Source organism: Papaver somniferum, chromosome 8, assembly GCF_003573695.1.
Source record: "Papaver somniferum cultivar HN1 chromosome 8, ASM357369v1, whole genome shotgun sequence".
In the NCBI taxonomy this organism is placed as follows: Eukaryota; Viridiplantae; Streptophyta; class Magnoliopsida; order Ranunculales; family Papaveraceae; genus Papaver; species Papaver somniferum.
Genome location: NC_039365.1, coordinates 171741457 through 171813545, shown reverse-complemented (window position 1 = coordinate 171813545; position 72089 = coordinate 171741457). Strand labels below are relative to the sequence as shown.

General features: G+C 35.2%; 2 protein-coding genes and 1 pseudogene across 12 annotated transcripts; 1 reads left to right on the top strand and 2 right to left on the bottom strand.

Moving 5' to 3' along the window:
- Positions 1 to 36627: 36627 nt before the first annotated feature.
- Positions 36628 to 40068, top strand: LOC113303979. Of its 11 annotated transcripts, none has more exons than XM_026553070.1 (6): positions 36628 to 36909; positions 37399 to 37499; positions 38628 to 38703; positions 38799 to 38871; positions 38979 to 39101; positions 39693 to 40068. In XM_026553070.1, exons 1-5 carry the CDS (start codon positions 36882 to 36884, stop codon positions 39076 to 39078), a joined length of 378 nt encoding a protein of 125 aa, XP_026408855.1. In that variant the 5' UTR covers positions 36628 to 36881; the 3' UTR covers positions 39079 to 39101; positions 39693 to 40068. The 11 variants fall into 11 exon arrangements, 1 of the variants encoding a protein (XP_026408855.1); XR_003337951.1 differs by having other exon boundaries at positions 36639 to 36909; positions 38979 to 39190; XR_003337954.1 differs by having other exon boundaries at positions 36643 to 36909; positions 37399 to 37900; positions 38979 to 39190.
- Positions 40069 to 40682: 614 nt separating this feature from the next.
- LOC113306463 (agamous-like MADS-box protein AGL97) lies at positions 40683 to 41286 on the bottom strand. Its single transcript, XM_026555395.1, has 2 exons — positions 40923 to 41286; positions 40683 to 40816 (listed from the first exon to the last, which is right to left on the bottom strand). Exons 1-2 carry the CDS (start codon positions 41284 to 41286, stop codon positions 40683 to 40685), a joined length of 498 nt encoding a protein of 165 aa, XP_026411180.1.
- An 8468-nt stretch (positions 41287 to 49754) lies between these two features.
- On the bottom strand, positions 49755 to 63498 carry LOC113306462 (annotated as a pseudogene).
- Positions 63499 to 72089: the final 8591 nt, after the last annotated feature.

Sequence of the window (72089 nt, the reverse complement as noted above, 5' to 3'; positions counted from 1 at the left end):
AATGACAAGGTTGACCAACCCGGAGGACTCTAATGGGAATAATTACGGAAGGGCCACATTTATAGACGAAAATCAAGTGAATATTGTGCCAGTTGCATCAGTAATTGCATCACCCACAGGACCATGCCATGGGCAGATCCAGAACTGGAATCAGGGAACATATGGACATCCTCAGAGGAATTTTGCAGAGGCAAAACACCCATTACGGAAAAAGCGTGGGTCTAATAACCACACCCAATATTTCTCTTAGAAATCTGTATGTACAAACTCCAATATACTTTCCAGAGAATAAACCAGACAGTCAGACTCAATCTTAAGAAAAATATATCAAAGAGTTATATCTTTATTTCTCAATTCAATCCGCAATCAAACAAATAGGAATTTGCGAGCCCGATTGAATATAAGAAATAACTTGAACGGTATCAAAAACCAATATCCAAGTGTCAATCAATTTAATCAACAACCCAAGGTTGGATTCACAATTGATTGAACTTACGCACAACCTGTGATATTTGAATTATATAAACAAATATAATGCGGAAAAGAAACAACACAGACACCAGAAGTTTTGTTAATGAGGAAACCCAAATGCAGAAAAACCCCGGGACCTAGTCCAGATTTGAACACCATTATGTATTAAGCCGCTACAGACACTAGCCTACTCCAAGTTAACTTCGGACTGGAATGTAGTTGAGCCCTAACCAATCTCACACTGATCAAGGTACAGTCGCGTCCCTTACGCCTCTAGAACAACGTCGGATTCTGCGCACTTGATTCCCTTAGCTGATCTCACCCACAACTAAGAGTTGCTACGACCCAAAGTCGAAGACTTGATAAACCAATCTGTCTCACACAGAAAAGTCTATTGAATAGATAAATCTGTCTCCCACAGATATACCTATGAGTTTTGTTCCGTCTTTTGATAAATCAAGGTGAACAGGAACCAATTGATATACCGAACTTATACTCCCGAAGAATAGCCCAGAAATATCAATCACCTCACAATAATCTTAATCGTATGGTAGCGAAACAAGATATCGTGGAATCACAAACGATGAGACGAAGATGTTTGTGACCACTTTTTATCTTTCCTATCGGAGATTAAATCTCGAGCAAATCTTAAAGAAGATAGTACTCAATCACGATAGAAAACAACAAGATCTGAACACGCAACTACAGAGAAAATAGTTGGTTCTGGCTTCACAGTCCCAATGAAGTCTTCAAGTCGTTAACCTATAGGGTTTCGTGAAAAACCTAAGGTTAAAGGAGAATCGACTCTAGTCGCAACTAGTATCACACATGAGGTGTGGGTATTAGGTTTCTTAGTTTCTAGATTTCTCCTTTATATAGTCTTCAAATCAGGGTTTGCAATCAATGTTACCTTGGTAACAAAGCATTTAATATTCAACGTTAGATGAAAACCTGATTAGACTCAAGCTAATATCTTTCAACCGTTAGATCGAACTTAGCTTGTTACACACAAATGAAAAGTGACTTCATTTAAATATGAGTATCCATACCTAAACATGTACACCTTTGTTGGCTCAACAATAGTTAACCGAAGTTAGCCATATGAACACTTTCATATCAACCTCATTCATCTTAACCATAACTACTTCAAATGACTCAAATGAAACTAGTTCTAGAGTTGTTCAATTGTTTATATTCTCATAGAATTATACAAGACACAATTGAAGAAAAATCGATTTTGATTCACTCGAATTAAGACATGAACATTATAGCCACAGTTTCCAAAATATTGCATTCCTTATTATATAAATGTATTAGTTCATGAACAAACCGATTTTAGAACTTAACTTACTCAGGTATGCATACGGGTACGCATACCTAAGTACCCAGACTAAGTTTGGGTTCCCCAGTATGCGAACGGGTACGCATACCTTCCAAACTCAGAAGAAATTCCCGGACCTGAACCTCACGCCAGTACGTGTAGAGGTATGTATACAAGGTTCCCGGACTTTCACTAAACCAACCAGTACGCATACGTGTATGCATACTATGGTTCCCGGACTTGGACTACATATATGAAAGTACGCATACTATGCTAATATCCAATTGTTCTAAACTCTCATTTCAACCATTGAAACATTCTTGGAAGACGAAAATAACTGTCTCACACAAACTATTAGCATCAAAGAAATTTTCAAGTGATTGAATGATCAATACGAAACATTCTGAGTCTACATCAAATGACGGTCTCACACAAATCATGTAAGATGTTACAAGACGATTTTCACATGATCATCTTTTGACTTTCGTCAAGAATATAAGATGAACTTGGTTAAAGCGAAAGCTTACCAACAGATATTTCGAGAAATATGTAAGCGAGTTAAACTCAGCTCGAAATATTAAATGTGCATAATTGAAGTCTATATAGCTATACGACTTTTGTCTCAAATAGGAGATAGAGTAGATAGACTTTTGAGTGATATATGAGTTCAAGTCTCCACATACCTTTTGTTGATGAAGTTCCACAAGATCCCCTTAGTAGTTCTTCGTCTTCAATCGATGAACTCCGTGAAGTCTAATGCTCAACTACACTTTCTATCCTAATTCGAGACTTAGCTATAAGTAGATTAGAAATCAAGACTTATAGTTTTGGAAACTAAACTTGACAAACAAGCTTGAGATGCTTGCGATTCGACCGATCAGTGCTCTAACAATCTCCCCCTTTGTCAATTTTAGCGACAAAACTATTAATACATATGGACTATACAAAATAAATAAACTTTGTAGATCTCAATCCAAATGCTTGATTTCCTTGGTTCTTCAACATTACTCGAAATCTTCGTCACTTCCAAGTACTCCAGTGATTCTGAACGTGTTTAACTCAGCATCATAGTTGTTGAAGATCCATAGATATAACAATGAGAAAACAGTTGCTCTCAATCATTGCTATACAGTTCATAGTATTATTACAAAATATCAAAGTCCAATTGTATCACAACTTTGACAACAATACTATGTTGATATGCATCACTCCCCCTTAGTCAATACTTCATCTCACATGAAAACAACTCCCCCTTGCATAATGATTCGTAAACCATATGTATTTGTAGTGTGAACTACACATTAATTCCTCCCCTTTTTGTCAATATAAATTGGCAAAGGTACGAAAACTAGTGGGATCCTAATGAAATTTCCATAGAGATACTTCATGACCAAGAGAGAACATATCAACTTTGTTTCGATGATTTCACATAGCCGAAACTAGTGTATTCATCAAGGAGTTTATAAAGATACAAGAAAACTCCTACAATATTTCACAGCCGCACTCCCCACAAAGATTTGGTTGTGAATATCAATATTTTGCGGAGCACGTGTCACGGATTTAAGTGGTCGCACACAAGATAACTGTATAGCTTTCGCTATACACAGGAGTCTGAGGAACAACGGATCCATTCTCATTCTCTGTTTTATCCCATCTCGAGGAAGCATACCTCGATGGCTAAGATGGTAAAGTAAAACCTAGTCTAGAGAGAGGCAGCTGGGGAAGGTACAGAGGTAGCTAACATATCCAATCAGCATTTAATGCGCCAATCCATTATCTACACGCTTGACCAAGGCACGTAGAAAGAGACGAGCTGGCAGAGTCTGACTGGCGAAGGCTTGCGGTGAACGAATGTACAATCTGTACTAAGGCTGGGTAGTTCCCGAAGGAACGTGGGTCAGCTGAAGTGGCAGAATCTGACTGAAGGAAGCACGCGGTGAACGAAGGTACCATTTGTACGGAAGGTATATCAGGGGACGATGGACCCAAAGACAACAAAGATATACTTGGAGCAGAAGGGTCTATAAATACCGAGCTTTACCAAAAAACAAGGGCATTGAATATCTAGGAGAAGAAGATCTAGTCTTAAGCTTATTCATCTTTAATGTTTAGAACTTAAGTAGTTACTTGAACTTGGGTTCTCTCTATTACTTTGGGAAGCATTTAAGATATTTGTAACCACCACAACTTAATACAAACAATCACTCATTACCCCGTGGATGTAGACAAAAGTCTAACCACGTAATCTCTTGTGTCTCATGATAACTTAGCAACACTTACCTTACATTTGTGTTCTTTGTTATTATTACAATCTTGGGTATCTTTAATTACTTAGCATTATTAGTTCGACTGAGATATCAATACTACTTAGTATCCGATTCTCTGAGATATATACATTACGTAGACTATGGGAAAATTAGTAGTCACATTAGTAATTAAGCACAAGTTCAATTAAGAACTCTCCCCCATAAAATGTCATTCCCGAAAGAACAAAAAGAGCGACCTTACTTTCACAAGAAAATAAGGATTTCTTTGGACATGAACGAATCACGTGAAACATGAATTTGTATCCAAAATACTCAATTAAATTAACCACAAGAGAACCCATAATTAGTTTAATCGAAAATGCTCACATAAGAGAACTTATGGAGCCGCACGGTATTTACATAAGGATGTGGATCATGGAAAGACCAATAGTGCGGAATATTCAAAGATTCATTCTATTTTTCATCAATATTTGCATAGAGGCATATGATAGACTTAATATTTATAGAAAAAAGTTCATCCTATCTTCCATCAATATTTGCATCATGACATAATATATTGAACTTTTGTTGTCAAAAGTTCATTATATCTTTTATCAATAAAGACATATGATAGACTTAACTTTTGAGCAAATATGGGACAATCATAGTTCACGGATGCAAACACACATATCCCATAACAAGTTGCAATATATAAAACCATAAAGATTAATACTGCAAAATTATCTTCAAAATAAACTTTAGAATTTAAATAAATAAATCCAAAAACATTGCAAGATGAAAATCGTTGGAAATAGTTATGTGTACTCACAATAATTGCTACTCCAAACCCTAGTTATCCTTCTTAAAGCACAAGAATAAATTCTCATAAGAAGTTTCCTAGACAAAATAACTCCTAGGAAGAACACAACTGAGAGTCACCATACATGACCAACAACCAGAGATCGAACATAAACAAGTTCATCAGTTGCTTTCTTCAGTTAGTTTTTTAGAAATTCAAGATTCTTTGTTGCAATTCCAAGTTGTTCACGTACGACCTCAAAATCTCGAAGAAGATTTCCTGCCAGTTGAGATGACATATGAAATGGAAGTGTGTTTCCATGATCAACAACATGATAGCAAGTTATGAAAACAGGGTTCACGTGAAACTCAATAACCTTGCCCTGTTTAACTTTGTTTTCCTTTTTGCATCCATCTTGTTAGAGCACTGCTCGGTCGAACTCGCAAGCGTTGCTATCTCAAGCTTGTTTGTCAAGTTTAGTTGCCAAAACTATAAGTCTTGATTTCTAGTCTACTTATAGCTAAGTCTTGGACTAGGATAGAAAGTGTAGTTGAGCTCTAGAGTCCACGACGTTCATCATGCAAATACGAAGAACTAGTCAAGGAACTGGTGGAACTTCATCGACTAAAAGGTATGTGGATACTTGAATCTATCGCTCAAAAGTCTATCTACTCTATCTCTTATTTTGAGACAAAAGTTGTATTGCTGTATAGACTTCGATTATACACATTTGCTATTTCGAGCCGAGTTTATCTCGCTTATCTATTTCTCGAAATATGTGTTAGTAAGCTTTCGCTTTGGCCAATTTCATATTTACAAGTGACGAAAGTCACGTTGATTGTTTCAGTTTCTTGAAAATCGCTTTGATGAAAAATAGTGTGTGAATAACCGTTATATAACATCCTCTAAGAATGTTTCAATGATTGAAATAAAGAGTTTAGAACATGTAAACATCTTTGGATATAAGCATATAGTGTGTACGCACATAAGTTTATAAGTACAAAACCGGGAACCAAATGTATGCATACTTGTGTGTGTACTAAATGGTTGATGGAGACTGGGTAAGTATGCGTACCCGTACGCATACTGGCGGAAGTTCACGACCGTGAATTTCTGCTGAGTTTGGAAATCAAAACCAACTCAATCCGGTTACCTAAGTATGCGTACCCATATGCATACTAGCGGAAATTTCATGTCCGTGAATTTCTGCTGAATTTGAAAACCAAAACAAACTCAAATCCGATTACTTAAGTACGCATACTCGTACGCATAGTTAAGTGTGTTACTTTCTAAAATTTGTTTTTTCATGAACTAAATTTTTTATATAATATGAAATATAATTTGCAAACCGTGGCTATAATGTTCATGAATCGATTCGAGTGAATCAAAACCAATTTTGCTTCGATTGTGTCTTGTATACTTCTATAAGATCTAAACAATTGAACAACTCTAGAACTAGTTCATTTGAGTCATTTGGACTAGTTATGGTGAATATGGATAAGGTTAATATGAAAGTGCTCATATGGCTAACCATTTGGTTGCCTACTGTTGAACCAACTAGGTGTACACGTTTGGGTACGGTTACACAAACCTAAATGAACGTGCATTTCATTTGTGTATAACAAGCTAAGATTCGATCTAACGGTTTAAATATATTATCTTGAATCTAATCAGGTTTTTATCTAACGACGAATATTGAATGCTTTGTTACCAAGGTAGCATTGATTGCAAACCCTGATTTGAAGACTATATAAAGGAGAACTCTAGCAACTGGAAAACCTAATCCCCACACCTCCTGTGTGATACTAATTGTATAAGCTAGAGTCGATTATCCTTTAACCTTAGGTTTCTATCGAGACCCTGTAGGTTAACGACTTGAAGACTTCATTGGGATTGTGAAGCCAGACCCAACTATTTTCTCTGTAGTTGCGTGATCTGATCTTGTTGTTTCTATTGTATTGAGTACAATTGTAAAGTTGGCTCGAGATTAATTTCTCCGATAGGTAAGCTAGAAAAGTAGTCACAAACATCTTCGTCTCATCATTTGTGATTCCACAATATCTTGTTTCGCCAGTCGATTAAGATTATTGTGAGGTGATTGATATTTCTAGGCTATTCTTCAGGAATATAAGTCCGGTATATTAATTGGTTCCTGTTCACCTTGATTTATCAAAATACGGAACAAAACTCGTAGGTATTTCTGTGGGAGACATATTTATCTATTCATGTAGACTTTTCAGGCGGGTATGGATTGGGTTAGTGGGTTGAGTCGGTTTTGTGCAGCCCTAGGTTTAAGATATCAAAAAAATCTCCTTTCAGGTCATATGAAAAGAAAGTTAAAAAGCACTATTAGCCCTGATTATTATCATTACTATGATCATACCATTGGTACAGTTCACAAATATCAACCGAAAATGGTGCATGAGAATCTCTCTGCACATCTTGCCACTCGGTAAGTTTTTGGAATAACTCCATTTGTATATATCTTGAGATGGGGCAAGAAACGGTTTGATTTGTTTATACCTGGGTTAATTTTTCTTTTCTACTGTATTGTCATGTTGGACATTTGTGTGCCTTCACAGGTTACATAACCTTTGTGTTTGAAACACCTAAGAAATACTACATTCCTTTTGTGGGTCGCGGTTCATGAACGGGTCAAATCCCATTCTTGGGTATATAAATGAAGCAGTACACGTACTTTCCTCTTCGTCCCACCTTGTCCGCGTTCGTGAACGTTTTTAGGGTTTCTATGGTTTCTCCATTAATCATCTTTGAAGGTCAAAACGTGTAAATGGTTTTTCAAGAAACATATCAAGTAAGTCATCTCTTCCACTAGTCTCTTGTTTTTTTAGGATCTCATGAAGAATTTCAAGGTTTCAAAAGACGATTCAAAAAACTTGGTTCTTCATCTTCTTCTAGCATGATCTTACTAATAGATCAAAATTCCATTATAATTAGATTTGTCAATGATTCTTGTGAGAAGGTTTTTGAAATAATTTCTTCTAATGGGTTTATTCTAGAAAAGAAGTTGGATTTCACTAGTGGGCATAAAGAGGATTTGATTTGTTTTGAAAGATTCAATCTTGGTAACATCTTTAATGGTCATGGTGAAGGTTTTGATACTCTCACAAAAACTTTCTATGCTAACATCCATGATATTAATCTTGATGACATGGAATTCAAAACCATGATTGTTAGAGCATTGCTCGGTCGAACTTGCATGTGTTGCTATCTCAAACATGTTTTTCAATGTTAATGATCAAAACTATAAGGCTTGATTTCTAATCTACAATAACTAAGGTCTCGGACTAGGATAAAAAGTCTAGTTGAGCTCAAGAACTCCATGACAATCATCATACAAGACGAAGGACTACTCAAGGAACTGGTGGATCTTCATCGACTAAAAGGTATGTGGAGACTTGAACTTATCTATCACTCAAAAGTCTATTTATCTCCTATCTTGAGACAAAAGTCGTTTTGCTATATAGACTTAGATTATACACATTTGGTATTTCGAGCCGAGTTTACCTCGCCTATCTATTTCTCGAAATATGTGTTGGTAAAGCTTTCACTTTAGCCAAGTTCATCTTTGCCTAGTGATGAAAGTCATGTTATGTTTCAATCACTTTGAAAATTGCTCTGACGAAAAATAGTTTGTGAATAATAACTATATAACGTCTTCTGAGAATGTTTCAATGATTGAAATGAAAGTTTAGACTATACAACCATTTGGAGGATATAAGCATTGTTGTGTAAATATATATATGTATAATTACTTATTTCTTGAACCGAAGTTTGCGAACTTTGTTGATCAAGTGAACCGGAGTAGTGCGTGAAGTCCGCGAACTCAGTCCGCGAACTGGCGAAGTTCTCAAACCCGAGAATTTTTCCTGGAGTTTGTAAATTCCATCCGGGAACTTAAGTCCGCGAACTTGAGTAGGTTATGTCTAAAAACGATGTTTAGTGAACTTATATTTATAAACTAAGGAATGCAATTGCAAACCGTGGCTATAGAGTTCATAAACCGATTCAAGTGAATCAAATTTTTTGCTTCAATTGTGTCTTGTGTAGTTCATGAGATTTCATTGCAATTGAACAACTCTCTAACTAGTTCATTTGAGTCATTTGAACTAGTTATGGTGAAGAAGAATATGGTTGATATGAAAGTGATCATATGCCTAACCATTTGGTTAACTATTGTTGAACCAACTGATGTACAAGTTTGGGTACGGTTACACAAAGCCCAGGTACGTACATTTCATTTGTGTATAACAATCTATGTTTTCGATCTAACGGTTGATAAATATTAGCTTGAATCTAATCATGTTTTCATCTAGCGGTGAATATTGAATGCTTTGTTACCAAGCTAACATTGATTGCAAACTCTGATTTGAAAGACAATATAAGGGAGAACTCTAGCAACTGGGAAAACTAATCCCCACACATTCTGTGTGATACTAGTTGTGCTAAGCTAGAGTCGATTCTCCTTTAACCTTTGGTTTCTTCTTCTAAACCAGGTTAACGACTTAAAGACTTCATTGGGATTGTGAAGCCAGACCGATACTACTTTTCTTGTAGTTGTGTGATCTGATCTTGTTGTTTCTATCGTACGAGTACAATGATAAGCTTTTTCAAAGTTGTTGTAGTAAATAAGATTCGAACTCTAAGACTTGTGAAGATTAAATTTAAAGATTTAATGAAAATAGTAAACAAAAGCGAGAGTTACTGGGACTAGGATTTCACCGAATTCATATCATCAAGTTCAATTATTTATTCTTCAACAATTCTAACTCAATAAATAAAAACATGGACTCTTATTTTTTCCAAGATAGATTCTCAAAATATTAGTTGTAAATCCTAAGTATGGGACATCAAAACATCTAAGCAAGCATGACCCATCAAATGAAATGACAACTAATTAATCAAAATCATAATTCTATTTTAATTAGTGAAAAAATCATATAGAGAATAAAATAATTTTACCCATGTATGAAATTAGACTTCCTCCGTCGTCCTAGTGTTGGGGTTTAGCTACTCATGATGTAGACACTCTCAAAATATTTTTTATATAGCTCAAATGGTGTTTACAATGAAGAAAAGGAGAAAAATAACATAAACCAGGAATTTGCAACGTTTAACAGGCGTTACAAACTCACCATTACAATTTGCAAATCATCTGTTACAGAAACTATATTAGGAAACTGTCCTAGAAAAACTGTCACTAAGTCTTGAACTGTGACAGTTGTAAAATGACAGACCTGTAGCGTCGTCTGTGTTCTTCGTCTTCTACCTCTCCGCAGCAGCAGAGAAGTTACTGCAACTTCTCCTCTTCAGCTCTGTAGCCTCTCCCAACTCTTGATGGTCCATTCTATGACTTCTCAACACCTTATATAGCCTCACAGGAAGAAAAAATCTCGCTCATTACTCCAATAATCCTTCATTACTCGGCGTTAAAGAAAATATTCTCAGGAATATTTTCTTACCTCTTTAATCTCCACCACGCATTGATTTGATTCAAACACACACCATACACGATATAGAAGAGTTTGATAAGCGTTGTAGACTCGTGCAGGTATGAAATCTCCACGCATATTCCACAGGAAAACCCGAATTTTCTTTTACTCCCCTGTTTAACTTCGAGTTCATGTTGCGGCCCAATTTCTGCAATTCTGATGGACTTACCATTCCTGTTTCCTCGCAACAGGATTATACCAATCCAATGCAAGCCAATAATCTCTCTAAATAACTCCACAAACCTTCACAGACAAAATGCTGGAGAAACTTGAGCTTTCTCTCACTTCCTTTTTTACTTCCCAATGATTATCCAGCCCAAGTTCTTCGAGTTTGATGGAATTATCGGTCCTGATTAACAGAAACATGCCCAATACAATAGATCGTAGCACTTGAATCTTCCTAAAAATCCTCCAAATCCAAAACAGGGGTAATCGGGTTTAAAAGATGCACTTCCCTGTTTTTCTTCCACACGACTTTACAGCCAAATCCAGTTGATTCTGAAGCTCATACCATGCCTCCTAATCTGATTCAAGTCATCCAAAACAGTTTCATCCATTGAATCTCCTTAACACACGCCAAAATCACTAACCGTAATTCTGTTCATCCACTGCAAAAGTTTCCCGCCAATTTCCATAATTTGAATGATGAAGATGGATGCCCCCTATCCTGAACTGGGTTGCGAATAGCCGTAGGTTCCAAATAGTAAAGAAGATGCCCCTTAGAAAATGGGGTCCCCTTAGTAATTGAGGTGCCCCTTAACCAACATTGAGAGTCCGAATAACATGTGTCCTCCAGGTGCCTTTATCAACTTTCGAGCCGAAATTTCCAAAAATGTTTATTTCCTAGAAAATACTTAAAACAAGATAACTAGTGATAAAATGAGTCATAGCTAATGTAGTTATGGGTGAACATGCGTCGCACTTTCGTGCTCATCATACAATTGTAATAATTGGCTTGAGATTTCTATCTCCGGTAGGCAAGATAAAAAGAAATCACAAACAACTTCGTCTCATCGTTTGTGATTCCACAATATCTTTTTTCGTTGCGTCGATTAAGACTATTGTGAGGTGATTGATAATACTAGGTTGTTCTTCGGGAATATAAGTCTGGATTATCAATTGGTTCCTGTTCACCTTGATTTATCAAAAGACGGAACAGAACTCGTAGGTATATTCGTGGGAGACGGATTTATCTATTATCGTAGACTTTTCTGTGTGATACAGATTTGTTTATTAAAGTCTTCGGTTTTGGGTCGTAGCAACTCTTAGTTGTGGGTGAGATCATCTAAGAGAATCAAGTGCGTAGCATCCTGCTGGGATCAGAGATGTAGGAGCATAATTGTACCTTGGATCAGTGTGATATTGGTTGGGGTTCAACTACATTCCAGACCGAAGTTAGTTTGGAGTAGGCTAGTGTTTGTAGCGGCTTAATACAGCGTGTGTTCAATATGGACTAGGTCCCGGGGGTTTTCTGCATTTGTGGTTTCCTCGTTAACAAAATTTATGGTGTCTGTGTTATTTCTTTTCCGCATTAAATTTGTTTATATAATTGAAATAATACAGGTTATGCGTTGTTCAATCAATTAGAATATCCAACCTTTTGGTTGTTGATTTAAATTGATTGACACTTGCATATTGGTCTTTGGTACCATCCAAGTTTATTTCTCTTGTATTTAAATTGAGACTCGCAGTTTGCTTGAGTAAGATTTAAATCGAGAGATAGAGATAAAAACTCTTTGATATACTTTTATCTAGATTGAGTCTGACTGTCTAGTTGATTCTCTAGAAAGTATATTGGAATTTGTCCATACAGATTTCTAAGCGAAATATTGGGTGTGGTTGTTAGACCCCTGCTTTTTCAATTGGTATTAGAGCAGGCAAACACGTTTAAGACCTTACAAGTCTGTGTTTGTAGCGATCTGACTCTATGTATGGACATAGGTGCTATCTCAATAAATGTACCACCAGTCTCCGATGACTCTAATTACTTATGGTTGAAAAATTGTTATGTGAGCTTTTCTTCAAGCAAGTGATTTTCAATCATGGGTATATGTAGTTAATGGATATAATGCTCCCTTTGTGGTAGTTAGAGATGTAAACGTTCCCAAGGACATTGGTGAATACACCCCTGCCGAGATAAATGCTGCAAAGAAAAATTCCGACAGTTTGAATGCCATTATACATGCCATTACCCCAAATCTTCAGCACCATGTGTCTAATTGCACAAAGTGTAAAGAAGCTTGGGATATCTTAGAAACCATTTTCGAAGGAAATTCCAGTGAAAATGAAGCTAGGCTTCAAAACCTTAATTCCGATTGGGAAAACCTTCGTATGGAAGATGAAGAAACATTTGATGAGTTTAATCACAAAGTGTCTGAAATTGTTAATGCATCTTTTGCATTGGGTAAGACTATTCCTGAAAAGGACATTGTGATGAAAATTCTCAGATCGCTGCCATTAAAATACGATTATAAGAAGCATGCCATCGTTGAGGGAAATAACCTTGATAATCTCTACAGAAATACACTGGTTGAGAAGCTTAAGATCTTTGATCACGAATATACATCCAAATCTAAGGATGTTGCGTTCAAAGCACTAAAGGACACTAAATTACTTGATTAAAGTAAAAAAGTGTATATCTCTGAAGATGATCACTCTGGGACAGATTCATCAGACGAAGATCTTGGAAAATTAGTCTCGATAATCACAAGACAGTTTAGGGATCTTCTTCTGAAGAGAAGTAAATGGTTCTCCAGAGATAAGCCTAAGGTATCAGTCAAACCTCATAATCGTGTTCCTCCTAAAAATAGGGATATTGATGAAACTGATGAGGAGGATGTGCCTCAGTGCTTTAAGTGTAAAGGATTTGGTCATTTTGCAAACAAGTGTCCAAATCTTAGAAAATACATTGGGAACAAAGGTCTTGCTGCAACTCTTGATTGAATGTCTGACAACTATGAGTCTAACGAAGACGAGAAATCAAGTGTTGCACTTCTTGGTGAAAATATTGATTTTGATATTTGTAGCAATACATACATCAATCTTGATATATTCTTTCAGAAGATAATCCAACTATTCTGGAAGATAAAGTTGACCCATCCTTTGGAAACTCTGTTTGTAATGTTTCAGGTTCCACCATGTGCCTAGCTGCTTGCACATCTCAAAAGCCTGATTTTTATCCTAAATTGACGTGTTCTTATTGTTCGTTAAAGGGTCATGAACTATCAAGGTGTTACAAGTACAAATACCAACGAAGGCACGTCAACAAACTTCAACGAAGAGAAAATCATTTAGCAAGGAAGCTTAAAATTGCTCAGAAGACCGCTGAGGTATGTAGGATTTTATCTTCGTCTAAGAAGTTAGTTTTCAAGGATAAACCAAGACCATTAGAGAAGAAAGTATGGTCAAGTCTTTTTGATAGACAGAGGTCCGTGGATTCCTCTCAAGAGGGAAATGGTGGAAAAATTGTTGTTCACCACAACGCAACTTGATTGTGTTGTCTTTGAAATCTTGTCTCATGTACATGATCAATAGAGACAATGATTTTGTACCTCTCAGGCTTTAGGAAAAGTTTTTTCTTCTTTTCTGTTCTTTGTTCTTTTAGGAACTCCCGTCTATCAATAAAAGAGGGTTATTATCGACAATTCTACTCTTCATAGGGTTGTGAGTTGGTCGTGTACAAACCTGTTTAAAGGTTTCGAAACACTACATTCCTTTTCCCTTCTATGTAACCTCTTTTTGTCTCAAGACTACTTGTGGAGAAAATTGTGATTTCCTCTCACCAACCCACATGTTTATGGATACTCCAAGCATGATGTCTTCTGATGGAAAAGATGTTAATATGATTGTTAAGCCATCAATCACGAAGTAAAACTAAAAATCTCCATTATCTCCAACATTGAAAAGGAAAAAAAGGAATGTGAGGAAGCCAAGAGCTGTTTCGTCAAATTATCAGAAGTTTTCTGATGTTCTTGATGTGTTGAAGGAGATGCGAAAGAAGATTCAACAAATAAAGGCTTTTGTATATAACACTCATGAGATTCAGAAGGCCCTGGTTCGACAACATCATCCAAGAAGGTTTATTGATATAAACTCCTATCTTAATGAACCTTATGTTCCAATGGCGGTTGACGACAAGGAGTTCGGGGACGATAAAGAATTCTTTAAAGGTCTTATTTCCTAGTAAATCTTTTATTTTTTCTTGTTTTGCTTAGAAGAATAACTAGAGTTTGGAATAGCCATTATTGTGATTACATATAGCTATGCCCAACGTTTTCATCTTCATGTTTTTAGATTTATTAGTTTAAATTCTAAATTGTTTGGAAGATGATTTTTGCAGTATTAATCTTTATGGTTTTATATATTGCAATATTGTTATGGGATATGTATGTTTACACCCGTGAGCTTGATTGTCCCATACTTTGTCAAAAGTAAAGTCGTTCGTGAGTTGATATGTATGTATTGATGAAATAATGAATTGACTTTTGACAAATACAAAAGTTAAGCCTATTATGTCAATTTTTGATGGAAGATAGGTTAAAATCTTTTGTGTTCAAGGATTATGTCTATTGGATGTCATTGTGCAAATGGTGATGGAAAATAGAATGAGTCCTTGATTATTCTGCAGTATTGATCTTCCCTGATCCATATTTTTGTGTACATACTGTGTTGTCCCATAAGGTGTCTTATGTTGAGCTCTGTCGACTGAGTCATTGTTTTGGCATAGTTGTTGTTCCATGAGATACTTTGTGTCGAGCATGACCAATTAAATTGATTACTTTTGTGATTAGTTTAGTTGTGTATTTCGATTAGATTAATTATGGGTTCTCTTGTGATTAATCTAATTGAGTGTTTTTAAGTCTTCATAAGTTTACTTGTGTTGAGCATTTTCGATTAAGTTAATCATGGGTTCTCTTATGGTTGATTTAATTGAATATTTTGAATTGAAATTCATACTTGTATGTGATTTGTTATATCCAAAGAAATCCTTCTTTTCTCTTTGAAATTAAGGTCGCTCTTGTTGTTCTTTCGGGAATGACATATTATGGGGGAGAGTTCTTTTGAACTTGTGCTTAATTGCCATATCTTTGTGGGGAGTGCGGATGTGGAATATTATAGGGGTTATCTTGTACCTTTAAACTCCTTGATGAATCCATTTAGCTTCACCTTTATGATTGCATCTAAATAAGATGATATATGCTTTCTTTTGGTCATGAAATGTCTCGTTTGGAAATTTCATTAGGATCCCGTTCTTGTACCTTTGCCAATTTTATTGACAAAAAGGGGGAGAATTAATATGTAGTTCACACTACAAATACATATGGTTTTCAGATCATTGTGTAAGAGGGAGTGGCTTCCATATGAGATGGAGTATTAACTAAGGGGGAGTGACATATAACCATAGTATTGTTGTTGAAGTTTTGATACAATTGAACTTTGACTCTGTGTAATGATACTATGACACTGTATAACAATGATCGAGAACTCTTGTTTTCTCGTTGTTATAGCTACGGATTTTCAACAACGATGAGCTAAACTTACAACCTTTGGGATCATTGGAGTACTTAGAAGTGACGAAGATTTCGAGTAATGTTGAAGATTAGGTATGTGGAATAGGAGCTACAAAAGTTTATTTATATATTTTTTTGTATTTCATATGTATTGATAGTTCTGTCACTAATATTGACAAAGGAGGAGATTGTTAGAGCATTGATCGGTCGAACTCGCATGCGTTGCTATCTCAAGCATGTTTGTCAATGTTAGTGATCAAAACTATAAGTCTTGATTTCTAGTCTACTATAGCTAAGGTCTCGGACTAAGATAAAAACTGTAGTTGAGCTCAAGAACTCCATGGCAATCATCATACAAGACGAAGGACTACTCAAGGAACTGGTGGATCTTCATCGACTAAAAGGTATGTGGAGACTTGAACTTATCTATCACTCAAAAGTCTATTTATCTCCTATCTTGAGACAAAAGTCGTTTTGCTATATAGACTTAGATTATACACATTTGGTATTTCGAGCCGAGTTAACCTCGCCTATCTATTTCTCGAAATATGTGTTGGTAAAGTTTTCGCTTTAGGCAAGTTCATCTTTACCAATGACGAAAGTCATGTTATGTTTCAATCACTTTGAAAATTGCTCTGACGAAAATTAGTTTGTGAATAACAACTATATAACGTCCTCTGAGAATGTTTCAATGATTGAAATGAGAGTTTAGACTATATAACCATTTGGAGGATATAAGCATTGTTGTGGAAACACATATATGTATAAGTCCTTATTGATTGAACCGAAGTTTGCAAACTTTGTTGATCAAGTGAACCGGAGTAGTGCATGAGATAAGTCCGCGAACTCAGTCCGCGAACTGGCGAAGTTCTCAAACCCGAGAACTTTTGCTGGAGTTTGTAAACTCCATCCGGGAACTTAAGTCGGCGAACCCAGTCCGCAAACTTGAGTAGGTTATGCCTAAAAACGATGTTTAGTGAACTTATCTTTATAAACTAAGGAATGCAATTGTAAACCGTGGCTATAGAGTTCATAAAGAGATTAAAGTGAATCAAATCGTTTTTGCTTCAATTGTGTCTTTTGTAGTACATGAGATTTCCTTGCAATTGAACAACTCTCTAACTAGTTCATTTGAGTCATTTGAACTAGTTATGGTGAAGAAGAATATGGTTGATATGAAAATGATCATATGGCTAACCATTTGGTTAACTATTGTTGAACTAACTAATGTACAAGTTTGGGTACGGTTACACAAAGCCCATGAACATGCATTTCATTTGTGTATAACAAGCTATGTTTTCAATCTAACGGTTGATAAATATTATCTTGAATCTAATCAGGTCTTCATCTAACGGTGAATATTGAATGCTTTGTTATCAAGCTAACATTGATTGCAAACCCTGATTTGAAAGACTATATAAGGGAGAATTCTAACAATTGGGAAAAATAATCCCCACACATTCTGTGTGATACTAGTTTTTCTAAGCTAGAGTCGACTCTCATTTAACCTTTTGTTTCTTCTTCTAAACCAGGTTAATGACTTAAAGACTTCATTGGGATTGTAAAGCCAGACCGATACTACTTTTCTTGTAGTTGTGTGATCTGATCTTGCTGTTTCTATCGTACGAGTATAATTGTAATAATTGGCTTGAGATTTATATCTCCGATAGGAAAGATAAAAAGTAATCACAAACATCTTCGTCTCATCGTTTGTGATTCCACAATATCTTTTTTCGCTGCGTCGATTAAGACTATTGTGAGGTGATTGATAATACTAGGCTGTTCTTCGGGAATATAAGTCCGGATTATCAATTGGTTCCTTTTCACCTTGATTTATCAAAAGACGGAACAAAACTCGTAGGTATATTCGTGGGAGACGGATTTATCTATTATTGTATAATTTTCTGTGTGATACAGATTTGTGTATTAAAGTCTTCGACTTTGGGTTGTAGCAACTCTTAGTTGTGGGTGAGATCAGCTAAGGGAATCAAGTGCGTAGCATCCTGCTGGGATCAGAGACGTAGGACCGTAATTGAACCTTGGATCAGTGTGAGATTGGTTTGGGTTCCACTACAGTCCATATCGAAGTTAGTTTGGAGTAGGCTAGTGTATGTAGCGGCTTAATACAGTGTGTGTTCAATATGGACTAGGTCCCCGGGTTATTCTGCATTTGCGGTTTCCTCGTTAACAAAATTTCTGGTGTTTGTGTTATTTGTTTTCCGCATTATATTTGTCTATATGATTGAAATAATACAGGTTGTGCGTTGTTCAATCAATTAGAATATCCGACCTTTTGGTTGTTGATTTAAATTAATTGACACTTGGATATTGGTCTTTGGTACCATCCAAGTTTATCTCTCTTGTATTTAAATTGAGACTCGCAGTTTGCTTGAGTAAGATTTAAATCGAGAGATAGAGATAAAAACTCTTTGATATACTTTTATCTAGATTGAGTCTGACTATCTAGTTGATTCTCTAGAAAGTATATTGAAGTTTGTCCATACAGATTTATAAGCGAAATATTGGGTGTGTTTGTTAGACTCCCGCTTTTTCAATGATAAATAGAAAAAGGATTCTTGTTAATAGATAGTTAATTTCAAGGATTACTAGAATTCCTTTGGGTAATTTTCGCCTTCCTAGACCAAGTGATGAAAGACCATCATATGAAACCATCTTTCATGGTCTTTGTGGTAAGAGTGTTGATTGGAATATTGGGAAATTTCATACCAATAGTCTTAGTCTTTCCTTGATGTCCTTTGGAAAACTTGGTATATCTAATCATTGTCCCTCCACGATTGAGAATTCTCGTTGGAGCTGTGAGTTTGCGTAGTTGATCTATTTCCTTGAGTTGGAAACTCCAAGTCTCGACATTTGTGGGTTTATCATTTATCAAATGCTATCAATGACATCCCCCAACAAGAAGTTAGGTTATCCATGCTTGATTGAGAAAATTTGTCGCACCTTCTCTATTGCTCCAATCGGCAACTCCATTGGAACTCCCAAGCTAGTTGGTCCATGTACTTTCAAACGTATGAAGGAGAATGCTTGCAAGAGAAAAAGATGTGACAACCTTGATGGCTCATGTGATACTTCCTCCATGAATCTTCTTCAACAAATTCTTAAAGGTGTTGATAATATTAGTGCCAAGGTAAGGTGTGTCCAAGAACAATTACTTGTGATTGCTACTAAGTTCCCTGAAATTAAGGATGACATGGATAAGATTCAAGCTACTCTTATGGTTTCCTATTATCAAGATGATGATCAATCTTTCATGTTTTATCGGTTTTGTTTGGGATTTAGATTCTGTTTTGATTTTGTCTAGGAAATGTTCTTATGAGAATTTTATTCTTGTGTTTTTAAGAAGAATAACTAGAGTTTGGAATAGCCATTATTGTGATTACACATAGCTATGTCCAACGATTTTCATCTTGCAATGTTTTTAGATTTATTTATTTAAATTCTAAAGTTTGTTTGGAAGATGATTTTTGCAGTATTAATCTTTATGGTTTTATATATTGCAATTTGTTATGGGATATGTGTGTTTGCGTCCGTGAACTATGATTGTCACATACTTAGTCAAAAGTTAAGTCTGTCGTATGTCGAGATGCAAGTATTGATAAAATATTGAATGAACTTTTGACAAACGAAAGTTAAGATTTTTATGTCATTATGCAAATATTGATGGAAGAAAGGATGATCTTTTGTTTACAAAGATTAAGTCTATTGTATGTCATTGTGCAGATAGTGATGAAAGATAGAATGAATATTTGTTTATTCCGCAATATTGATCTCCCATGATCCATATTTTATGTAAATACTGTGCGACTCCATAAGTTCTCTTATGTTGAGCATTTCCGATTAAATTAATCATGGTTTCTCTTGTGGTTAATTTAATTGAGTATTTTGGATACAAATTCATGTTTCATGTGATTTGTTATGTCCAAAGAAATCCTTCTTTTCTTGTGAAAGTAAGGTCGCTCTTGATGTTCTCTCGGGAATGACATTTTATGGGGAGAGTTCTTAATTGAACTTGTGCTTAATTGCCAAATCTTTGCGGGGAGTGCGCCTGTGAAATATTATAGGGGTTATCTTGTATCTTTATAAACTCCTTGATGAATGCATTTATTTTCGGCTATATAATTGCATCTAAAAAGTTGATATGTGCTTTCTTTTGGTCATGAAGTGTCTTTATGGAAATTCCATTAGGATCCCACTAGTTTTCGTACCTTTGCCAATTTTATTGACAAAAAGGGGGAGAATTAATGTGTAGTTCACACTACAAATACATATGGTTTTCAGATCATTACTTAAGGGGGAGTGGTTTTCATGTGAGATGAAGTATTGACTAAGGGGGAGTGGTACATATCACTATAGTATTGTTGTCAAAGTTGTGATACAATTGGACTTTGATGTTTTGTAATAATACTATGAACTGTATAGCAATGATTGAGAGCAACTGTTTTCTCATTGTTATGACTACGGATCTTTAACAACGATGATGTTGTATTGAATATCTTTAGAATCATTGGAGTAGTTGAAAGTCACGAAGATTTCGAGCAATGTTGAAGAACCAGGGAGATCATGCATGTGGAAGAGAAGACCCAAAGTTTATTTATTTTGTATTTCATATGTATTGATAGTTTTGTCACTAAAATTGACAAAGGGGGAGATTGTTAGAGCACTGCTCGGTCGAAATCGCAAGCGTTGCTATCTCAAGCTTGTTTGTCAAGTTTAGTTGCCAAAACTATAAGTCTTGATTTCTAGTCTACTTATAGCTAGGTCTCGGACTAGGATATAAAGTTTAGTTGAGCTCTAGACTCCATGGTGTTCATCATGCAAAGGCGAAGAACTACTCAAGGAACTGGTGGAACCTCATCGACTAAAAGGTATGTGGAGACTTGAACTTATCTATCACTAAAAAGTCTATCTCCTATCTTGAGGCAAAAGTCGTATTTCTATATAGACTTCGATTATACACATTTTCCAAGTTCATCTTTACAAGTGATGAAAGTCATGTTGATTGTTTTAATCTCTTGAAAATCGCTTTGATGAAAAATAGTGTGTGAATAACCACTATATAACATCCTCTAAGAATGTTTCAATGATTGAAATAAAGAGTTTAGAACATGTAACCATCTTTGGATATAAGCATATAGTATGTTTTCACATTAGTGTATAAGTACAAAACCGAGAACCAAATGTATGCATACATATAGTTCTTCCTCTTTGCGATGAGCGTCGTGGAGTCTGGAGCTCAACTACACTTTATATCCTAGTCCGAGACTTAGCTATAAGTAGACTAGAAATCAAGACTTATAGTTTTGGCAACTAAACTTGCAAACAAGCTTGAGATAGCAATGCTTGCGAGTTCGACCGAGAAGTGCTATAACAATCTCCCCCTTTGTCAAATTTAGCGAAAAACTATCAATATATATGGAATACAAAATAAATAAACTTTGCAGCTTCTCTTCCACATGCATGATATCCTTGGTTCTTCAACATTACTTGAAATCTTCATCACTTCCAAGTACTCCAATGATTCCAAAGATATTCAACTCAGCATCATCGTTGTTGAAGGTCCGTAGCCATAACAATGAGAAAACAAAAGCTCTCAATCATTTTTACACAGTGCCATAGTATTATTACACAACATCAAAGTTCAATTGTATCACAACTTTGACAACAATACTGTGGTGATATGTATCACTCCCCCTTAGTCAATACTTCATCTCACATGAAACCCCCCCCCCCCCCCCCCCTCTTACATAATGATCCGAAAACCATATGTAATTGTAGTGTGAATTACACATTAATTCTCCCCATTTGTCAATAAAATTGCCAAAGGTGCGAAAACTAGTGGGATCCTAATGAAATTTCCATGGAGACACTTCATGACCAAAATAAAACATATATCAACTTTTTAGATGCAATCATATTGTTAGAGCATTGCTCGGTCGAACTCGCATGGTTGCTATCTCAAGCATGTTTTTCAATGTTAGTGATCAAAATTATTTCTAGTCTATTATAGCTAAGTCTCGGACTAGGATAGAAAGTGTAGTTGAGCTCAAGGACTTCATGGAGATTCATCATACAAGAAGAAGAACTACTCAAGGATCCGGTGGAACTTCTCGACAAAAAGGTATGTGAAGACTTGAACTTATCTATCACTCAAAAGTATATCTACTCTATCTCCTACTCTTTGAGGAAGCCGTATGCTACATATATAGACTTTGATTATACATATTTGGTTCAACTTCAACACACCTTAGATTTAATTCTTAAAGGTGTAATTGACATTCGTATGACTAAACCTATTGGTTTTCGTACCTACCCTGTGTATGTTACCAAGAAAGTCAGTTTAATGAGTTCCTCGAACACTCAAGAACAAAACAGACATCTTAATAAACATCGTCTAAAGGAAGATCATGCCGTGGTCTCTGGAAATAACGCTGCTCCTGTTGAGAAAGGAAGTTCAGAAGAAAGAAGAAAAAATGATGAAATGAGATATAATCTGAAAAAGATAATTGAAGGGTATAAAGAATTCATCAACAGGTTGTCTTCCTCCTAAAACCAAAATGCTTCTGGTAAGAACTCAAACTATGTCTCATATTTTGATGACAGTAAGTTTTATGATAATTTCTCACATAAAAAGGAGTCCCTCTCTAGATTCAGGAGGAAAAAGAGACTTGATCATAAAAACAAATCTATTGATGAGCGTGTAGATCATACTTGTGCTAATTAATCACAAGGTTTAAAGAGATTACTCATAAAAATCCTCTTGAGTAAGATGTGTTAATAATTAGGTATAGTTTTGGTTTTTACGTCTGATAAGTTGAGATATTTTCTTATCGTCTATAGCTAAACTTTTGATTGCAGACCTGTTTGACTTAAAGTATTGGTTTTGCTCTAAAATGTTGTTTCTCGTTGTTAGAAAGTTTTTTTTTTCATGGTCCTTGCTATAACCACTCTGACTTGCTTTCCTAATTGAGTTTACTGAGTTTTAATCTCGGTTGTAGTAAAAGTTCTGTTTGTGGGCCTTTCTTTTCTAGGTAATGTTGCACTCGAACGGGTATCCATGTTCTGGCACGAGTCAACTGTTTAAACCCTAAAATCCCTTCCTCAGGAAACCCTAATATACTTACCTATTGAGTTGCAAAATTCATATACGCATACTCTAGGTTGGTTTCTGGGATGTCAAGAATATCTTCTTCTTCATCTTGCTATGGTGGTTTTGCAAGAGGATTCCTCGACAAAGGTGTTTTTGTTGATTCCAAGAAGAAGAGAAACCTTGTAGATGAAGATCATCTGAATGCTTCATGTTATTTTGCCTATGTTCATGAGGATGCTGAAAAGGATGATATGATTTCTGCTGAAGTTGTTCATGACTTTCTTAAGTACTTTGGGGAAGCAAAACATGAGCTCATTGCTACTCTGAAAGATCTTGATGCATTGAAAACTGAGTTGGAAAAGGTTACTGCTGACCTTGGTCTCATAAAGTCTTACATCAATGATCTTTGCAAAGAGAATCACCTCTCCTATGTTGCAATGAATGTTGTTGACCACAAGCTCAAAGACTCTTTGTCTCGGGAGGATTCTGAACCGTCCATATGATCTTAGTTCGTGCTCGGGATGGCATTGAGAGTTTGTTTTCCTTAGCTTGTTTTATTTGTTGCCTAGTATGTCTTCTCTTTGATTTAGTTGGAATAATAACTAGTGATTTGAATAGCAATGATTGTGACTACACATAGTTATTATTTTTCATCTTCTTGTTCTTTTTTTAGGTTTATTGGTTTAAATTCTAAAACTTTTTGGAGGATGATGTTTTGCAGTATTAATCTTTATGATTTTTTATATTGCAATTTGTTATGGGATATTGGTGTTTACGTCCGTGAACTATGTTTGTCCCATACTTTTTCAAAAGTAAAGTCGTTCGTGATAAGTATTCACGTATTGATAAAAGAATGAATGGACTTTTGACAAATACAAAAGTTAAAGCCTATATTGTCAATTCTTTGATGGAAGATAGGTTAAAATCTTTTGTTTTCAAAGATTATGTCCATTAATATCGTTATGCAAATAGTGGTGAAAAATAGAATGAATCCTTGTGTATTCCGCGGTATTAATCATCCATGATCCATATTTTATGTATTACCGCGAGGCTCCGCAATGTATATTATGTTGAGCACTATACAACTAAGTTGATTTTTTAGCTTAGTTGTTGTTCTGTGGGATATGTTATGTCGAGCATATTGAACTAAATTAATAATCTTGTTTGGTTATTTAGTTATTGCTCTGTAAGTTTTCTTATGTCGAGCAAAACAAATGACAATTAAATTGATTACTTTTGTGATTAGTTTGGTTGTGTATTCCAATTAGATTAATTATGCGTTCACTTGTAATTAATCTAGTTGAGTATTGTCGTGTCTCCATAAGTTCTCTTATGTTGAGCATAATCAATTGAATTGATTACCTTTTGTGTTTAATTTGATTGCGTATTCCGATTAAATTAATCATGGATTTACTTGTGATTAATTTGATTTAGTTTTTGGATATAGGAAATCATTCTTATGGTTTTTGGTGTCCAATAAAAATCCTTCTTTTCTTTTGAAATTAAGGTTGCTCTTGTTGTTCTTTCGGGAATGACATCAAATGGGGGAGAGTTCTTTTGAACTTGTGCTTAATGGTCATATCTTGAGGGGTGTGTGGCTGTGGAATTTTAGAGGGGTATTCTTGTATCTTTAAACTCCTTGATGAATGCATTTAGCTTCGGCTTTATGATTGCATCTAAATTAGTTGGTATGTATTTTTTTCTTTTAGTCATGAAATGTCTCTTTCTGAAATTTCATTATGACCCCGTTCTTGTACCTTTGCCAATTTTATTGATAAAATGGGGAGAATTAATATGTAGTTCACACTAAAATACATATGGTTTTCGGATCATTGTGTAAGGGGGAGTGGTTTCCATGTGAGATGGAGTATTGACTAAGGGGGAGTGGTTTCCATGTGAGATGGAGTATTGACTAAGGGGGAGTGATACATATCACCATAGTATTATTGTTGAAGTTATGATACAATTGAACTTTGACGCTGTGTAATAATACAATGATACTGTATAACAATGATCGAGACCGATGCTTTCTCATTGTTATAGCTACGGATCTTCAATAGTGGTGATGCTAAACTTACAACCTTTGGGATCATTGGAGTACTTGGAAGTGACGAAGATTTCGAGGAATATTGAAGATTAGACATGTGGAATAGGAGATACTAAAGTTTCTTTATATTTTTTGTATTCCATATGTATTGATAGTTTTGTCACTAAAATTGAAAAAGTGGGAGATTGTTAGAGCATTTCTCAGTCGAACTCGCATGCGCTGCTATCTCAAGCATGTTTTTCAATGTTAGTGATCAAAACTATAAGTATTGATTTCTAGTCTACTATAGCTAAGGTATCAGACTAGGATAGAAAGTGTAGTTGAGCTCAAGAACTCCATGGAAATCATCATACAAGACGAAGGACTATTCAAGGAACTGGTGGATCTTCATCGACGAAAAGGTATGTGGAGACTTGAACTTATCTATCAATCAAAAGTCTATCTACTCTATCTCCTACTCTTTGAGACAAGAAGTCGTATGCTATATATATAGACTTTAATTATACACATTTGGTATTTCGAGCCGAGTATATCTCGCCTATCTATATCTCGAAATATGAGTTGGTAAGATTTTCGCTTTAACCAAGTTTATCTTTACCATGTGACGAAAGTCATGATATGTTTCAATCATCTTGAAAATTGCTTTGACGAGAAATGGTGTAACAACCATATAACGTCCTCTAAGAATGTTTCAATGATTGAAATGAGAGTTTAGATTACATAACCAATGATTGAAATGAGAGTTTGCGAACTTTGTTGATCAAGAGAACCGGAAGAATGGCGTGAGCCAAGTCCGCGAAATCAGTCCGCGAACTGCCGAAGTTCTCAAACCCGAGAATTTATGCAGGAGTTGACAAACTACTTACGTAAAACTAAGTCCGCGAACTGGCAAAGTTCTCATACCCGAGAATTTCTGCTGGAGTTTGTAAACTTTGCCCGGTAACTTAAGTCTGCGAACCTAGTCTGCGAACTTTAGAAGGTTATATATCTGAACATGATTTCTGAACTTAAACTTAAAAAGACTAAGGAATGCGGTTTGCAAACCGTGGCCATAAAAGTTCATGAACAGATTCAAGTGAATCAAATCATTTGCTTCAATTGTGTCTTGTGTAGTACATGAGATTTCCTTGTAATTGAACAACTCTCTAACTAGTTCATTTGAAGTCATTTGTACTAGTTATGGTGAAGAAGAACGTGGTTGATATGAAATGCTCACATGGCTAACCTTTTGGTTAACTATTGTTGAACCAACAAGTGCATACGTTTAGGTACGGTTAACAAACCTAGAAGCGTGCATTGTCAAGTGTGTATAACAATCTAAGTTTTCGATCTAACGGTTGAGAAATATTAGCTTGAATCTAAATCAGGTTTTCATCTAACGGTGGATATTAATTGCTTTGTTACCAAGGTAACTTAATTGCAAACCCTGATTTGAAAGACTATATACATGAGACATCTAGTATTATGCAAAACTAATCCCCACACCTTACGTGTGATACTAGTTTGCGTGCTAGAGTCGTTTTTCCTTTAACCTTTGGTTTTCTTCTTCTAAAACCAGGTTAACGACTTAAAGACTTCATTGGGATTGTGAAGCCAGACCGATACTACTTTTATCATAGTTATGTGATCTGATCTTGCATCTTCTATCGTACGAGTACAATCATATTGATTGGCTTGAGATTGATATCTCCGATAGGCAAGATATAAAAAGTAATCACAAACATCTTCATCTCATTGTTTGTGATTCCGCAACATCTTGTTTCGCTACCATACGATTAAGATTGTTGTGAGGTGATTGATAACTCTAGGTTGTTCTTCGGGAATATAAGACCGGATTATCAATTGGTTCCTGTTCACCTTGATTATTATCAAAAGACGGAACAAAACCTTTTAGGGTTTATCTGTGGGGACAGATTGATCCCGTGATAGACTTGTCTGTGTGAGACAGATTTTTTTATTGTTAAGTCTTCGACTTTGGGTCATAGCAACTCTTGGTTGTGGGTGAGATCAGCTAAGGGAATCAAGTGCCCAGTATCTTGCTGGGATCAGAGACGTAGGGAGTACAAATGTACCTTGGATCAGTGGGAGACTGATTGGGGTTCAACTACAGTCCAGCCTGAAGTTAGCTTGGAGTAGGCTAGTGTCCGTAGCGGCTTAATACAGTGTGTGTTCAATCTGGACTAGGTCCCGAGGTTTTTCTGCATTTGCGGTTTCCTCGTTAACAAAATCTAATACCAAATTCGTATAGTTGAGACCAAGCAGACTACCCCTAGTTCAAGTGATCAGATAAATAGACTTTCGAGTGATATATAAGTTCAAGTCTCCACATACCTTTTCGTCAATGAATATCCACCAGTTCCTTGAATAGTCTTTCGTCTTGTATGATGATTTCCATGGAGTTCTTGAGCTCAACTACACTTTCTATCCTAGTCTGAGACCTAAGCTATAGTAGACTAGAAATCAAGACTTATAGTTTTGATCACTAACATTAACAAACATGCTTGAGATAACAACGCATGCGATTTCGACCGAGCAATGATCTAACAATCTCCCCCTTTGTCAATTTTAGTGACAAAACTATCAATACATGTGGAACACAAAAAATATATAAATAAACTTTTGTAGCTCCTATTCCACATGCCTAATCTTCAACATTACTTGAAATCTTCGTCACTTCCAAGTACTCTAATGGTCCCAAAGGTTGTAAGTTTAGCATCACCGTTGTTGAAAATCCGTAGCTATAACAACGAGAAAACAAGAGTTCTCAATCATTGTTATACAATATCATTACACAACGTCAAAGTTCAATTGTATCACAACTTTAACAACAATACTTTGGTGATATGTTACTCCCCCTAGTCAATACTCCTTCTCACATGGAAACCACTCCCCCTTACATAATGATCCGGAAACCATATGTATTTGTAGTGTGAACTACATATTAATTCTCCCCATTTTTGTCAATAAAATTGGCAAAGGTACAAGAATGGGATCTTAATGAAATTTCCAAAAGAGACATTTCATGACCAAAATAAAGCATATATCATCTTATTTAGATGCAATCATAAAGCTGAAGCTAAATGCATTCATCAAGGGGTTTAAAGATACAAGGTAACCCCTATAATATTCCACAGCCGCATTCCCCACAAAGATTTGGCAACTAAGCACAAGTTCAATTAAGAACTCTCCCCTATAATATGTCATTCCCGAAAGAACAACAAGAGCGATCTTAATTTCAAAAAGAAAAGAAGGATTTGTTTGGACATAACAAATCACATACAAGTATGAATTTGAATCCAAAATATTAAATTAATCATAAGAGAACCCATGATTAACTTAATCGGAAATGCTCAACACAAGTAAACTTATGGAGACTTAAAAACACTCAACTAGATTAATCACAAGAAAACCCATAATTAACAAAATCGAAATATACAACCAAAATAATCACAAAAGTAATTAATTTAATTGGTCATGCTTGACACAAAGTATCTCATGGAACAACAACTATGCCAAATCAATGACTCAGTCGATAGAATAATCAAGGACTCATTCTATTTTCCATCACCATTTTCACAATGACATCCAATAGACATAATCCTTGAACACAAAAGATTTTAACCTATCTTCCATCAAAAATTGACATAATAGGCTTAACTTTTGTATTTGTCAAAAGTCAATTCATTCTTTCATCAATACATACATATCAACTCACGAACGACTTTACTTTTGACAAAGTATGGATAATCAAGTTCACGGACATAAACACACATATCCCATAACAATATTGCAATATATAAAACCAAAAAGATTAATACTGCAAAAATCATCTTCCAAACAAATTTAGAATTTAAACCAATAAATCTAAAGACATGAAGATGAAAACGTTGGACATAGCTATGTGTAATTATAATAATGGCTATTCCAAACTCTAGTTATTCTTCTAAGCAAAACAAGAAAAATAGAAGATTTACTAGGCAATAAGGCCTTTAAAGAATTCTTTATCATCCCCGAACTCCTTGTCCTCAACTGCCATTAGAACATAAGGTTCATTAAGATATGAGTTTATATCAATAAACCTTCTTGGCTGATATTGTCGAACCAGGGCCTTCTGAATCTCATGAGTCTTATACACAAAAGCCTTTATTTGTTGAATCTCCTTTCGCATCTCCTTCAACACATCAACAACATCAGAAAACTTCTGAGAATTCGAAGGACTAGCTCTTGGCTTCCTCACATTCTTTGTTTTCCTTTTCAATGTTGGAGATAATGGAGATTTTTCTTTCTCCTTCGTGTTTGATGGCTTAACAATCATATTAAAACCATCAGAATACATCATGCTTGGAGTATCCATAAACGTATGGGTTTGTGAGAGGAAATCACAATTTTCTCAACAAATAGTCTTGAGATAAAAAGAGGTTTCAGAGAGGGAGAAAGGAATGTAGGGTTTCAAACCTTTTTAACAGGTTCGTACACGACCAACTCTCAACCCTATGAAGAATAAAATTGTCGATTGTACCCTTTATTTTGTTTGGTAGACAAAAAGAAGGAAAATCTAAGAAAAGAAGATGAAAAAAAACTTTTCCTAAAGCCTGAGAGGTACAAAATCATTGTCTCTTTTGATCAGGCACCTGAGACAAGATTTCAAACAACGCAATCAAGTTGCGTTGCGGTGAACAACAATTTGTCCACCATTTTCCTCTTGAGAGGAATCCACAGACTTAAGTCTATCAAAACGACTTGACCATACTTTCTTCTCTAATGGTCTTGGTTTATCCTTGGAAACTAACTTCTTAGACGAAGATAAAATCCTACATACCTCAGCGTTCTTCTGAGCAAGTTTAAGCTTCCGTTCTAAATGATTTGCTCTTCGTTGAAGTTTGTTGACGTGCCTTCGTTGGTGTTTGTACTTGTAACACCTTGAAAGTTCATGACCCTTTAACGAACAATAAGAACACGTCAAGTTAGGATAGAAGTCAGGATTTTGAGATGTGCAAGCAGCTAGGCACAAGGTGGAACCTGAAACATTACAAACAGAGTTTCCAAAGGATGGGTCAACTTTATCTTCCAGAATGGTTGGATTATCTTTTGAAAGAATATCAAGATTTATGTATGTATTGTTATAGTAGTCAAAATCAATATTTTCACCAAGAAGTGCAACACTTGATTTCTCGTCTTCATTAGAATCACAGATGTCAGATATTTCATCAAGAGTTGCAGCAAAACCTTTGTTCCTAGTGTATTTTCTACGATTTGGGCATTCGTTTGAAAAATGACCAAATCCCTTACACTTAAAGCACTGAGGCATATCCTCGTCATCAGTTTCATCAATATCCCTATTTTTAGAAGGAACACGATTATGAGATTTGACTGATGCCTTAGGATTATCTCTGGAGAACCGTTTACTCCTCTTCAGCAGAAGATGCCTAAACTGTCTTGTGATCACAAGGATGATTTGTCAAGATCTTCATATGATGAATCTGTCTCAGAGTGATCATCTTCAGAGATATACACTTTTTTACTTTTATCAAGTAATTTAGTGTCCTTTAGTGCTTTGAACGCAACATCCTTAGATTTGGATGAATTTTCATGACCAAAGATCTTAAGCTTCCCAACCAGCGTATTTCTGGAGATATTATTAAGGTTATTTCCCTCAACGATGGCATGCTTCTTAGAATCGTATCTAGATGGCAGCGATCTGAGGATTTTCATCACAATGTCCTTTTAAAGAATAGTCTTACCCAATGCAAAAGATGCATTAACAATTTCAGACACTTTGTGATTAAACTCATCAAATTTTTCTTCATCTGCCATACGAAGGTTTTCCCAATCGGAATTAAGGTTTTGAAGCCTAGCTTCCTTCTCACTGGTATTACCTTCAAAAACGGTTTTTAAGATTTCTCAAGCTTCTTGCGACTTAGTGCAATTAGATACATGGTTCTGAAGATTTGGGGTAATGGCATGTATGATAGCATTCAAACCGTCGGAGTTTTGCTTTGCAACAAGTATCTCGGCAGGGGTGTATTCACCAATGTTCTTGGGAACGTTTACATCTCCAACTGCCACAACGGGAGGATCATAGCCATTAACAACATATACCCATGATTGAAAATCACGCGCTTGAAGAAAATCTCGCAAAGTAATTTTCCACCATAAGTAATTAGATCCATCGAAGACTGGTGGTACGTTAATAGAGATAGCACCTCTGTCCATAGAGTCAGATCGCTACAAACACAAATTTGCAAGGTCTTAAACGTGTTTGCCTGCTCTGATACCAATTGAAAGAAGCTGGGGTTTAAAAACCACACCCAATATTTCGCTTAGCAATCTGTATGGACAAACTCCAATATACTTTCTAGAGAATCAACTAGATATTTAGACTCAATCAATAGAAAAGTATATCAAAGAGTTTAAATCTCTATCTCTCGATTTAAATCTTACTCAAGCAAACTGCGAGTCTCAATTTAAATACAATAGAGATAAACTTGGATGGTACCAAAGACCAATATCCAAGTGTCAATCAATTTAAATCAACAACCAAAAGGTCGGATATTCTAATTGATTGAACAACGCATAACCTGTATTATTTCAATTATATAAACAAATATAATGCGGAAAAGAAATAAAACGGACACCAGAAATTTTGTTAACAAGGAAACCGCAAATGCAGAAAAACCCCGGGACCTAGTCCAGATTGAACAAACACTGTATTAAGCCGCTACAGACACTAGCCTACTCCAAACTAACTTTGTTCTGGACTGTAGTTGAACCCCAATAATCTCACATTGATCCAAGGTACAGTTATGCTTCTACATCTCTGATCCCAGCAGGATACTACGTACTTGATTCCCTTAGATGATCTCACCCACAACTATGAGTTGCTACGACCCAAAGTCGAAGACTTTAATAAACAAATTTGTATCACACAAAAAAGTCTATGATAATAGATAAATCCGTCTATCAAGAATATACCTACAAGTTTTGTTCCGTCTTTTGATAAATCAAGGTGAATAGGAACTAATTGATAAATCGGTCTTATATTCCCGAAGAACAGCCTAGTATTATCAACCACCTCACAATAGTCTTAATCGACACAACGAAAAAAGATATTGTGGAATCACAAACGATGATACGAAGATGTTTGTGATTACTTTTTATCTTGCCTATCAGAGATATAAATCTCAAGCCAATTATTACAATTGTACTCGTACGATAGAAACAGCAAGATCAGATCACACAACTACAAAAAAAGTAGTATCGGTCTGGCTTCACAATCCCAATGAAGTCTTTAAGTCGTTAACCTGGTTGGAAGAAGAAACCAAAGGTTAAAGGAGAATCGACTCTAGCTTAGCAGAACTAGTATACCACAGAATATGTGGGAATTAGTTTTCCCAGTTTCTAGAGTTCTCCCTTATATAGTATTTCAAATTAGGGTTTGCAATCACGGTTAGCTTGGTAACAAAGCATTCAATATTCACCGTTAAATGAAAACCTGATTAGATTCAAGCTAATATTTATCAACCGTTAGATCGAAAACATAACTTGTTATACACACATGAAATGCACGTTCCTGGTCTTGTGTAACCGTACCCAAACTTGTACATTAGTTGGTTCAACAATAGTTAACCAAATGGTTAGCCATATGATTACTTTAATATCAACCATATTCTTCTTCACCATAACTAGTTCAAATGACTCAGATGAACTAGTTAGAGAGTTGTTCAAATGCAAGGAAATCTCATGTACTACACAAGACACAATTGAAGCAAAAACGATTTGATTCACATGAATCGGTTCACGAACTCTATAGCCACGGTTTGCAATTGCATTCCTTAGTTTATAAATATAAGTTCACTAAACATCGTTTTTAGACATAACCTACTCAAGTTCGCGGACTGGGTTCGCGGACTTAAGTTCCCGGATGGGGTTCACAAACTCCAGCAGAAATTCTCGGGTTTGAGAACTTCGCCATGTTCGCGGACTTAGCTCACGCACTTCTCCGGTTCACTTGATCAACAAAGTTCGCAAACTTCGGTTCAAGCAATAAGGACTTATACATATATGTGTTTCCACAACAATGCTTATATCCTCCAAATGGTTATATAGTCTATACTCTCATTTCAATCATTGAAACATTATCAGAGGACGTTATATAGTTGTTATTCACAAACCATTTTTCGTCAGAGCAATTTTCAAAGTGATTGAAACATATCATGACTTGCGTCACTAGGTAAAGACTAACTTGGCTAAAGCGAAAGCTTTACCAACACATATTTCGAGAAATTGATAGGCGAGGTAAACTCGGCTCGAAATACCAAATGTGTATAATCTAAGTCTATATAGAAAAACGACTTTTGTCTCAAGATAGGAGATAAATATACTTTTGAGTGATATATAAGTTCAAGTCTCCACATACCTTTTAGTCGATGAAGATCCACCAGTTCCTTGAGTAGTTCTTCGTCTTGTATGATGATTGCCATGGAGTTCTTGAGCTCAAATACACTTTATATCCTAGTCCGAGACCTTATCTATAGTAAACTAGAAAATCAAGACTTATAGTTTTGATCACTAACATTGACAAACATGCTTGAGATAGCGACACATGTGAGTTCGACCGAGCAATGCTCTAACATATTCGTATTATTACTCTTGTATTCTCTTATTTGCCTCTATTAGGTGAGTCATCAAAAAAGGAGCTACAAAGTGATAAAAATAGTTAGTAATAGAAGTATTCCAAGTGTCCAAGTTCCCAAGTCCAAGAGAAGTGGAAGAAGTGCGACGAAAATGAGCAAAACACTCAAAATCAAGAGACGGGCCAAAGACCGAGATTAAATCATTCAAATTCAGGATTTCTCATCGCCATCTTGAATATAATTGAAATAGAAAAACAATGCAAAGAGAATGAGGTCATTCCGAGTTCGGAAGAAGAAGTTGTGGGCAAAACAAGCTTTTTGTCGAAAACCGAAGACAGGAAAAGTATGCAAACGGGTATGCAAACGGATTTTCAGTATGAAAACGGGTGTGCATACTTATTTCCCTGGATTTTAATACAAAATTAAGTATGCAAACGGGTATGCATGCTTGTGAAAGCCAAAATTCACGGTTAGGATCTTTCCTTCGTAATTTCGGGTCGGGTTCCTTAACCGGCGGAGATATTTGATGGCCAAGCAATGTAAATCTATAAAAAGGTATTAGGTCATGTAAAATGGTATCATATCATATCACAATCTAGGGTTTATCTCTACATCAAAAACCTATGGTTTACCCCTTTAGGAGGAAACCACCATTATTCATCTTCTTTGTAATATGAGTAGCTAAGTCATTTGTTGATTAAGAATGAATTCAATGTTCTAAGCGTGAAGCTTTATTAATAATACATTGAGGTTTTATCATCATCGTTTGTTTTCACTATATTTAGGATTTATGATTGATTCTTATATTGGTTTGGGTGCGCAACTAGATTAGCCTATTGATTACTCTATTGCTATTAGAGAGTTGAGCGATCCGTAATTGTCGTGCATCTCCTACAAAAGTAGAAAACATGAGACCTTGCAGAGGGATTCTATAAAGCAATCGTGTATGGAAACAACACCAGTAAGTGAACCGAGCATAATGAGTTTAACTGCTGGAATCAAACCTAAATTCACAAACCCTAAAGCATTCGATCGAGTTACACCTTGTAAGCGTACCTCAAGGCGGATCAGTTGGATAGAATCCGGTGACTAGACATACCTGTTATCCGGTGAAACAAGGAGTTTTGGGAACAGTTAAGCGTACCTGTTATTCTACGGTTGGTGATGAATGGTTCTAATAGAAGATAGATAAGTATTCTAATCCAGTAATCGCTTGTAACGGCGAAGGATTCCTTAATCATCTCTTTTCTTTATTATTATCTGTATATTTATCTTAAAAACCAAACCCTCTTTTGTTATTTACTTTATTTTGCTGATTCAAATAACCTATCAATTACACAGCTCTCTGTGGGAACGATCTCTTACTACCACTATATTACCAGTTAATTAGTGGGAAATATATTTAGTAATTTTTTGTGCCAACAACAACCCATACAGTATGTAAATTCTGTAACACTTGATATTGATCCTACAGAGTTTCAGTTTAATACCGTACCTATTATTTAGTGCACACTTTGTTGTCGTATCTTCTCGATCTTGTATTCATAGTCAATCACACACGTGATCTTTTTGTTGTATTGTCTCGATCTTGTATCCATAGATGATCACATGAAGTGCAGACCGAATTTGTCGTATTGTATGGACTCAGTCCATAGACGGTCACATTCGGTAAAGGACTTATAGGTTGATAAATAAAAGATTGTGGTGTATTTGGGTACCCTCGTCTTTTCATAACCCATATACTCTTTATGATGCTATTTTTTTAGATTAATTTTTGTTAGAGCATATGCTCGGTTGAACTTACAAGCATTGGTATGTCAAGTATGTTATTAAATCTAAATGCCAAAACTATTTCTTGATTAGTAGCATACTAAATTTAGCTTCAATGCAGATTAGATTAGGTAGTAGAGTTTAGGATCATCCAAGTTACCCTTGAAGATTAAAGATTAAAAACCGCACAAAGACATCATTTGAAGAACTTCATCAAAGGTTTTTAACGAAGACTGGTTTTCCTTTCTGACTATTTTTCTATCTATTTATCGTAGCAAAGTCAAGGACTTTAATTAGTAAGTAATGGAATTGCAAAGAAGGATTTTTCAACAAATGAGCCAATGTAATTTTCTAGTCAAGTTTTGGCTTGATGCATTTCAGAATAATGAACCAAGTGATTAAAATTCTACGAACTTTGTTCCTTTGAGTTCGCGAACCTACACAGTGCCAGAAGTTGCTGAACATCAAAGCTAATTGAGATCGTGAACGCAAAAATTAAGCGTAATCTAATTTTTAAATTCTTGAACTCCAAAATCATTTGAGTTCGCGAACCTACTACTAGTAATGAGAAGTTCCATAACTCCAAATTTGAGTTCACGAACCCAACCTTTTGATTTCGTGAACCTAGTTAGATTTTAAAGTTATCATCTCAGAACTCACTTGTGTTTGTTAGACTTTCCTTTTTTGTTTCTCAAGGCGAATGTTTTGCATGCTCATGGTTGTTGTTCTTATTTTTCTCGTATGAGAAACGTTTTTTTTTCCCAAATATTGATTTAACTTGTGAACTAAGTTTCGGATATGTATATAGACAGTTGCACCTTCGAATTTACACACTCAATTTTTGCAGTTTGAAATTATATCTAGAAGCAAAATTCTTCATGGACCGAGGAAACAGACAACGTTAAAACTGTATATTCACATGAATTTTTCTTTGTTTGGTCCGGGATCCATGGAACCTACTGCTCCCAAGGATTTCCTCATCTCCCTCCATTAAGTATATTGTTTTAGAATGTTTTCTTTTTCTATCTAGAACGACTCATTTGGAAATGATTCACTTATTATACTCAACACTGACAGACTGACAATGTGGAGGAGAAAAAGAACAAAAATATCAGTACTTTTATGCATTTCCTCTATTTAAACAACACAAAAACCACCTCCTCACATAGAGTAGCCCCGTCTATTTTTGATCCCACCATTGGAAGTTACATAGGAGGGTTGTTTTTGGGTTGGTTAAACCGGCGGTATGTGAAGAATTTTGATAAAATATACTCGTATGTTGATAAAGCGGGTGAAATGTTTACTTCCACACTCGTTTGAGTTGAAAAAGAAATCAGAGCTACAACAGCGCCGCGCTAACTGAAGATGGAGTTTCCGAATTCCGACCTTGACTCAATTTCAGAAACAAAATTCTCTCCTCCTCTGAAATTATTGTCTTCAGTTGAAGCTTTGATTCTTCCAGGATGATTTCAGAAACCCTAAGATTTTCAGGTAAAGTTGATAATTTGTCATCCTCATCATCTTTACTAGTAATTAATAATACTGATCTTTTAGTTCATATGCTACTGTGTTTACCACTCAAATCTCTTCTTGTTTTCAAATCTGTATCCAGAAAATGGTTATCACCCATCTCTGATTCACATTTCATCCAAAATTATTGGATTCATAACTCCCAAAAGTATCTAATACTGATCATGAACCAATCATCATCAGTTAGAAACCCAGAATATGATTTTATCTGGATTCGTACCTGTTTCGTTTTCCTGTGTTAGTTAGTCTAGCTTTAGATCCACTCAGATCACTTGATAGTAAAATTGTCTGCATTTGGAGAGTTGGGAGTGTGATGAATCATAATTATAAGATTGAGATTTACTTCTCGGAAACATATTCTTGGAAACTGTGTGGAGGAGATACCTATTCTACTACTGTATTCCTTTGTTTGATAAACAGTGATACTGAAATGATTCAAATGAAGTGTAGGTACGAGCGTATTAATTATTTTGGATAAGAATCTTTCAAGCTGCTTTGATATCTTGGAGATGGAGGTTTATTACAAAGGTTGGAAGAAATTAAAGCGCTCGGTAAATTTATATGGATTTGCATATGATTAGTCGCAGTATGATATTGCAGGTTATGATAATTTCTTATAATCTATCAGGAAGTGGATAGAAGAGTCGAGGGTGTTTATACATGTATTGGACAACACTATATCTTATTGTCTTAAGAAAAAGAATTTCATAGATTTTTATGATTATCCATCCGACGACTGGAAGGATTCTGTTCAATAACATGGCTGGATGCTCATCCTTATATTGAATCACTTGCTAAGGTTTGACTTTTGAGTATCTCAAATGATCGACAAATGAGGTTTCTTGTCTTGGTAGCTGAATCCCGCGTCAAGGCTTCTTCTTTTTGTTTCTTACATCCTGTTCTTGTGGAAGGTTAAAATATAAGTCTTCATTGTTGGACCAGACTCATCCAGGTTTTTTCCTTAGTTCTCTTACATCTTCTTGTGAAGCATATAGCATGTTGCCACTCAACAGTGTGGTTGGTATAGAGAAACTTGGTTAAGGTTCGTTTTGGCAACTATTATGAACTTCTATTGGTATGAATTTGGGATAGTTCTGCAGTTAAGTCTTTGTGAAATAGGTTGAGTGAACTTTTAGCTCTAATTTTTTCTCTTTACTATTTATTGTATCTTTTTCTGGTTCTTGTACATTTATCAGAAGCAACCAGTGATGCGTAGGCTGGATAGGTTTTGTCTATTCCCGTAAGTCATGTCTTTAAAGCGATCCGTCACCCTTTACTAAGTTGGGTCAGAGTGAGATTCCCAAGTTAGAGATTTCTCAGGCAGGGAGTACGATGCAGGAGCATCCTCCCCTTGCTGACTGGAGTCTTCTCGATTTACTGGACCCCTTAGCCATGTAGTGAAGCGATAAATATGACCTTTACATCAGTCATTGGCTTATTAGCTTCCTTCACCAGTATGCTTTTATCTGTGTATGTTAAGTTGGAACTTTTACTATGTAACTCGTCATCCATATACTCCGGCACTCTGCAGGTGCTATTCTTTATAAAATTTTGTCTTTCAGCTCTTGGCACACTTGTAAATTATAGTTGATAGAGTAACTCATGGTGGCTTCTATCATTGCGTTGGTTTTTTCTTTTGTCAAACATTTTATATCTAAGTTGATTTCTTTCTGACGCAGGCCCCTCAGATTACTGAAGATAATGCTCTCAGTGTTCCCAAAAGTTTTGTCACTTGCTCACGCATTTTCTGTTCTCGTAAGTGCTCAGCTTATTTTCGTTTAGTGATGCTTTCCTAGAATCATCGTTTTCAGCAATGCACTATTGTATTGTGTTCTTTGTGTATGTGACAGTTGGTAGTAGGATAAAACTTCCACTGATAATTTACTGCCATATGTCTGGTTCAAGATCTAAATCAAGACGAGTGTAAGCTAATAATATAAGGAAGCTTATTGTTTTACCCTCTCTTTTTGTAATCTAGCATCTCTGCAACTATCATTCTAATTCGTGTTCCATGTGCGTTGTTACTGTAGGAGAGTAATGTTGAGGCCAAGAGGAGATGCTGTAGAGGCAGGGTGTGATGCAGAGGTTTGCAACTGCATACTTAGCAAGGAGGATTTCCAAATTTTATAGCAGGACGACCCCAGTTCGCTTAGGTAATTATGGACCTAGCTCTCATCAAAAACCAACTTACTAAGGAAGCACCGACCGGATCTTAGAAATATCAAAAGCCAAGGTTATTCAGGTGATGAAGAACTATTTTAACAATTTTTGCTTAGTAATATTAGATTTGCAAGGTGATTTCTTAGTAACATTAGACTTATAAGGTGATAAAGTAGGTTTCTAGTGATGCTCATCGCAATATTTATTATTTTACAATGAAGAAATTGTAGATGAACCCTTGCATTGATTGGAATTTTCTAATGAAATTGAAACTGAAATTGAGCTTACAGATGTATAAAAACCATTATTCAAATTGAAGCTTGTAAAACCAAAAATTAGGATGATCTTCTGAGTCATAGTACTGAGATTCTCATGTTAGAGACTTCTCAGGTGGTGAGTACGATACGGGAGCATCCTCCTGTTTGTATACTCTGCAAGTGCTTTCTTTTATCGAATATTGTTTTTCGACTCTTGGTGCAATTGTAAATTATACTTGATAAAGTAACCTATGGTGGCTTCTATCACAGCTTTGGTTTTTCTTTTGTCAGAACTTATGTATCTAACTTGACTTCTTTCTGATGCAGGTCCCTCAAGTTACTGAAGATAATGCAGTGTTGCCGAAAGTTGTCACTTGCTCATGCATTTTCTCTTCTTGTGGGTGCTCAGCTTACTTTCGCTTAGTGATGCTTCCTAGAATGATCGATTTCAACAATACAGATGCAATAATTGGTAGTAAGATAAAACTTGCATTAATAATTACCATATGTCTGGTTCACGAGTCTAAGCTAATATGAGGGAGTTCATTGTTTTACCTTTCTGAATCGACTCTTAAAAGGGGTTTGGATGATTTTAACTCTCCTTCTGTAATCTAGCATCTTTGCAACTATCATTCTAAATTCGTCTTTCATGTGCATTGTTACTGAAGAATGATAATGTTGAGGCCCAAAAAGAGATTCTGAAGAGGTTAACCTGATCAGTGGACCTGCTAGCAGGTACATATTTCAAATTTAGTTGCAGAAGTCCCGCTACTGCCATGCTTTGCATTATGACAGGCTTTGCAAGTAATAGTTTCCAAATTATAGCAGAGCCCCAAGTCACTTAGGTGTAAATATAGACTTAGCTCTCATCAGAAAGCAGCTTACAAAAGGAAGCACTTACTGGAACTTAGAAAGATCAAAAAGCCAAGGTTATTCAGGTGATGAGGAACTATTTTAACAATACTTGTAAGGTGATAAAGTAGGTTTCTAACAATGTACGTCGTAATTTTTGTTATTTTACAATGAAGAAATCAAAGATGTATAGTCCTTGCATTAATAGGAATTTTTCTTTTTCTATTGAAATTGAACTTACAGAGATATATGAAGATCATATTAACTAGTAAAGAAAAAAAAAATTGTCTACTCAGGAAGAGTCGCACTAATTGTAGTTGCTACAATATTTGCATGAGATAAATTCAAGAGAAAACTTCTAGAACAAAATATTACAATGGCAATTCTTGGATGGGGTGACTTTGACAAGGTTCGACGAGTCCCTTTTCAGCAAAGGGGGCAATGACATAGTTGCTATTCATTAAGCTACCACCCAAGATTAAGACTTAGATCAAGATTATGCTGATCTTTGCAACATGTCTCCCCAGCTTCATGCTTTTCAGTAATACTTGTTGCAGCATCTTCCACATTTCTGTCTTCAATGATACAGTCTTCATCAACTATGATCAAGTCATCAATAGTTGAAGAGGATGACGAAGATGATGCAATAAGTTGCTCTTTTCTTGCACACAAATTTTGTTTCAATTTTTCCAAAGAATGTCTCACAGGCTTTAACTTCTCCACATGAACCGAGTTCTTCACTGTCTATATTATGCCACCAAAAGCTATCAGTACTCCCATTCCCAACACCAGCCTTGTCTCTGCACTGTGTAGAATTCTTACTTCTATGAACATTCTCTCTTTCTTGTTTCTTACCTTTCCTCTGTTCTTCCAGGAACCGTTGAACCATATTACAGACACCCACTGGAGAATTAGTAAAGGTAAAAGCCTTTCCACCAGGAGAGAATACGATTATGCAGACAATTATATCTGCAAATAACCTGCACAGTTCAGTCGCTTTACTCTTGATACCTTCTCTTCTTTTCAAGAAAGTTACCATTCTCTTTTGTGGATCAACAATCTTTACCATCTCTATCTTCCTTTGGCCCATGATTCTTCAAAAGTTTGTTGTAACAAAATAAAGTTATAATTTCTTCAAAACTGCAGAGATTCAGAGAGCGGTATAGCTAGTGCGATCGATTTAGTAAAGCTATAATTGAGTTTGAGAATACATGTACTACTCTACCTCTATTTATATGGATGATAACTTATCGGATACTCCTAAATCTAATCAGAAGTTTCCATTTTTATAAAAATCTTGCTTACCGTAATTATGTCGGTTTCCTAATTTTAATTTAATGCGGCGTTTTCTATTTTTAGGAAACCTTGTTTCTAAAAATTTGAATAGGTCGGTGCGTCTATGTTTTAGAGACGTGACCTTTTTGAAAATTGGATTTGGTTGCACTTGGTGAAGGCCCGTCCAGTGGATGGGTTCGTCCACAGGGTGGGTCCATGTTGGTCCTGTTTGAATTCTTTTATTTCCGCTCCTCCTTTTCTGAGTAACTAAAATATTTTATAAATTAGTTTGTTCGATTTGAATCAAAATTCTTCTGCCTAAACATCAAATTATTTTGGATTCTAAAGTTTATTAGTTTATTTTCTTCGTGAAGAATCATCTTTGGAAATTTATATTGTGCTAAGATTATATTTGAGGAAGGCCTAATTCCATGAATAAATCATCTTTCCGTGAAAATAACATGTTTCCATTCATTTAATAACAAACCTTATTCCATGAAATGTGGTATATAGTTTGTTTTAGTTTAATTTCATAAAACTTCGTATGATTCGATGACTCTCCCTGGAAACTGTTTCTGAAACAATTTCATAGAAAGTGTATTCGAAGTAATCAATATCCAGGGCGAGGTAAGGAAAGACTTCCTACGAAATTCTATGGAATTGAGTTTATGGTGGTTACGTTTGCAAAATTCTCAATTTTGAGGGACTTATAATTTCAGGGAATTACAAATTCCAGGATTCATGTAAATCCCCCAAGAATTTGGTAACTCAATTAAAATTCCTATGGTGCACAGAGTTCTCTTGTTTTGAAGTTCGTGTATTGTTTGGCATTATCTTTAGAATCTCAAAACCGTGTATATATATATATGGGATTAGAGTGTTTTTTTTTAAAAGTGGGTCGATAAATTCCTTAATAAGTTTCCCAGCAAATTTTAGAGGGAATGGGTCGGACTCCATATGTGGATTTACTGGAAAAGTAATTCTTGTAGGGAACGTGATTCCAGAGATTTGGATAACCAAACGTACCAAGAAAAACATAATTCCAACATAAATCCCGCCTCTAAAATTCTAGACCCAAGCCCACCATTAATGCATACTTTAGACCATATTTTTTGTCAGCAGATGGGAGTGCAGTCAAAAATATAAAATGGGATCTAATGAGAACAAACGAATACAAAAATCGGATGAAAATTGTTATTGAAATTAACATGTATAACCTCTAAGAGCTTCTTCAATGGAATATATGTGATGATTAATGTTTAAGTCCATATAGGATACACATTGTTTTCTTTAAAATTCTTCTCCAATCCAATTTCTTAAATCAATGTGAAGATGACATGGCTTAATTTTTGTTACAGATTGTCAAGATGAATGTCAAGTTTTAGACATTCACCTTGACAATGTCAAGCTATCCTAATAAGCTTTTACTTAACTAAAATTAATTCCAATACATTAAATAACCATTTTTAGTTCTAATAAAATCTTTTAATTACTAAAAATAAAATTTACATTTAATTAAAGAAAGATCACAACTAACACCATTGGAGATGAATTATTTTTTTCCTCTAAATTTAAGTTAGCATTGGAATAAGGATGTCTTGTTTGTAATTCCACTTAGGAAACACACACACAACACCATTAGAGAAGCTCTAATTAAATATTGTCAGGTCCAATATGATCGACCGAATTCCAAAGTCTAACAAATTTGTCTTGAGATTGAATTTTGTAAATTACTTAGCATATCTAATAATTGATGTCAAACGAATTACAAGTCAGATGTTTTGCCTTTGAATCAACTAATGTAAATTCTAAACATATGTCATTCATTCAAATGGGGATGATTCCAAAGGAAGAGAGTGAATCTTATTAAAATTATATCGACTTTCAATTTGTTGATAATACGAAACAAAAATTAGGATTGATGAGAATGAATCGTATGGATTTTATTGAACCTCGACCCAATGAAAGTTCAATCGATGTATAAAAATGAGAGTGAATTCAAATGATATGAAAAAATTAATTTAAGGACAGACGATCAACCCAAATCAGGTGTTAGATCGTTTGTTTTTTTTATTTTTCTAATATCTTCCTCGAGGTCTGATTCGGCTTATATATCTGAATCAGGGTTATTTGGGTCAAATCATTTCGTACCTGACTCGTGGGAACACATATCTTACTGGATTCAAATCTTTTCTACAAATCTACTATTTAATAATTTTAGATTCAGAGTCAGATTCAGACGAGACATTTCAGTTAGGAAAAAAAGTCAACTTGCTCAAATACACATTAGACTTGTTGTTAAACAATGATGCAAAACAAAACGTTTATAAATAAAAATTGACTCGTCGAGCTACAAATTTTGTTTTATCTTTTTGAGAATCAGTTACCGTCATCTCATAACATAGGTCCTCATGGCACTAATATGGATACAGAGAGCAATAATTTTAAGCGGGAGAAGCACCATGACTGCTAATGGGTATCTCAGTTTACTGGGGAAAGTACCAAATCCCATATAAGACAAATCAATTTTTAATTTATTTTATGGGATTTGGTACCCTCCCTAGTAAACTGGTACACCCCATTATCAATATTAGGAACTACGTTTTATTTTATGTTAGAGGATTGACCGGTCGAACTCACAAGTGTTGCTATATCAAGTTTGCTGTCAAATTTAGTTGTCAAAACTGTATCTTGATTTCTAGTCTATAATTAGTTAAGTCACTGTCTAGGATAGTGGAGTTGAGAAAGAGCCAGTCATCATTTGCATTCTACCGTTTGAAGGCGAAGATCAACTGAAGCTTTTGGAGAACTTTATCGGAAAATGGTAAATGAAGAATGAACCACCTATTTCTCAAGTTATATTCCCATTTCTATCCTTGAGATTATTGTCGCATAACTAATTAGACTAGCTTGCATAGACAAGAATTTCGAGTCGAGAACTAATTATTTAGTTTACGAATTTCTCGAAATATAATGACTAAGCTTAATGAACATTTGTTCATACTTGATCAAATTCGGTGGAGAACAATTTATTGTTCGGAACCAAATCATGATTCAAGTTTATCATTTGAAAATAGCTTGGAATAGTGATATGTGTCATTGTTGTTATTAAGGAATGTTTCGAATTGATTTAGAGAAATATAGAACTACTATATTCGGAATACAAGACAGTGTTATCAGTCTTATAAACTGATAAAATTTTTATATGTCTGAAGCCGTATTACATGTATTCATACACGTAGCGGAGTAGTTATATATCGACTTCCATATTTGTGTGATATGCATATTCGTATGTATATCATGGGAAAATATGTTTGTTTCCTTATCCGTATAGGTACGTATATTCGTATACAAACCATCGTGGAATTGTGGTAAAGGAACCGGGTTAAAATAATCAAACTGGTATGTTAGTCAAAGCAGTTGTAAGTTCTAGAACCAGTTTAGTCCCAAACCGGTACGCAAGCTGAATGTTCTGTAAACTCCGGAACCGGCAAAGATCTTAAGTTTGCAAAACGGTACGTGAACTAAAAAAATCCGTAGACTCCGGAACTTTGAGTTGGTTTAAAGTTTGCAAAACGGTACGTGAACTGAAAAGTTTTGTAGAGTCCGGAACTTGGTTATTACATAAGTTTTCAAACCGGTTTATGAACTGAAAAGTTCTGTAGACTCCGGAACTCGGTAATTACATATAAGTTTGCAAACCGGTCTGTACTGTGACTCAGCCGATTCACGAACGATTCAAGTAATTGTACTTTGTACCTTTACAAACTATGTCGATCATGAATCAATTGCGGTTAAATATTTCCATGAAGTAATTTGTATTTGATCATTTATCTAATTAACACTAGACTCATTTGATCACATGATTGTAACTCAATATTAATGTCTTACTGAACACGAAAATGAGTGTTAAGCTTTTAAGTTCAAATCGGCTATTTTCGGCTAACCATGTCGAACATAGTCTTTATACACGGTTCGGTTGCGGTTTACCTAACCATAATGTATATCTTTCATCTAACGTGGATATTTCTTTAAAGCTATCTTAGCTTAAACTTAAAGAAACCTAGGCTTTGAAGTCTATATAAAGGGAACTCTTGGCAACTAGGATCTTTGAATCCTAACGCAACTGTTTGGTGTGTCCTTGTTGTATCTAGAGTCATCCTCTCCGGAAATCCTTTTAGGGTTTGGCGACTACAAATACTTCATTGGGATTCATGAAGCCAGGTCCAATTATTTTTTTTTTAATAACTTGAGTATCCTGATCTTTATTGTTTGTAGAGCTTGCTCCATCAATCAAGATAGATAGTAATCAACGAAGTCTCTTCGTCTCATACTTTGTTGACTCCACAAGTTTCATACTTGTGAGGTGAATAATAATCTAGGCTGCACTTCGGTTTGCATAAGTCCGGATTTTGAGGATTTCCAGACTTTTGCCTAATGATAGACGCATTTATGTGTCTGTTTTGATCTCAATTTCCTATATTGTTAGTACCCATTTTTGTACTTATGTTGGTATTTTATGTTTTTGTAGGTGTTTTTGGAGAAATAAGCTTTTGTGGCGAAATTGGCTCGAAAAGTGATGTTTGCACTCTTAGAAGGAATTACTAAAGGCACCCTAGGATTTTTCACTATTTACAACCCAAAATTTATCTTTATACCCCCAAAATTGCTATTCGCATCCCAGGAATTGCTAAATGTACCCCAGTCGCTAAAGGGAGACCAGCCACGGATAAGGGGGAGGTCACTTTCTTCTAGGCCTGTCAATGGATGCTAACGTAACGGAAATAGGCTCTGTCGCTGCCGTTTCCGTTAAAATTTAGCGGATATCCGTTACCGTTCATTTCCGGCGGAAATAAGAAATTCAAAAACGTTACCGTTACGTTGGACTTACCGGATAACGGATATTTTTCCGCTGCCATCCGGTAAGTCACAGGATAGCCACAAAACAGAGAAGATGATGATTTCTAAGGCAGAGAAGACGATGCTTGATTCAGCATCCGTAGTTTCTCTCTTTTTCTCTCTGAGAACTTCTCTGTTGTGTCGAAGTGAAGAACAGAAGAATGACTGAATGAGATGAGATAAACCAAACAATACATAACGTATAAAAAGGGGAACTTAGGCGCAGGCCCAAAAAAAATGTGCAATACAAAGAAAATGTGCATAACCAGTTATGCAGATGCATAACTTGTTATGTGGCACAAAAAAAAAAAGTGCATAACCAGTTATGCAGATGCATAAGACATTATGCAGTACAGAACAATGTGCATAACTAGTTATGCAGATGCATCAAAGGTTATGCTTATCATAAATCACTGCAGATGCAAAGAAAATGTGCATAACTAGTTATGCAGTACAAAGAAAATGTGCATAACCAGTTATGCAGTACGCACGTTAGCGGATAACGGAACTAAACCTAACGGAAATACACGGTTCCACTACCGTTACGTTAAGAAGGGATTATCCGTTAGCTTATCGGTATCGGATATCCGTTTACCGCTATGTCGGATGGTAGCAGTAACGGCTAACGGATTATCGGTATCGGCTAACGGAAAATCGGTATCCATTGACAGGCCTACTTTCTTCCCAAATTCAAATCAGGAAAAAGGAGGGAAATTGGTTTTTTATGGCAGCAGATTAGGGCTTGTGATTTGGGCGATCTATAATGAGACTAAAGGGATAAAGTCAAATGGGTATCTTCCTTTTGGTCTAACAGGACTGTTAATGGGTTTTGTTTTGACCAAATTTGGCTGAATCATCGAGATGACTCAAAACAGGGGCATGGACATTTCATGGGCATTTCAGGCGAGAGTTGGTGGAGTTTTCGTTGGATTTTCTTGTTGGATATGGACTGGGAATGATCCATTGCATCGAAACAGGGCCGTTAAGTGGTGGTTAGTCGAAAATAGAGGAAGATTTCTTCCTCTCTCGGTTAAACAGGGTAATGACAAGTTACGGGATTTTCTGTGTGGTTATGGGAAGTTACGTGGAATAGAGGAAAAATATATTCGTTTGAGATTCGATTTTGTCGAGTTGGGAAAGTACTGAATTGGAAGAAGCGTGAAAGAAATAAAAAAAATGAAATAAATTCGTGACTTGGCCGTGAAGAAGAAGAAAAAGATTTGGAAGATTTCTCGAGATATATTCGGCCTATGGTGTATAAATATATTGGTTTGAGTACTAGAGAGGGTATCGAGAGTTGGGGAAGTTAGCAGAGGCTACAAAGCCGAGAAGAAGAAGTGCAGAGAAAGTTCTCTGCTGGTGCAGGGAAGAAGAAGATGAAGAACAAAGGCCTGTCAAAGTCAGTCGCATAGCACTGTCGCATATCAACAACAAAAGAGACAGTCGTAATCCAGCAGTCTTATTATCTCTGTAACACTCAATCTACAACAACTATAAACGTTGCAGTTGAGCTGCTTTTATTCTTTTTCTCATAATTCTTTAATAGAAACACCTTTTTGAGCAATGAAAAATTCTTTTGATCGTGTTTCTATCATGATGAGCTAAACCCCATCACTGGGAAAAATGAGGAAGCTGGATTTCATCTATGTGGTAACTTGAATTAATTATTTATTTACTTTTGGCACTGTTTATTAATTGTTTTATGATTTTTATTAAATGATTGTTATTTCAATTGATGGGTCATACTTAGCTTAAATGATTTGATGTCCCATGCTTTAGATTTACAGTCATTGCTTTCAAAAATCTATCTTGGCAAACATTAAGAGTCAATATATTTTATTATTTGAGCCATAATTATCCTAGGATTAGTTTCTGAACCACATGAATATTTGAAACAGTGAAATCCTGAGTCCCAGTAACTCTTACTCTTGTTACCTTCTTTTACATATTTTTGCTAGTTTTAGTATTTTATTCAATTAAGTCTAAAATCAACAACTTCACAAGTCCGAGAATCAAACCCTTTCTTACCACTGTAAAAACTACATCACCTAAGTTGTTGTCGATTTTCATCACCTGGATCTATCGTTTGATCTGATCATCTGTTTAGATCGTAAATCAAGAAATCAAATATAAACTTAATCTGTGCGTGAGATCTTCTAAGGGAATCAACTGCGTAGATTTCTGCTGGGATTCAATAGGCGTAAGGAGCACGACTGTACCTGAATCAGTGGTATATTGAGTTCGGTCTCAACTACATTCCAGACCAAAGTTAATTGGTAGTAGGGTAGTGTCTGTAATAACTTAATATAATTTGGTGTTCAATCTGGACTAGGTCCCGGGGTTTTTCTGCATTTGTGGTTTCCTTGTTAATAAAACTTATGGTGTCCGTGTTATTTATTTTTCCACATTATATTGTTTATCTTTATAATTGAAATATCACAGGTTATGCATTGATCAATCAGAGTAGCTAGGTCGAACCTTGTTAGTTGGAAAAGACTTGATTGACTCTTGGACATTGGTCTTTGGTACCGTCCAAGAACTCACTTTGTAGTTAGGTTCACGGTTCAACTCTGTAAACGTTTTAACGATAGTCGAGAGAGATATATAACTCTGGGCACTTTCCTTGATTGAGTTTTTATTTTCGGAGTTGTGTTGAGTTTGTCCACATAGATTGCCTAAGAAAAAATTGGTGGTGTATCTTGCTACCCCAACACTTTCATTTTAGTTTGTAGTTGTTATTTACTTTGACACATGAATATTATATGTTTATCAATAATGTTACAAAAATTTATTAGTACATCGGGACTCCATCTCGTGGTTATCACCGTGCGGGGGGATGGTGTGACCCACCTCCACTATTACCAATCCAGATGACCATTCTCTATTATCCATTAGATATCCATGCACCGGATGATCCACACGAAATTTATCCCGGTCGACGTTGAATCATTCATAATTTTATGGCATGGCTGAGGTAGTAAACGTGAAGGGAAATCTTATAGTGGAAGCTAATCTACCTACAGGGAAAAATAAAGCATAAGAGTAGTGGGAAACCACTAGTATAATTCTTAAAAAAACAAAAAAAAACTAATAGTTTAGTTCGAGGATTCATAAAATGTTCTAATTAAATTTCATCAGAACTTAAAATATATCCTCGAAAGTATTTTTTTTAACCGATGTCACTATACTAGAGTGGTGAAGTTACTGGGTGATGATACCAATGATATGGGTTCGAAACTCGTCAGTATCAAATACGCTCCCCGAATATACTCATAGATTGATATTTCTCCGCATCTGGAGCATTTGGTTGTTCAAAAAACTCATATAGATCGATATTTGTCTGAACTTGGAGGATTTGATTGTTCAAAACTTTGTTTGTGCTTTGAGTTGCTCCTGTACATAATTCCACATAGAAACTCAATTAAAACTTTGAAAAGGCTAAAGAAAATATAGTACTAGTCACTGCGCTAAAGCCCGTGGAAACTTCACATAACCAAATAATAGTATTTGAATTATTGCTAATATCAAGACAATTCACGCAACAACAAATTATTTTGAAACCCAATGCTAAGAAGAAGTTACAAATTCTAGCTCTTTTCACGGGTAATATGTACACTATATAGCTTGGTCGGATAAAAAATGAGTACCCTACCTACGGAACATGACTACCCAAAAGCTTAAACATTGAACAACTGGCATGCAAAGTTTGAATAAATTTAGACCCGACCCGTCTTTCGCAAAACACTTGAAGCAAGCAATGGCTCTGGTAAAAAGTAATATGCAAATTCAAAGGTTTAAATTTGATTAAAACCGACCTCTGTCGCGAAGAAAGAATGAAATCCGAAGGGTACTTTTTTGGGTAGTTCAATAACTGCAACCGGATCCACTGACATTGTTTTGGCATCACTTACATTCACCACTGATTTTCTGCACCAATTTACATACTTATTTTTTGTTAGCTGATCAAAAAAAAATAATAAAATAAAATATTAATCAACACCAGTTTAGTTTGGTCCTAGTAATTAACAAAAAAGATAATGAAAAATGAAATAAAATCTTTGAGAAGAAAATTTTGGACCGAGTGAACCATGTAGTAAGAACTTATGCATACTAATATTTTTGGCATTCACAATGTATCAGGCTCGAATGGTTGTGTATTCGAGTTCATGGTAAAAGCCAAACCCAACATAGTTACATGCTCAAAGATAAAATATCCAAAAATACATATATATGCTACTTGCTAATTGACATAGAATGACATATGGGCCGAGGCTGAGGACTTGAGGAACATTTGTTGTTGTCATTATCTTATTTAGTCTTTAATCAGGATCAATTGTTTATATGCAACCTTTGGCTAGTACTGAAAAAGGATTTTTTTTTTCAAATAAGCATGAGAAATCAGAAATAGTGAGACAAGTTACCCAGTGTTCTCATCGCATACGAAGAATATTAAGTATCCATCATCTTCTTCAGATGTTACTCCTGACTCACGAGGAACAAAAACAGCGTCACCGCAAAACTTTCCGGGTTCCAAGTTAAAGATACCTTTAATATTTCCTCCTGCCTCAAACTTTTTCCTTCCTAGTAATGGCTCAGCATGCAAATCAAATTTAATACTACCTGTCTGTTTTCCGGCTATAGTTGCATACACAAACCTTTGTTTCTTGAATTACAGATTATGCATTAACAAAATCAGGAACTATTAATGCAAACATAACATCAACAAGATAAAAACAAAATGAAAATTACCTGCCAATGTAATTGTTATTAATCCGGGAAAAATCGACAGAAGGTAGTGATAGTTTTTTTGTGTGATGCTAAACCGTTTTTCATATTGAATCTCATCTCGTACCTGGTTGGAAAAAAGTTGTTGGAAAAACTCCACTGCATAGATTGTTTAATACTTTATAATCAAAAGAGTCCTACAGTTCACTTGTGAAATAAAAAGGATTTGCAATCCAATTGACTATGCTCATCGAATCTGTTGTCTCAAGGTGACAACTAATCAGAACTACTTCTTCTCCGTCTTCCCAAGCATTGGCTAATCATTGGATAAAATATCAGAACAAAAAAAAAGAAAAAAGAAAAGAAAATAAGCTAATTATTTTTTCGTGTGAGTGGTTAGCTTAGGCCACGTATGAATTATTGAAGTGATAAAAGGAGGATATTGTGCAGAAACTTAGTACGTTAGTTGGTGAATATGTATCTTAAACCTTGTCATATTGGTTATGCTAATTTTATCAGTTGTGATACTCTATGTTCTTATTCTCATGGTTATCATGCGAGTGCCATGAAGATACTAGTACGTAAGGAATTTCACCCTTGGTTTTTTTAACCGATGAAAATATGCACCGACGACTCATAAATATTGGTGTAATAATTGATCAGAAAAATGAGGTAACTTTTTTTGATCTATGGATTTCGTGCTCCAGATGTTAAAATAAATAAACATATGGCCTACCACTGTGAAATATAAAATAGTTAGGAAGTTCGAACCATCTCATATGGATTCCATCTGTTGAATATCGTGGAAGAACACCAAAGCGAGCTTTCTTTGTTGTATTGAACACGAGAATGTCCTCTTTCGTCACCAAATTCTGAAACACAAGTGAAGATTTTTTGCAGAAAATAAAAAAATAATTTATTATGTTATGTGAGAAAACTGGTTTATTTGTAAATTTTTATAGCATGCCAGCTCGGGGTTCCAGTGAACCACATTGTAGGCACACAAAACCCTCGCAAAAATAATGGTAATGAATAACAACACATATATAGCTCAAAACGAATACCAGCATTATACCTTTGGTCGAAAGTTTAGAGGTAGGTCCATGAAAATTGTAAAATTTTCTGTAATGGCAAAGTCATGCATCATGGTAGGCTCTGACAATGTGATTGGCACGGGATCAAGCATAGAACCATCTTTAGAAATGACCTGATATGTACAGTAAGGTGGTGTGAGATCATACCCAAATGTAAACATCTCGCCTTCAATCATCATTAATATTTATGTTAAATTAAAGAAGAGATATTAGTTCATAATGATTTCCAAATTATATGTAAGATTATGATTTACCAGTAAATGAATCGATCTTTGGATGTGCAGTAAAGGAATGCTCCAATTGTTTGTCATAATCTAACATTCCAACTGTCTGCAGATCTCCATCTTCCAAAATTCTAAGAACATCTGGAAAATTGTAAAAATAAAAATAAAAATAAAAATAAAAATAAAAATGAATGACACTATAAATGATGGTCTGGAATAAATGAGGCATTGATGATTAAACTCATCTTTTCCTATATGCCAAGGTTAAGAGAGGAGTCTTCGTGTGAAACTTCTTACAATATCTAAGTCATTTGACACATAATCTGATATAATTACATCACTAAAATACACATATTTCAAAGCAAGGGGTCGTGCTGAGAGTTGCAGCATAACTATGTATAAATAGTAACATTAATATAACAATTGCAACACCACATAGACATATGTATAAATGAGTTCATCAATATTACTTACAAGGTTTATCCATTTCTCCAAGACCAAGAATTTTCCATGGTGATATGTGAGACTAGTATTACCTGTTGGCACAAGTCCAAAACTTGAACGTAAAAACTTTAAACAAACTAAAGATGATATGTTGATATAAGATTAAGCTTTACATAGATGATTCAATAAATGATTTCAATTATTTCGAGTTTGTTATCAAGTAATGGAAATACACATCTCCCAATTTTCAAAAAGGTGTGTGTTGGACGCCTAATATAACATAATAATTTCAATGAAAATTTGGTATATATTCATGCCATAAGAGCTATAAGAAATTTGAAGGAAAGAAGATGACACTTGGCAGAGCTAAATGTAAGGTGCAAAAGAGTTTGGTCACTAGTTTCATACACTATTAATTTGGTACCGATGGAGATAATGTTTTGAACTTTCTCATATGAAGTTTTTGTGATTTGTAATGGATAAACAACTTTGCTGATCAAACAAAAATGGATAAAAAAACTTTAAATACGTGAGAAACTCTTTTTATTCATTTTTCAGCTTTATTGTTCCCATTTTTGTAAAAACAAATACATGAAACCCTTTTTATTGAATAATAAATGAGTATCTAAGATGGAAAGCGGAAAACCTACATGTTCCACTTCCAAATGAAATATCCAATACTTCAAATTTGGATCGAAGAATATGTAAGCTGGCCATGAACACTCCAAATAATCCATCAAGATATCCAACTTGTAAATGACATAACAAAGTGTATATGAGTGTTGATTGATATGTATAGAAATGGTAGAACGGAAATATGAAGTGGTTCTTAACCCCAAAGGCCGATAGGACTGATGAGGTAGTAACTTGTAAGCAACGAATTTATGAATTAGCTGAATAACATACACAGTTAGTGTAATAGAGGTGACAAAGGGACGGTATGTACCAGTTTTCACCTCATCTACATCTAATCTAATATATTATGTATTTCAAACTTGGCATCCGCATCCAATCAAGCATCCAATTGGTGCACTGATGGACAAATTGGATGCATCCAGTGGATTTGTTTAATAATTAAAGTTTATAATAGAGATATATATGCAAAAAGTTTATGGATGATTTTGGAAATAAATATTTAACATTGGATTTGAGTGTAATGCTTTGAAGTTACTCAAAATTTTGGGATTAAGTTGTCCACTTATACATACATTGGTCTTGTATCATGGTAGCTCATCAAAATATAGTATGAAAGGAATATTTTATTTGGCAAGAAAAAAGAGAGTACTAACAGGTCCGGATGTCCAACGAATTCTCAAAGTTACAACCAGCCCAATCTGTAATCGGTTGGATTTCAAAAATCGCATCCGCGTTCAACCCATTAGCTAACGGTCTGAACAATCAACCACAAAAATACAGTTGGCCTCGAAAAAATCCGCGGATTCTGGGCTGATGCTCACCCCTAATGTTACATGTAGGCAATGACAAGTAGAGACAGGATCGAGATAATGCTTAATGATAACCCACTCATGGGGAGGCAAAGAATATTTTTTTTTACACAAAATTAGAAATAGTATTTTTTACATTTATATCATAAAATATGGTGGGAATTAAATGCTTGACCCTCTCCTCACTCTCTTACTCAAATGTCTTCTGACTTAAAATTCTTTAAAAAAAAATTAGCGCATCTTGTTCAAATGACCCATATATGATTAAAGGATGGCATTAAACAAAAAAATATAATTACAGAAATAACCATATGTGTAAAAATATAATAAAAATGAATATAAACTTTATCTTGTAGGGGTATAATCGTCAAACCAACTTAAATATATCATATCTCACAGATCATATATCGGAATTTAACAAATTTTGTATATTTGGAAAGCTTTTTGAAAGACATATACAAAGAGCGTATATACGAATATAAAAATTTTGTTTTTCCAAATTTTTTTTATTCTCGTAATGATTTTTAAAATTTTTTTTTTCATATTTTATAGCGTGCTACTATTATCCACAGTTTTTTTAGTGTGTAAATACTATCCATAATATTTATTTTTTGTGTGCAACAAATATCGGTGTGCAATTATTATCCACAATGTCACTTAACCTTCTTTCTTTTTTCTTAATGAAAATTAACCTTCAGTAATTATTTGTATTAACGGTATATACATCATTATAGGACCTAAAAAACAAAAACTCTCTTTTGATTATTTGTACTCCCCTTTCATAATTTTTGGAACATATATACGCAAGTAGATATGTGCAAAAAATATGCACAATCAATCAAATCAAGAAAATGACGACTATTTAAGAATTAAGAGTTGGTACCAGGACTCGTCATTGACTATCAAGTCAATCTGTGGACCAAACAAAGTTATAATTTTGTGTAACTTTATTATCTTATTAATATAAATTATTAACCTTATAAATTACATCATTGAGTTCTACATGTTGAAGCTGCAAAACAACATAAAAAAAATGAATTGAAACAAGATGGTTCTCCAAAGTACAAGAGAGCTGTGTTTCTAAGCACATTTTCCTATGTAAGTTTACTCTGAAATTCTCTAATGTAATTTTTTTGGCAGAAAAAATAGTTTTGGAAAACAAAAAATGATGTTGTTTATATGGTCAATTTTGATGGAACCAAGTTTGGTTTCATCAAACTTGCATGTATGTAACTCATTAAGGAGCTGTTATCTCGTATTTTGTTTCAGACATTATACTCACTAGGTAAGAAATGTGGTGCTGTAATAGAAGGTTTCATCGACAACATGGATTACAGCGTGCAGTTTTTGTTCGTTCCGTTGCTGACAACAATTGAAGATGTAAACCATTGGAAATTGCTTTCTTTTGATGTGGAAAACGGAGAATTTTATCACTATAACTCCTTGGCTTCCACAGAAGAAGAATGCATAAAAAGTGCTGAAAGCATGAGACAATGTATAGCATCATCATTTGCGCAGCACGACGCAAAGCTCCCCCGTGATGAGCAGACAAGTCATCCATCAACATACTCTATGTAGAACCCTACATGTTGTGAACAAATGGGGTAAGTTATGTTTGGAAGTTTGTAGTTCACAATGCTTGAAATCATTTCATCACTTGTAAACAATTAGAAACCAAAATGCTTTACATATTGGTTTTAATGCCAGAACACTCTCAGCTAGTCACTTGTACCAATTGAGACATTGTTTTGGTTTTTCAGGAACGATTGTGGCCTGTATGTTTTCTATTACATGAAGAGCCTCTTGAAAGGAAATATGTCTACAAATGATATACGAGAAAATGTGCATAACATGAGACCAAAATTGGCGTTGAAGATACTCCTTGACAATAAGAATAATACTCGTATGTCGTGCCCGTCTTATTGAACATTCAGTTTTAGTTGAAGTTTAAATTACTTTTGAAATGGTTATCGAGTAATTGTAATGATGATATACATTTCTTCTTGCATATTCAGTTTTAATTGAAACTTAAAGTACTTTTGAAATGGTTATCGAGTGATTGTCATGGTGACAAATTACAGTTTATATAAAAAAAAATCGTCTAATTTCAGTTGTAGTCTCTTAAAAGCTTATGTCTACGGAAATACGATGTAAACGCAATCAATCAACAATAGACAACATCATCTACTGTATTGTCATAGATGCAGAAGAAAAGTGAAAGTAAAATAATGGTGAAACCAAATCTGGTTTCATCAAAAAATGATGAAACCTATTCTGGTTCCACCAAATGCCTGTAGAAAATCTGACAAAATCTTAAAATTGTTTATTCTCTGCCAAATTATATAATGAAAACACTGCAACACATTAACTTCTAAAACAAAAATCTATTGAAATCTGAAATAGTAGATAAAAGCAAGTTCAAGACAACAAGTTCTCATGAAAATCTGAAATTAAAGTCTAAAAACGAAACTAAAAGTTAAATTCGATACAAGTACTCATGAAATCTGACGAGAAGGGCATGTTCGTTTATTATGGGTGGTCAAAACCTTGCAGGAACCACAGGTTCTCATCTTCTTATTGGAAATTGAACCTGTATTAGGAATCCTCTTCTTCTTCGATGGACGCCTTGGCTGTGGTCCATTATTCGGACCAAAAACCATCGATTTCGGAGACACTGTCACAGGCTTTTCAACTGTGGGAACATGATTGATTGCATGTTTATATGATTCTCGGTAGAACTTTACTGTAAAGTAGTGTTCAACATACTTGTAAGGATCTTCTCCATTCACCATCATATATCGGACAACATGGGCACACGGGAAACCGTCAATACACCAACGATTGCAAGAACATATTTTTCTTTTCAAATCGACCGTCTGTGTTAATGTAGCATGAACTTCAAACACATATTCCGACGACTTGGTGACTTGGTAGTTACATCCATGCATCTTGTTCTCGTGGAGAAGAGCTTCATATTCTGGACATAGAGTTTGACGCCAATTCATTAAGTTAGCAGAGTCCTCGCGACGTTTACACATTTGGTCCATAAGCTTTACCCTGATCTCATCAACCATGATGGTTATAAGATTATCTCTCTCTTCAACAACCGAACCATTGAAACTCTCAGCAATATTTGAACACAACCTACCATATAAGAAAAAACTTGCCCATTTATCAACATGAGCTCTACTTAGATAGTCTTGTAACTTCTGATTTTCAACCTTCCTCAACTTAACCCAATTCTCTGTAAATTCTTTATGAGTAGAAGCATACGCACATTTCTTAATCAGTCCCAATACATATTTTTTATAAACCTTGCAATTCTTCGGTAAGCATGTATTGATATTTCATTCCATATGCCAGTAGCACCAACCATGAAAAGCCTCAGGAAATACAATAGGAATTTGAATTACCAACCCAATACCTTGATCACTCACAAAAGTAAGCTTTGGTCGCAAAGGAGAAAGAACTTTCTTCAAATTTTCCAAAAAACATTTCCAGTTCGTTTCATTCTCCGATGAAACCACACCATAAGCAAGAGGGTAGATTTCTGTAACATGAACAAAAAGCATAACACAAGCATAAGATGCGATGAAAACCAAGCATAAAAATGATGAAACAAAACATAAAAATGATGAAACCAACATAAAAAAATGATGAAAACCTTACCATCATTTCCGGTTAGACCTGTTGCTGCCATCATATGACCAAGGTACTTGCTTTTCAAGTGGGCCGCATCAACGAATAATACAGGACGACATAAATTGAATCCACGACTACAAGCTTCAAAACAGATAAACATCCTCTGAAATTTTTGAGTCCCTTCTTCAACTTCCAAAACCACGTGAGAACCAGGATTGGTTTCAATCAACTTGTTTTTATACCAGTTCAAGAACATAAAAGATTTCTCGTTCTCTCCTCATGTAGTATTCAGTGCATGCTTCTTCCCTGAGTATGCATAATAACGACTAATGTCAAAGCTGTATTCTCTCGTAAACTGATTCATAATATGCTTAATTTTCTTATTAGGATCCTTTTTAATTTCATCAATAATCAAGCTACTAACTAGTTTCTTCGATATCTATGGTCTGTTAACAAATCCACCAACACAAGTATGCTGATTATCTAGTTCCTTGATAATAAGAGGACTTCCTACAACACCATCAACAGAAACAGCATATAAATGCCAGTTACATTTCTCATCTTTCTTATTAGCACAACATGCACCAATCCTCAACTTCTCATTCCTATATACCTTGAATTCATAACCAGCTGCTGCGTGATACTTCTGTAAATCACAACGAACTTGTTGAACACCTCCCAGAAACAACTGTTCAACTCCTTGAAAAAGATGTAACCAGTGAGCAGACTTCAACGGTTCCTTAATTTTATCTGGAACATCATAATCAATTCGTGGCTTCTCAAAAGGTATAATTCCAGAACTCCGTGGATGGTCATCAAAAGCTATAATTCCTGAACTTATTAAACTAGAACATTCAGCTTTGTGACTTACGTGTAACTCCATAATTCCTTCTTTATTATTATACAGACTAAATAGAGCCAAAGATTGAAGATCAAAATCAGAAGGAATGACCTTTTGTTGGTCATCAACCATGTGAAAATTTTCCATAAAAGGAGGAGGGAATTCACACCAACTTGAGCATATACTAGTCTTCAAATTAGCAAAAGACTCTTGGAGGCCAATACGAAAATTTAAACAATCTTCTCTGTGACATACAACTGCGAGAACAGAATCCATAATCTACAGAACAAAATGATGCAACCAAAAACAGTTTCACCAGATGTGAATATCAACAACAATAACAACAATATGAATTTCAAAAAAAATCACAAAAAGGTTCATTCCAAATAGATAGAATCGTTCATAAGAACATCAACAAAAACATAACAAATCATATGAACATCATCAATTCAGTTTATTCGTTTATTCATAAGAACATCATCAATTATGTTTATTCACTAGAAAATAAAAATTCAACAGAAAAAATTAAATTGAATACCTGAAAACTTGATTTGATTGTTTAATGAATAATCCGAATGATAGACGGGGCTTAAACTGAAGACGAAGATGATCAAGACGAAGTTGATTGATTCGTTGATGAATAATCGGAATATAACACAGTTTAATCTGAAGACGAAATTGATACGGTTTCTATAATCTTCTTCGATTAAACACCAGATCTCTGAATCTGAAGCTTGTCGTAACCAATTGAATCAGTACTAACCTAAAAAAAATTATATTAATTGAATCGAAATCAGGAGAAGATGATTCTTCTTATTTGAATTAAACTGTTTTTTCTGAATCTGAGAAAATGGAGAAGAAATCGTTTTTTGAATCTGTAAACTACGATTCAGAAGACGAAGATGTAAACCTAAACGAAGAACAGAAATCTCGCGCGTCGTTCGAAATCAGGAGAAGATGATTATTCTTATTTTAATTAGACTGTTTTTCTGAATCTGAGAAAACGAAGAAGAAATCGTTTTCTGAATCTGTAAACTACGAAGAAGAGGAAGAGGAAGATGTAAACCTAAACGAAGAACAAAAATCTCGTTTTCGTTTTCTTTGAATCTGATTTCTGTTAGGTATTTCTTCCGCCACAATTTCTTTGAATTAGATATTTTTATACCAAAGTTCAGTTTGGGAAATTATATTTTCAGACAAAACTAAATTAGCTAATTATTGTTTGAGCTGGGGTTTTTGTGCCACTATTTAATGAAACTGATTTAATTTATTAAAAATAATATGGCTGGTTTTTTTGTACCTTTAAGGTGGTCACCTAGGTGTTTTGTCACTAGTTGTGTATAAATTATAATAATTTCTAGAATTATTCAAACAACAGTTTATTATTTCCTATTAAAAAAATAAAAAATTCTAACGACAGTTAGAGACATGACAGTGTCAAAGACCAGGTGATTCATGGTGGTGATGAATCATGATTCAAATTGAGGCGAATGAAATACAAGGAACAACATTGGGATTTGGTATTCAAACTGGTTGGTTTTTCATGTTGTGTATTGTTTGCATTTTTTCACAGTAAGCATCCGTATTATTATGATTCGGACATCTATGGTTTGTGGTTAACCACCAGGCATACCATAATGTAAGACCTGAACAACCAACAGTACTAACCTTAAGAAATTTTGCGGCACCAAAATATTCCTCCTGTTTAAGGCGAGATGTCCTCACATAACTGGAAACATATGTTACTTTTCCATCTTTAATACGCAAACCATGAACCATTCTGCAGCATAGCATAACTCATATTAACTGGAAACTACAGCACGGGGTGCAAGCATTTGTCGCATCTACGATTTAAATTTCTTGACTGTTGGTTTTGTAAGAGCATTGTGTAAAGCCATTTTGTCTCTGGGTCCCAAAATTATTTGTCTGTCGGTGGCTTTGGGTTGCAGCCATACAAGTAAAATTTGCTTGCCAGAGATGATGATGGACTTGTGGATGGAACGGCAAAATTGTAAGCAAACTGGAACCAGATTCTTAGGTGATCAAGAGGTTGACTAGTCAATACTCAGTCTAGATCAAACAATCAGTCAAGACTCAAGAGCCCCAAAGCTATGAACGGACTGCGGAGTACGGACACACCTGTGACCCAAACATTGAAGGGTATCAAAATTTCCCGACTCAAATACAAATAGCTCAACGTTCTACATCATAGCTTCTACTAGGCCGTGCCTCCAATTTGGCTTCCACTAATTATCGAGGAGGAACATTAGCCTTTTAACGTTCTACAGAAATCATAGCTTCTACTAGGCTGCACCTCCAATTTGTCTTCGGCTAATTATTGAGGAGGACTATTAACCTATTAACCTTTTTGAACCTGGTTTGATTGGGATATATCCAGATTAATTAGGGTATATCCATTTTATTCCCAACCATAATAGAATGTTAAGGGGTGTCTAACATGTGTAAAGTTACCTAATTATCCTTCTCCTAATAATAACCAAAACCACCCTTTTTGGATTTTAGATCAAAACCTTATTAATTTCTTTCCTTCTCCTTCATCATCAATCTAATGATCAATTCCTTTCTCCTACTCTATATTTCATCATTTTCAAATGAAAAAATGTCGTCGATTATGATTTTTTATTGTCGATTAATCCTTTCAAATTCATTCTAATACTTTGTTTTGTTATTTGAATGACAAATTAGATCAGAAAATTTGAAATTGTTGAATTCTAGTTACACAGTCGACATGGTATTTGTTTGTCGAGCATGCCGACTTTTCATATTTATTTTTAGTCGACAAGCTTATAGGATGAACAACATGCCGACTTTTCATATATTATTTTTAGTCGGCAAGGTTATAAGATGAATAGCATGCCAACTTTTCAAAGAGTTTTGTTTCTGAAAGTAATATTTACAGGGTTGGCACGGTATTCATCCTTATACCTTGCCGACTATAGTTTAGTCAGCAAGGTTATGAAATTAAAACCTTGCCGACTAATTATGTATTTATAACACCTTTCTCTGTATGTCAAACAATCCTATAGTCGGCATTGTATTTTTTATCGACCTTGCCGACTATAAGGTAGCCGATAAGGTAAAAAATCAATAAGATGTCGACTAGTGAAGCATTTACAACAGTCTCATGTGTGTCAAAATAATAAAGTCGGCATCTTCTTCGTTCACCGACCTTGTCGGCCGGATAAAGTCGGCATGTTATTCATCCATAAACCTTGCCAGCCAGATATAGTCGGCATGTTCTTCATTCGTCGACCCTGCCGACTTTTCATAGTTTCAGAACTGAAAGTGTTGATTTCTTCTTTAATTTTGAGTATGATTTCATACATTAGCTTTGCAATCCCCTTTTTAGAAATGTTTGGGTAGTATGTTTTCATTTTCGTTGCAAAAAAAATTCTCAAAACAATTCATCAAAAATCTTCCAACATGAGTTCAATCAAAAACAAAATGATAACTTAAATTCATAAGTTTTAATCTACCTAATTAATTTATCTGAACTCAATTAATTAACCTAATCAGAATTTTAATGTTAATTAAACAACGGTATATTAGCCATTTAGAAAATACAAGGTTAATGGATAGTCTGTTTTATTTCAAAATGACCCGACTTTTGTCTTATTAGGTATATCCAATTAATTTGGGTATGCCCAATCAAGACAGGTTTTTGAAGGCGGTTGTTTTAGAAAAAAATAATAATAAAAGGTTATAATTTCTAAATTGTTCTCGTTTGTACCTCACAGCAAAAATGGGATTTAAAGTGTCAGTATAATGTCAGGCGATAGGAGACAGATTTATCACGTTCAGGGAGGACTTTCAACATTTAACCTACGAAACAAAATGCACTCCTACTTTTAACTGTGGTTGGTTGTTCTTTACCAAGAAAACAAAATGTATTACTTCGCAGTACTGGCGCTCTTTCTAAAAAGGGAAAATAAATCCATAAACAAACAAGGGATAGATACACGTACCCATCTCCATCATACCTGCACGCAACAAGTAAACAGATATTAGGACACATCAACTTCAACCATTACAGCAGTGCTTTCGTTTGTATTTGGTTTTGGAATTTTGGCAATCAATAATTTCGTGAAAACAGTCTAGTCTATGGTTGTAAATTTGTAATCTACTGTTACGTTGATTCACAACCAATAAAGCTCGACTAATTATTTGAGTTTTGTCTAACTTGCCAGTGATATCCAGCCACAGGCATGAACTTAGGGTTTGGACCAACCATCAAAAACTCTCCATTTAATCCTTCCTGCAAAAAGAGCAGTTAAAAGATTTAAAGACGACATGTATATGTATAGTTCTCAGAAATTTGTATATACATACACGTATACTGCATGTTTACGTGTGTGTGGAATGGTTATTCTTTCTTACCGGAAGGTATCCATTGACAGGGAGATTCGGATGAGGAGTTTCTTCATGCACCGGAGCGAAAATCCCAGGCCCGGCCAAGTATTGGCTGCTTGGCTGTTTATCATGCATGAGCTTGACTACCAACTTCTCAACAACATCAAAGAATTGAGAAGCAAGTCCTTTCTTAGGCTTAGCATCCACCAACAAAATTCTTCCTTCTCTTGACCCGCCAGTACTAATTGCACTTGTACTTTGTTGATGATGGTTTGCCGGATGGGACAATCTAGCATTTGATTGTCTTCCGCATCTGACCATTTTCAGTGTGGTGCTCTTGCGTGGCCGGTCATTACAGAGAAATACTAAAGCCAACCGATGATGGGTCGATGAACTTTCGTAGGAGTTTGCGGCGCTGGATCTTCCAGAAAAGAACATTGAATCAATCGCTGACATTTTCTTTTAAATATACTGGTTTAAACATGCAAAACCAAGAACCAGTCACTGCAAACAAATCTTGCTTCGACGATCGATGACCAACGAACAAAAATGTAATTAGCTAGACTTGAGAGACAGAGAGAGAGAGAGAGAGAGAGAGAGTTGTGCGCCTGGATTAACAATCGATTCTCTCATTATATAGACGTGCTTGACTTGATAAGGTCAATAGGATCGTGACTTTGATAACACCGTTTTCAAATTTATTAGTCTGCTGTAGGTAAAATCCAACTGGCGAGCGGCCTAAGATCAAAACATATATGGCTGCTACAGAGGCACCAACTTGTTTGGCGTACCAATCAAACAATCATGAATTTTTGTTTTATGTAGGTTTTGATACTCCAAACAAGACTCACGTAAGCAATCTTGAAATAGGAGTCGAAAGAAAAAAGATCCCTTCGTAGGTCTTAAAATAATTGTCTGTTAATAGCTTTTATTAAAAACATATAAGTCGGAAATTTGATTAGGTGCACAGTTTCGAAATGGTTTATGGAAACAAAAAAATTATCTTTTTGCAAAGGGGAAATTAGGTTCAGGCCCCACCCATGAATAACCCATAATATGAGGCCCTTAATTAAAAGAAGTTTAAATCTAGGCCCCGAATTATTAAAAGACCTTGATACCCTTATGAATATTGCCAAACCCATAATTAAATAAAATTTAAATCTAGGCCCAAAATTATTAAATCTAGGCCCGAAATTATTAAAGTATAGTGCGAATGTGTAAACATAAGTTACATATGCATATGACATGTGTATCCAGAAGTTACACATCCTTATGGCATGTGTAATGCAAAGTTACACTTGTATATATATGCAAAAAATAGACATAAAAAAGAGTACATAAAAAAATACATGTATTACTTTAATATTCATTTACAACAATTTTTTAGCATGTGTAACTAGAATTTACACGTGCATCTGTCTAGTGTAATTGAGAGTTACATATGCATCTATCTAGTGTAATTGAGAGTTACACATGCATCTATCTAGTGTAATTGAGGGTAATATTAATAATCAACACCTGCAGATTGACACACCAATCCAAAACACCAATTGATCATCATATTCTTCTCTGTCATCTCAAGTCTTACACAATCATACCTCCTAACTCATCTGCTCAGAGAGGGTAACCTGTAAAAAGATGGATAAATCAATATTTATGCATGGAAAGACTGACTGGTATTCCAGTATCAGACCAGAACATAAAAAAATATGAATGCATGACATAGATATACAAATCTTAAGTTTTACACATATAATTACCACATGTAACCAGCAGTTACACATTCAGTTGGCATGTGTAACTCGCAGTTACACATCCAATTGGCATGTGTAACTAGCAGTTACAAGATTTCCGAATTTTGACATTTTTGCAGCCTAGTTAGATCGAACTAGCTAACAGGAGAAATCACAAAACATAAGAATGTTCATAACATGAACCTAACCCTAACTTTATTGAACCTGTGTTTACCATGTCAGTCGCCGTGTCGATGCACAAACATGTATACCCTTCTATATAGTAAAATATTTGACCATAATTGTTATAACAGTGCTCATTCTGTATAGTAAGTAAAATCCAAGATTTGATTCAACAATCTAAGAAACATGGCAACATCATTATATGAAAGAAGGAAAAGCATGAGCAGAAGAAAGATAACTATACAAGTAAAATCCCATATTTTCACCAATCAAAAATTGATTATTTGTATAAAAAAGGTCTGCAATCATGAAATAACAAGCAGTGAAGAACTGATAAAAAGAATTAAGGTTCAATACCTTAACAGATCAAGTAAGATCCACCACCATCACTATTGTAAGAGGGGAATGAAGTAGCTGAGCTAGAAATACAAGCTGAAATAATCATTCAAGAATAAAAAGTAAGTTCACATTTTGGTCAACAAGCAAAAGTTAACAAATTTGAAATCAAGATAACGAAATCAAGATAAAACTGCTCTAAAAAACTACATCAAAATCAGTATGTGTAAGTAAAAGTTACACATCTAATTAGCATGTGTAACTACAAAATACACACCTATTCAGGTTGTGTAACTACAAATTACACACCTATTCAGGTTGTGTAACTAGAAGTTACACATCTAATTAGCATGTGTAACTAAAAATTACACATCTATTTAACTTGTGTAACTAGAAGTTACACATCTAGAAGTTACATACCCACTCCATGATCATAGATCAACGTATTATGTTGTTTGTGCAGTTGCTCCATCAAACTTACCAATCGTTGTCTTCATATCACTTTCTTCTTTATTTCAGACCTCTCTCCTAAATCTTTCAATGAAACAAAAACATTTCTTAAATAACATTACACATCTTTTCACAATTGCTTAAATAACATTTCTAAGCCCGCGTCTGACAAGCATTGTTCAACAGTTGCTAAAGTTCAGCAGTTCTTAGGAATATGAATCACAGATATAAACATATTATACGCAAATCAACGATGCACGAAGTAGTTTCTTCTAGCAACTAAAGCAATGATGATTTTCACATATATTTATATCAAATTGAAAGCATTACAAGTCCACGTCCAGTATTAACTAAACATAGGAGATAAAAAATTTGTATTCTCCACTACTATTAGCTCATAGACAGTTGAAGGGTTAGGAAAAACTGTACATAATAAAACTGAGTGCACCACCGAGACCAGAATAACATGTCATGTGATTAGGTACTGCGAGTCCTCCTACCTACAAACATCAATTGAAACAAAAATAAATATTACTCTCAATCAAATACTAATTAAACCACTTTGACAGATCTTAAATACAAATTGAGTTCATATGAAAACACATACTCCTAAATCCAGCTATACATACCTGATTTATAAAATTGAATCCACATACTTCTAAATTATTCTTCAACCCAACTGAAAATCACCTAATCAAAATGAACAAAACAAAAATTAAATTATCAAAAACAGATCAAGATTGGTTCCCATAGGAAATTAGATTGTGATAAAACTAAATCAAAATTGAAATCGAGAATGAAACTAAAATCGAAACGAGAATAATTACTAACAACAACAACAACTAAAAAAAAAATCGTACCTTGATTCTGTTGCTATTCTTCCGAAACAGTGATGATTCTTCTTGATCTCAGAAATCAAAAGAAACAACAACAACTTCAAATCAGAAAACCTAACATGGAGTAGCTTTGAAACAACAAACTAGAATCAATTGAGAATTCGTAGATTGATGATCAGTTGTTAAATAAATTTGAACCAAATCATTCAGATCTGTAAATCCATTGAACAAAAATCGATTAAATCAATTCCTGAGATATCTTCGAATCAACTGAAAAATCCATATTTAATCGACGTAGATCAAATCTATTTATTTCAATCGATTAGTTCATTGAGCTATTCAATCAAAATCATCAACGGAGATCCATAAGCATCGTCATCTGAAATCGATGAAGCTAAACTCGTTTTCTTCTTCTCCGTTAAACTACGACGTTGACGATCTGAAACTGAAAACCTTAATACTCTTCGGAGCAAAAACCAGAGAGAGAAAGTGATGTTGATGTAGAATTTTTGTTTGGATAATCAGGATATTTGTTTGCAAAATCTTAGATCTAAGTTTCGAAATCATTTTTTCATTGAGAATTTCGATTAGGAATTGTTTCTCGGACTGGTTCTTCATCCGAGAGAGAGCGCTAAAGAAAATTAGAGAGAGAAACTGAAAAAGAAAAAGAAACTAAAAATGAAATCTACGCCTAGTTTTATAACTATATATACTAAAGGGTTGTTTTGGTATTATGAAGTAAATTTTTTATTTACAGGCCCTGAATTCTAAAGTTATGGGCCTAGAGATATCAAAATGTGAAATAATGGAGTTGATAGAGAAGGATCCATTTTGTGGGGCTTCTCTATATTCAACCCATATAGTAGGGGGTTATAGTATTTTTCACTTTTGTAAATTAAATTGTTTTTGCTTTTAATTTCTGGAATTGATTTTTATTTCAGGAGAAACACAAGTATTTTTCTTTTGATATTGAACCCAATAAGGGTTTAGTTACGAATTAATGGATACACAAGCAAGTTTGGAGATTTGAGAGTCCGCTTCTCATAACTAATTCTACGGATTCTGCCTACGAATTAGTACCTTCAGTTTTGAAAAGGATTGATTATCCCCGCTGCAGCATAAATCTGAAAATATGTTTTTCAAAAATTTAGAAACCAAACATATAACTCCCTTCATTTCTGAAAAAGTAAGCTAAAATAAATAGTGAAAACATAATAGTATCATTCTTTTTAGAAATTGAAATAGCATGATTATGGCACTAACTTGGTAAGCCAATTGACAAACCGGAGGTTTATTATTGTATGGAAGTAGTAATTTGGTAGTTCTATATCTTTTGTGTGGGAAATCATATGGCACAGTTGTCGATATATTTTAATCTTGTGATGCACCACTTTGAGACATAGTAATATCGATAAGTCGTGTGTACTCATCATCACAACACCAACACTCCCGTGACTATTCATGGGAGATTTCAATGAGATAATCAATCAGGAAGAGAAGAAAGAAGAAAGACCAGTGGTTCATAACCAAGGGAAACATTTCAACAACTTCATCTATCAGAATGAACCAATACACCTTGGATTCCAAAGTGATCCCTATACATGGTCCAACATGCAAACAGGTTCAAAGTTCATAATGGAACGGTTAGACGGGAGTTTAGTTTCACAACAGTTGGTGGACCTACATCCGCGAGCACTTATCAGGCATTTACCAAGACTTGGATCAGATCATGCTCTTTTACTACTGGAGGAAAAAACTGTACATGGATTTTCAACAAGTTTGTTCCTTATAGAACATTTGTGGCTCCTACATCCAAAAATGAAAGATATAGTAATAAATGCATAGCAACAATCAAGTGAGGCTGACTTGGATAACACTCTAAGGCAGAACATGGAAAGCACGGTATCATCTCCCAAAACTTCTAAAGGAGTGAATTTAAAATTCAGCTAGTGCAATCAAAATATGCATCAACTACAGGTAAGAAGCTACTTTTTTGGTTGCAACATGAGAAGGATACACGAAACCCACATCTGATGCTTCAACACTGCCATGATACATACTGAAACAAAGATCGACGATTGACTGGCTAAATAATGGAGATATGAACACCACCTTTTTCCATACAAAGACAACAGTCAACAGGAGGGAAAATTATATACATCAACTGTAACATCATGTATTTTTATCATGACGCATACTCAAAGATGCGCCATGGCCCGAGATGAAGCTTCATCCAGAGCTTCTGTTGCGTGTTAAATGGAACATTGGCTTAGACCAAAATGGCACATCGCGTTGTCATATTGGCTAAAAGTCAATAACGCGCCAAAGTGGCACATTATATTGGGCATATCGGTCAAGGCCAATATGGCACCAAGAGGGTGCAAGCTACAAGCTACAGTGGCCTAGAGCCAATCATAGCACATTCCCATGTCATTGTCCTACGACCTCCTTGAGCAAAGCTAGTGCTAACATAGCACAGTACTATGTCATTGTCTTAAGGCCAATATCGCATCACTGTGTTGCATTAGGCCGGAGCAGGCTGGTTTAGAAAATGTTCAGCCATCATGGCCGGACATTGGAATTAGCTTATGGGCCAGAATTGAATGTACATCCATCACGACCGGTTATTCTGAAATACATGGCAACTCATGAATAGTGAAGCAAGCACCTCAAAAATGGTACTTGGTAAATGTCATTTTCCTCCCCTAATCTAGGTTGTAAAAATGTTCTTAAGACATATATAGGGAATGGTAGTTGGTTGAAGGTGCATATGCGAACTATGCGCCAAGTAAGCTTCATAGCCTAGCCGAAAGAACATAAATGATGCTTAGACCTCATTTATAGCTGCGTAGCTTTGCCAATGGAGCTTATTAAGCATGGGCACTATTATTCCATATCGCGGACTCATTAATGCGCAACCTTTGTGCATTTTGATGGAATGACCTACAAGGACTAGGCTATTACCATTATTGCTTTACCACAGCCTTGCAAATGAGTTGGCTTAAGTTGCTTTTCCCTTCTAGGATGAACTACGGTTAGTGTTTGATCCCTTTAGAGTAAGGAAGGGTACATAGGAAGCCACAATGAGTTGCAGCATTTCCGGTCCGGCACATTGTCGCTCATATCATTTAATTAAGAGATGATTGCGGCATATTAGCCTCTCATATCATCTGGCTCGGCATTGCTATGCAAGAGATGATTATGGTCAAACTTGATTAGGCAAGTTCCATGTCATTCACTGAATGTTCATACTGCCTATCAAGCTACACATAGTTTGCATATGTGTTAATGGCGCGTTGGGCACGGTCAGGAAATTAATCTACAATAATATGCAAGTTAGCGGAGCTTGCATATTCCTATATAAAGTATGGCATGAGCCTGATTAATGCACCCTTGGCACGAGCAATACAAGTACATGCTTTCAGTAATGTATAAGTTAAGTGAAGAGGGGGAATTAGGCCTACAATGGCTTATGCGTAAACCCAAGGCATGTACTATGCCTAGAAAGGACCCAAAGGCCAGTGATGCATGTAGCATCGTCCACGGCCTCTATGGCTTTAAACCCTTCGCAGAACAAGGGTAAGTCGGAACGGTGTGAAAGTTAAGTTCGTTGCATCATACTCCACGAGCATGCTTGCAAGGACAAATGGACGTGCATTTTCCTAGTTTTAAGGTTCGGTTAGTAGCATCGGAGCGGCGCAACGGGGAGTTATGACCTACGCGCCCAGGTGCGATAGGAAAAATATTCCGGTCCGTCGCATCAACTCATGGACAAAAATATCACTTGGGTAGACAATCAAGGGAAAATTGCAAGCTTGATGGTACAATACTTTCAACATCAATATATTATAGCACCAACAACAATAAATATGGATCTAATTACTGGCATGCAACCTAGATTGTCTGACAATCAATGCAGAGATTTGACAGCAACACCAACACCAGAAAAAATATATAAATCTCTCTGCATTATTGGATCGGAGAAAGCTCCGGGACCGGATGGATATATAAGTAAGTTCTTTAATGTTGATTGGGACATGACAAACACATAAATTATAGAATTGGCTCACAACTTCTTTGAGAATGTGGAGTTAGACTCACGTTTTAACCGTACCAATATAACCTTACTTCCAAAATCCGAACACCCATTTAAACCAAGTGATTTTCGACCAATTGGATTGTGTAACGGAGTCTACAAGATTACATCAAAATTATTAGTTGATAGACTAAGACCAATCCTACAATTTATTATCAGTCCTTACTATAGTGCCTTTGTACCTAGTCGAGCCATCCATGACAATATAACTATTTGTACCGTCAATAAATTGTCGGAAAGCCCGCTAGACAAAGTATGTCTAGCCCGTTCAAAGAAGATTCCAGAAGTTTCCAGAAGTCTTGTTACCCAAGTTTCTTGCACATCAAGTTTATATCATAATTAGGGTTACATAAACACTATAAATACATGTATCCTAAACCCTAAAAGGATAGGGAATCCTAGGTTAGATAAACATAATTATTGTGGACCTCATATCAATACAATATCTCTCCTACGGGATTCCTCCATGGATGTAGGCATCACTTGTCGAACCACGTTAATTCTTTGTCTCCTTTATTTATCGTTTTCTAGCCCTAATTTTTAATATTCATCATCAAATCATTGTGTTTAGTGCCTAGAAGTAGTTTTGGGTACAAACAATAACCATTTCAACTGAAATATTCCACCATATCAGAACATCTTCTCCAACCCAAAAACCAAAAATTTCCCTCAAGTTAGACATCCATAAAGCATATGGAAGTATTGATTGGGGATTTATTAAGCAAACTCTGTGCACCCTTGGATTCCCAACAAAATTTATTGAATATGTTATGTTATGCATAACATCTGTTACAAACTCGGTCAATGTTAACCACACCCCCATGGTTGCATGCAACCATAAAGGGAACTCAGATATAGTGACGACCCCTTGTCAGTTGTCACCGTATGTGTTCATTATGTGTGCAGAAATCTTTTCTACAAATCTAGCAATATTTGAGCTATAGGGATAGCTAAAGGGCATATGCATCTCAAAAAAAAACGACGCAAATGTTACATCTTATGTATACTGATGATTAACTCATCACATGCTCGGCGGATCAATATACGTGTGAGAACCTACGAAATTTCCTAAACTCCTACTCATAATTAGCTGGCCAACCAATTAACAAACAAAAATCTATCCTCATTCACCACCCAAACACACCACCATATACCAAATCATGGCTAGCTGACACTTTCCAAATCCAAACTTCACATAACCCACCAACCTATTTAGCAATTAAAACAAGGTAAAAATTATTCATCAATATTTGGTCAGCTGTTATAGAGACTAGAAAG

Bases quoted from the DNA above. Each gene is read 5' to 3' on its own strand.
- LOC113303979 (XM_026553070.1), top strand. From the start codon at position 36,882: ATGATTTCAGAAACCCTAAGATTTTCAG. The intron at 37,500-38,627 runs GTAAATTTATAT...TTTCTGACGCAG, and splicing joins GGAAGAAATTAAAGCGCTCG to GCCCCTCAGATTACTGAAGA. The intron at 38,704-38,798 runs GTAAGTGCTCAG...TGTATGTGACAG, and splicing joins CTCACGCATTTTCTGTTCTC to TTGGTAGTAGGATAAAACTT.
- LOC113306463 (XM_026555395.1), bottom strand. From the start codon at position 41,286: ATGGTAAAGATTGTTGATCCACAAAAGAGAATGGTAACTTTCTTGAAA. The intron at 40,817-40,922 runs GTGAGACATTCT...ACTTGATCATAG, and splicing joins ATGTGGAGAAGTTAAAGCCT to TTGATGAAGACTGTATCATT.